Genomic DNA, 72,089 nt, shown 5'->3' with positions numbered 1-72,089 from the left:
CCCGGTTATCCATCCTACGCATTACATGGCCTGCCCAGCTCCATTTCTTCCGCTTAATGTCAACTAGAATATCGGCTATCCCAGTTTGTTCTCTGATCCACACCGCTCTCTTCTTGTCTCTTAACGTTAGTCCTAAGATTTTTCGTTCCATCGCCCTTTGTGCGGTCCTTAACTTGTTCACGAGTTTCTTTGTTAACCTCCAAGTTTCTGCCCCATATGTTAGCACATAATAACATAATATTCGTAACATAATATTCGGTAAAGCTCATTTCTTGCAAAAGATTGACGATCATGCGATGGAACCACTGAGCCAACACCAAAACGCAAGCGCGTACAAAGGAAACAGTTGGTATAGCAAGTAACCGTTGTCGCCTGGACCAGGATTGCGCCTCATGCCATTACCCTGGAGATCACGCGCGTGCTGTGCGAGCTTCGAGGCCATACTCACGTGCCTCTAGAGTTTTGAACATTGCCATCACGTTCCGCGTGAATTCGAAGTCCTCCTTTTGCTTTTGTTTGCAGCCATTCTATTTCGAACAAAGAGGCAAACGCTGGCTCTTATTTGTTTGCCCATTTGGAAGCAGAAGATCCCGAGAGAGTCGTCAAGCAATTTTGCGCCTGAAACATGCTATGTATCTATCTGCACTTTAAAGCTAAGGCAGGGAAATACCTAAAATTGCCGAGAGTCGTTTGATATCCCAAACCAAACCGCGGCCATTAGCCAATGAACGCAGTGGATGGATTAATTTACGAGAGCCTCATTGTAGCCCACATACGCAATATGATGGTGCCTTTCAAAATCAATGTATTCATATTACAATAGGCCACAGTCGACCGAAAAGGGCGCAGTAGAAAACAAGTTCCTGACGGTGAAGGATTTACAGACATACATCTAAAGTAATTAATTGCTTTCCACGCTGCTCGTCAGCTACGTGAAATCGTGCGGCGAACGGTCGAGAACTCGTGAATCGGAGTTTTGGCGTCGACTAATGCTTCTGGACGTTGCTTCAAGCAATGAATTTCTGATAATTCGTGTGATGCTATAAAGACATTCACATGGAGCTACGTGCTCTCAACATTAGTAATGAATTTGATATAGATTTCAGCAGTTGCGTTGGCTCTTGATTGCCGTCTGTTATCTTTTTTTGTGTGTTATGGCTGGCGCCTTGTGAAGAAGACGCGTGCGATTAAGCCGAGCCCCGAAGTACGTTCCAGATATTTTCGCAAGCGAAAGACGTGCGCCACTTGACGACTTCTTTTAACCTTTTTTTTTTCCTTTTGCCAATGCCGAACGCGTCTATTCATTGCATTGGACGTGAATCAAAATGAAAAGAAAGGCGCAAAGCCATGCATGTTAATCAGCGGAGAAGAAGAGACCAGTCAAAGAGGAAAGCACCAGCCAAGTCTAAAAGGGAAACATGAGCCCTCACAGAAGCGCCAATAAGTTTAATAATCGTTACTGTGAATTCGTGATAACATTAACTGGAGAAATTTCCACGCCAAATTCGCGGAGTGGAATTGTTAGATCCTGGGAGCGGCGTCCCGTCGACATGACGTGTCCTTTACGTTTATTGTACTTCCCGCAGGAAAAAGTACTAGTGAAGGCGTTGGCCTCAGCAGGTAGCGTAACTATATGCTTCGAAAAGAAAGCACAAAAACAACCTCCACACTATCGCTTGGGAGACCTGCTACGGTAGTCGTAGCCATTGTTGCTTACGGCGACTTTCTTTGGTTTCGTTGGCTGGAAATGTAGTTTCATTCTTACAAATTCTAGGCCAGAAAGAATTCTAGGTCAAGAAGTTTCATTTTACGGCAGTTTTTATTGTTCACCTTGTTGTTCCAAGGCAGTGGAACAATCCCACAACGACATATAGGTCAAGCGCTTCAGTATGGTGTCCTAAACAGACAGCCACGTCATTGTTTTCACTGCGACTAAAGAACAAATTTGGAGGAAACCTTGCGTGACGTACAGGCGCACGGGCTCACGTGCTATTATGTACTCCCTTGCAATTATCCACCGAAGAAGTCCTGGCCCGTGAGGCTAACGCCCAGAAAGCAATGAAATAGAAATAATAAAAGCGAAGAAAAATAATAATAATGATAACAATCGCGCACACTTAGCTAGTTCCTATAGCAGAAACAAGTTCGCCAAGCTCATTCCGAAGCATAACTCAGGGAACGATTCGCAGTATAGAGTTGAATCTCGGCAAGCGGTAATCGCTTAAACAGAATTGCCGCTTAAACGGACCAGCCTTATAGATGGTTGTTTTTGCAAACAAGAAAAGAGCTAAAAAAAAAGACTTTCGTCAGACGGAACCACATTTTCTCCATCTTACGGTAAACGGAACTCAATATTTGACAGGAAATGAGGCTTAACAGTCAATCTCAGCGGCATCGCGATAGGCATCACTGTTTAGGTCTTTCCTTTCCGGGTTTGCTCACCAGTTATCTACGTTATCGTCTTGCTGGTTTTTGTTGGTGCATTGGTTAGCCACTCAACCATGGTTAGTGTGGCTCTACCAGTATTGCTATATCGTGGTTGTGGTTTACTGTGGTTTCTTTGCGCCGACAATGCCAGTGATCTGTGAGTTTGATAAGCGTTTACTAAGCGATGGTGGCACAGAAACGCCTGCACAATGCCCTCACGCTGGAGACGAAGATGAAAGTTATCCATGACTTCAAGAGTGGTTTCTTCACTTAAACGGTATTTTTTTTTACTAGATGACCTTTCTTGTTTTGCCCTGCTAGCTCTTGCCAGTGACTGCGTGGAAGTAGAAACTTTGTAAGAAGGCGCTTTTAATTCAGATCGGCTGCACCTATTATCTGCTGTTAGCAATAAAGTATCTGCCCCTTTCAAAAAAGCATCTTGTATGTCCGTGAGCTGAATGTCTCGGTAAATGGAACTCCTGATAAACGTAACTTATTTCCCTGGTCGACTGAGTCTAGTGTATTTAAATTCCCGTGCAACAAAGACAAAAAAAGACAACAAAGACAAAAGGACGCAGTAATTAAATCAACACGCCAATAGCGCTCCTTGTAACCATACCAACCTTTTTTTTTTCCGAAATTCACTCGGAAGCGATTGCACAATGTATTCATTCTGGGTATAAAGTACGGTACATGTGTAACTAACTGTAAATAAGTGGTTTACACATATTCTTGTTATCCGCTTTAGAGAACTTTGACACTAAGTTGATATATACACCTCTGTGTCATCCCAGACGGCCGAAAGCAACCTTGAGGTGTGTTTCGATATCACTGCGATTGCGTGAAAATACCGGACGCGGCAGCAACATCGCAATGTACTACACATAGTTCCATCTTCATCTCTGCGTTTCAGCAATGCAGTGCAGTTTATACCATAGCAAAGATGAGGAGATGATGGACACAGTGGAGACATGGAGACGCAGCTTTTGGCATCTAACCGTGGTATTTAAATTGATAAGATAACAGTAGGAAATAAAAAAAAACCTTGAAGAGCGATAGTTGTGTTCAGGCCTCAGGAGAATATGTAGAGTGTTTTTTAGACCATAACTATTTTTTTAATAAAAAAGATATAAGCGCTGCAAACGACGCGTTTTAGCAGAGGAGTTCCTAGGCGAGATGGACATACTTCACCGCTAATAACGTGAACTTCAGAATACTAATTAACGAAAATTCATCAATTGACATTTTATTTGTGCATTAGGGGCAGTTGCTTAAATGGCGAATTTGAAGCCAGTCACTATTTTAATACACCTTGTTTTTTTTTAATTCTTCAACATTGCACCTAATTTGAGATATTTATCATAGAATTTCAACGCTAGATTCAGGCCCCGGTATCATATCAGACGGAAACTCCCCGTTAGGATAAGCGCAGAGATAGTTTTAAACTTGCCATCTCGGTGAGTCGCGGCAGCTACTGATACGGCAAGCTTTGCCTGCTCGTGCAGCTATGTGTTGGGTTAGTATTCGCCGCTACATGCCATCATTCAAAGTTCCCCCGAAACGTCTCCATGGGACGTTGCCGTCTGACGCGCAGTGGTCTGGGCTCGGTCTCGACATTGCTTCAATTAATCTTTGGAATCTGTTAATGTATATCTGGAATTATGTGCAATATTCAAAATTAAAAATATTGGTGTGCATGAAAATGCGACTGCTTCGAAATTTGCCATTGAGAAAACTGCCCTCGAAGCACTAATGAAACAGCTAATTATAGAATTTTTGGTAATTAGTATTGTGAAGCTCATGTTATTAGCAGAATAGTATGTCCAGCTCGCCTAGGAGCCCGTCTGCAAAACGCCACCTTCGCTGCGCTCATCTCATCTTTTATTAAAAATTTGTATGGTCTAAAAAACAACACCCGGCATAACAAGTTTACTTGTTATGTTTTTCAACGTGGATTTCTTCATATATATATATATATATATATATATATATATATATATATAAGGCTGCAATTTTAAGCGACCTGGGGCCGTATTCTGTAACGATTAGGTTGCCGAAGAAATCACTTTGGCGGTGGCGTCATATTTGGGCGGTCCGCTGACGTAATTAGAACGAGAGGAAGGACAGAGACCAATCGGCACGCAGGCTTTTTTTCTGGGCGTCAACGTCCAAAAACAAGCGAAAATACAGCAAATTAGGAATGCTTCTCGGTCTGAACGTCCAGCTCTCCAGTGCGCACGGCACGCACAGGCTCTGCACACGGCACACGGCGCCTTGGAATCACACCGAAGCACCTCGCGCCACTTCGCTTCGTAGCAGACGATGGATTCGGTTTCCGCATGATTGACATGTGCGTGACGTCGTCATAATATGCGTGCACGCCCCGAGGCGAAGGCGTCACCCAGGCGGAATCACTGCCCGCAAAGCGAGTTCTTCGAAAACCGAAGCGTTTCAGAATACGGCCCCTGGATACGAACTTCACTACTTGATTTCAGGTTTTCAACATCGAGTAAAGAAAATATAGCAGCAAAAAAGCAGAAAGAGGGAAACGAGGGGTGGGGAGGTGATGTTCTTTGTCAGCGAGCTACTCAACACTTGGTAAATAACGCTGTCTTGGGAACGGAAGATCGATCCCCGGCAATTACATGGATGGCGCGTCAACGCACTCGTCCGCGGCCACGCTGCTCCTGACGCTAACCTTTGTCATAGGATGCACAGACCGATTTTCTGATGTATTAGGCTGTCTATACACGGATATTCGAAACGAAACAATTGAGCAGCCCGGCACGCAATCATACGAAGGACAACCACAACGAAAAGGAGGGCCAGGAGGAAGTGGCGCGCTACACGATAATACCATGAAATCATTGTTTTGATCAAGGAAACATGCCTACTGCTGCTGCTGGCACGGAGCGACATTGAGTTTCCTTCGCCAGCTGATCATTTAGAGGCGGCTCTCATTAGACAGGAGCACGCACTTGAAGAAGGGCTTTGCGTCAGGCTACAGTTACATTAAGCCTGATGAACGTCAATCGATCGCTAGTCTTGCACAAATGAACGCATTTCCTTGTTCATCGTACGTGTTTCTTCTGTACAATACGTTTCGTACGACGCCTATGTCATGTTCGCCATAATTCGTGTCGTTACGTTCACCCAGGCGAATAATTATATGCCTCATTATTTCGATATATCGGTGTATGCGAAGAAGGACGAAGACGGGCGGCTTCCAGTCAACGAAGAAACGCGACGCTGTCATTCCAGTTCACAATTTCGTTTGCTCCAACAAGCCCGAGGAAAACTTGTCGAAAATGATTCGCTGTCATTAAATTGTGCCATAGTCTCGTCCAGGGAGCCATATGGTTAAACGTGTTGTCTTTCTTCTTGTTGTTTCAGACTCAGCGGTTCAAGGATACTTCAGCCAAATTTCGTGACGTCTGTCGCAGGTCATCATGTTCATGTAATCATCGTGTTTTCTTGGCAGAAGTAGCCAGGAAAGAAAAATATTTATCCCAAACCCAAACCCCACAAAGGATCCGCAATTTGTGAACTGTCGTGCCACCACCGCTGTTCCACCGCCATCTTCACCGTTGTTGTTGCCGTTGTTGACATGTCTGCTGACATGTTCTCGTCATTGTCATCGTCATCATAGGGCCGTCGGTCATCATTGTCGTTGGGCCGTTTTCATCAGGCCACCTACCATTCTTCTGTGTGACTGGCACTTAAAGGCAGCCTTCTCTTTTAAAGGTTTACTTCGAGTGGTCCTCAATGCTTCCTTTTCTAAACTAACTGTTGACTATAATGTTAGCGGAACGAAATTTTAATGCAAATATTTAGCCTATATTGAGACCCTTACCCTGCTGTCTTTCAAAGTGTTTTAATAATCAAGCTGTTTCGACTCTGGCTTGGACAGGTTGTAAACGCCGGCTTATATGCACAAAAGGACACGTCCCAGAAAAACACACGCATATGACAGGGTCCAACAACTCATTTTTCAAGGCGCTCCCCAGTGGAGTCACACTCATAGGCATAAATATGAGTCCGGAAAAGAACACGTTCTCCACGGTACGAAGGGGTCAATAACACGAAGAAGAAAATAACGAAACCAAAAAGTCTCATATCTAGGCTTCCGCTCTCTGTTCAAAGCAGAAGCACGTGAGGTCATGGCAAGACGTTATATAACATGCCCGGAAGGATGAAACGTAATCGCCACCGCGGACGACCAGCCTAGGAAGCTTTCGACGGATGAAGCTGAGAGGGGGATGTGCAGGGTAAGCGCCCGTGTGCTCCTTAGGCGGCCGCAGGTGAAAGTGGGTTAGGGAGTCAGTTGCAAAACGGACAATCCCCGAGCCCGGCGTCCTTGAGCCTCTAGAACGGGCCCCTCCTCCGCTGCCGGCGGCGATGGTTGTTGATGATCGGCCCCTTCCTTGACCTCGTTTTGTGACCGCGCGTGGTGCATGCCACTGTGCCAACGCGCGTGCGTGTGCGTGTGCCCGTTCGCGCGGGCAGCCCAAGGAACAAGCAGAAGAAAGGACAACGGACCACTGTCTGCCGCGCCTCCCCGGCAGACACGCTAGTCAGCTGGACTCCGTAATTTCAACTTGCGAACGAGAGACGTATCTGCAGGCCGTTGTAGTGGACGCCGACAACAGACGTGTCGGAATAACTCTTGACAAGAAGCAATCTGACGGCAGCGGTAGACGTTTAACCCTGGACTGAGACCGGCTGAATACCGGGGAAAACTGATGAAAGAGCTGTGCAAAAGAAAGAATGGCCAAAACTAAATGAAAGTACGAAGGGTGGAAAGATAGAGCGAAAGGCTGGGCGCATTCGAGAGGAAGGGGTTCGATATTGAGAGCAAATCGCCGTGAACAGAAAATTTGCTGCGATATCACTGTTAACTATCGGTTAAGAAGAAAGCTCAAAAGTAAACTTATAGCTTGGTGAAGCGGAGGCCCGTGCACCACGGAAAAGTTTTATAATTGAAGTCTAGTGTGCGCTTTCTGTCGAAGACAGGGAAGTCACAAATCGCGGCTTCGCTCTCTAGCAAAGAGATTGTAGAAAGTACTGCTGCGTAGCTTAAAGAAGCAATTGAAGGTAACTATCAATCAATAAATAAAAATGGTTAACAAAAACAATTACAAAGCCACCCGATTGTTATGCCCCACCCAGGCTACATGGTACTTTCGTGGAAAGCTGGTTTTTGGTAAAAACGAATAGCTACGTTTTCAAAAAAAAAAAAAAAAAAAAAAAAAAGAAAGTGAAATGAAGGCAGGTTCTTTTCACGTTCCGAGGCAGAAAGCTAACTTACGAGCGCTGGCATAGTGGATGTCTGCAGATTAGTTTTGACCACTTAGGGTTCTTTAACGTACACCTATACCTGCTGTCACGAACTCCGTGCAGTGAGCAGAGGAAGCTACAGGTCGCAGCAGGCTGTAAGAGCCAGAACTATGCAACTTATAAGGTTTCGTTCCTCGTCTGCCGCTAATGCTCCCGTGCGCCACCCGCTTGACCGGGAGCGTCACGAATGAGTTGACGCTGCACGACGGCTGTCCACGCTCTTCACGCTAGTTCACTGCCAGTTGAGCGATCGTGTCGGACGAGCCCGGCACTTGCTGCGCCAAGCGTAGATCGCTTTTTCGCTCTGAAAAAGCTGTCAACTGGTCCTACGCGTAGTAACGAAGTACAGCGCCTCCACATGCGGGTGAATTAAATCCGCGTCTTTTTTTTTCTGTGATTCTGATCACTGATCAACTGACGTGATCCGTATAGATTTCTGTGCCTCCATGGACGGGTAAAAATTACAAGTTCGAAGCTTATATCTGTATCCCGTTACAATAGTGCAGCCTTCGTGGCCGGCCTTCAGTTGTGTAATGTTTTCCCTATATAGCAGCACCACGCCGTACTCGCTCAGCCACTATAGTTAGTAATGAAACTGAGGAATTTGGGGCTTATATTCACACGCCGTCGGTCCACAAATACCGTATGCAAGGACGGGCAACAGCACACAATCGATGACACTCGTAACTGATGGTTCACACGCTAATATAACGAACAGTTTTCACCATTGACAAGCATCGGGAATACGGCACTACTTTTCGCCCCCTCGTTTTTATTTCACCTTTTCACACACTTCAATACTGGCAACAATTGCTACTCACTTCTTGCTTTGAACCGGCCATGCCCTACTAAAACAGTACCATAACAGCATTGAAGCATAGCTCGTCACAGCCGTCTGTATACGATAAATGTGTTTTTCTGCAATAACGACGCCTGTCAATTTTCCTCGTTCCCCGGTGTTTTTAGCGAGTGCAACTATATATCTACATGCATCAATACCTAATACAGTATCGCAACCTGATTTTGGCAAGTTATTCTAAGATGTAATAAATGATTAGAAAAATTGGTGTTTCATTGATACATGTACAATGTTTTTATTTAATAAACGTATCTCTCTCTCTCTCTCTCTCTATATATATATATATATATATATATATATATATATTTCATCCCAATTTCCGCTTATAATACCTACAGTGAAAGTTACTGTGTTTTTGTTGTGCGCTGTGCGCTTCCTTATTTTGTAACATTGTTAAGTTGTGTGCTAAAATATAAAAAGAGGTGCACTTGACAAGCTAATTGGTATTTTTCATTTGTAGTAATGTGGACACAATTATTGTTACAAATACGTACACTCGTTAAAGAACCCCAGGTGGTCAAAATTAATCCGGAGCCCTCCACTACGGCGTGCCTCATAATCAGAACTGGTTTTGGCACTTAAAACCCCAGAAAGAAGAAGAAGAAATTTGTACACTCAATATGCTTGTTGAACCTGCACACACTGATATATTGTTAAGGATGTGGACATGCTTTTTTTTTTCATTATATGAATTGCACACCGCATAATAATATGCATGCCTGCATGCCTGCATAACCAAGTCTCGAAATGAGACTTGCAGTCAAAATAAATAAATAAATAAATAAATAAATAAATAAATAAATAAATAAATAAATAAATAAATAAATAAATAAATAAATAAATAAATAAAGATGAAAGCCGAACAAAGGAATATAACTAGGAGTGTGCGAATATTCGAAACTTTCGAATAACAAATCGAGTAGTGTCCTTTTCGATTCGGCCTTCGTAACGAATAGTCACTATTCGTCAATACGATTATTTTTGATTAATTTTATAATATTTCAAAGCGTGTGCTGTGGGCGATAAAACATAAAATTGCAGCGTGCATACACCCAATTTTATACCTGCGGGCATAGTATAGGCATAAAACGCTACTTACGTAGTGGATAGTCGCGAAGGGGGTGAGACTTTACCGAATATACAGCCATCACTGGCACTCTCCGAAGAGTCTTATGTACCCAAACGAACTGCTGATATGTTCCTAATGCAACATTTGTGCTTTTGACAAACAACGTCTACGGATACTTACTATTTTTATGAATACTAGGATGTGAACTTCGTTTTATCTAAATTGTGAAAACGGCCGTTCATGATTTTAAAAAAATATTCAAAAAGTATTTAATGTTTGATTAGATTTGATTTGATTCAATTTGCTCCTGACGCCATTCGATTCGTATATGATTCCGTCTAAAAAATAACTATTCGCACACGCATAAAGATAACCTATTGTGTGTGAGCACTGGTGTTTTACTTGCATTCCATCTTTTGTTATCACTTTCTTGTTTGTTACTATTATCTATCTATCTATCTATCTATCTATCTATCTATCTATCTATCTATCTATCTATCTATCTATCTATCTATCTATCTATCTATCTATCTATCTATCTATCTATCTCCACTGGCTGCGTTTATTCAGGCTATGTTTACATACGTGTCGGCTGACTGTGATTTATTGCAGTGCAGATGGTAGGACATATTAATATGACAAAACTAAGAGCGCGAGAAAACACAGGCACAGAGACGGAGCTGAACACCTCAGCGCTCTTGTGGTCATCGTGATGGTGGCGTGTCGTAGATACAGGCGTGTATAAGCTGGTGATCGAGGACGGCAATTGCCCCGCCTGAGCGTCTCTTTCATTGTCACTGGGGTATTCACGATCTGTCTAACAGTTCAGTGTCTCCTATAAATGTGAGAAGAAGGCGTAGAAGATTCCTCGTGGGCTATATGATGCCCTGCAGGAAACACAAGGTGTTGAAGACATGCTCGGGGGAGGCCTTTCTATTGTAAGTTCTCAAGTAGAGTGCGCCTTTCACCACGGTAACTTGGGCACAGCCACAGTAAGTGTTCGATGTCTCCCTTTTTATCGCACGAAGTACACAGCGGAGAATCGGTAAGTCCCGTTTTGAATAGCCATGCAGGGGCATATGCAGAACCTGTCCCCATTCGATGCCAGACTTCCTCTTGCAAGCCTTCATCTCGACGAAACCACCTGGTTACGCAGAGAGTATGTGGCGGAATCCAAAGCGATACGAAGCGAGCACAAATGTCGGATTTCGTGACTTGATTGCTTTTCGGTACTTTGACTTTAGGGAGATGTGAGAGTTCCGCTCACAGCGTCAGCTTTGTAATTTCCAGCAATGCCTATGTGAGAGGGGATCTACTGAAGCTTTAGAAGGAAGCCTTTTTTGTTGAGGTCTTTCACGAATGACAGTTACGTGTGTGAACTTGCTTAATGGTAAGCCGCGACAGAATTGTTGCAATGCCTCCATCGAGTCCGTGCTGAGGAGTACAACATCTTGCGCAGGCAGAGTGTTTAGCTTTTGTAAGGCAGCAGCTACTGCGACACCCTCGACAACTGTTGATTAGACCACGCGGTTCAGCCGACCAGACCATGTAGGTCACAAAGAGGGTATACAAAAGGTAGCTGCGGAGTGGCCTGCGTCTGCTTTGACAGACCCATCTGTGTACACTTGGAGGTGATTCTGGTAATTAGTCGTCAAGTGCTTCAGAACGAGGGACTTTCCTTCTCCAGATGAAACAACGTTTTTTGAACGCAGTCTCGGTACGCTTAAGCTGCCGGTAATACCTTCAAATGCACAGAGCCGGTATATCTTTTGCCCCTGTATCGAGCAGCGTAACCCTAAGGCGCGAGGGGGATTCAGTGCTGCATAAAAATATGACTCTTCAACTTCGTATTTGTGTATTTTTTTTTTTTTGCACTGTTAGTTTGAAGCGACTTGACTTCTCCATGGGGTTCGATGCAGTCCTCATCAAGAAGAGGCAATAACACTGGTTGACGTCAATGAAACGTTATTGATTTAACAGAAATTGACAAGGCCTAATGGACTGCGTGGCATAACTAAGTCACTACTAGACCAACTAGTCGGCGGCACTTGCAATCGTCAATGTGCGCTGGCCCATTAACCTTCGCCCCAGCGGGACGCACGCCTCACTCCCGCGCGCTTGCCGGAATGGCCCGTATCAGTTTCCCCCTGCATCCTTCTCAGCGCTGGCTTATGAAGCCGTGGCCTCGCTTGCTCCGAGATGCGCTGAACATCAAGTGACCAGTGTGGCCCCACCATCAACGCAGTATCATCAGGTGGATGCGGCTGCTGCTTCATTCCGATTAGCAATCGACGGCATCTCGGCGATCCCGAAATGTTTTAGATACGCATTAGTAACCGACCCAAGAATCCAGTCTTACCAAAATGACCTTCTTTAGCACACGGCGTGCTTTTAAAAGGGAATACAAAAGTGAAGGGTTAGTAAAAAAAAAAAAGCGTACATTTCATGAATTGCCGACGTTCCTTTTGCCCAAAACACAATAGTGATATACACATTGTGTGCAAGGTGTCAAGGCAACCGCGGCGCTACCCCAAGAAGTGTTGAAATATCGAAATACTAAACACCTGACTGCGACGCCTACAAAGTTTGAGCCATCTCGTTTAGAGCCATGCATCGTTAATAAGTTAAAAGTTAAGTTGCCGTTCGACCAGAATCGATCTACGACAAGGGTTCAATCGCGTCCAGCGAAGTTGCTTCTCTGTCATGGAAGCAGGCACAGGGTACTGGCGTCCACGTGGACAAGGCTGTCATTGCGGCGCGTGGGATGCGGTCGAACTTTATTATCCCGCCCTTCGTGCAGTCCGTAAACATTTGGTCGCACGGCCGATGCGTCCACCGGCGAGAACCAGCTGGCGGCATAATCTCAAGGCAATACTGGCAGTGCGTGGATGGCGCAGTAAACGCACACAGTGCTGCCGGTTTCCGAGCCACGCGCCGGCGGGCGAAACCAGCACCGCGGAACGTGTCCCCTCGATTGTGCGGTCATTAGGCGAAGGACGAGCGCGGACCCCGCTGTAGAACTCAGCCCTGACGACAGACAAACTGACCCCCCACGTGGGCAAGTGTATTTTCAGCCGTACGGTGTCCTCCTTTCGTTTATTATAGAAGCTCGCAGAACCATCTCGAAACAGTCCATAAGCAAAGCCCGAGACGTCGAGGCAGACGGCAGTGAATTGGTGATGAACGCGGTGGCGAGGGATTGACGTAAACCGTGTATGCGTACGTGCTGCGTCAGACGCGGGCATTTAGGACCTACGTTCGAATCGTGGCTTGTTGCGTCCGATGATCGGCGCAGCGGAACATCGTGTCCTTGCGCTAATTAAACGAGCGTGTCTCGCCAGCGGCCCCCGTTTTCTTTATTGTGTTATCTCTCAGAGCCGGCGGAGAAGCAGTAGTGGCTTTGGACATGCTTCTCCACATTAAGATGCTCGTCAGTGTATGCGTCGAACGCGCCACCATGACGTACAGGTACGGAGCTCATGAACGGCACGCGACAGCCATCGGCGAGCAGTGGCAGTCATGCGAGGAGCATAATAAATTTATTCGGCCTGGTGCGCGTCGCCGATACACCGGAGTGGTTGTGCTACGACTTTTCCAGATGATTCTTCACTATGGCGCGGCTCTGTTGCCTGGTGTCCGTTGTAGCGCTGAAGGTTTTCTATATGTAATCGCTACGGCAAATCTATTAGCCCCGGCTGGTAGAAACGAGCGAGTTATTCGTGGGTAGCGAATCGAGATTTGTTAATAAATGGAAGCATAATTGCAACTTTAGTGGTGGATTGATTTGTTTTCAATATATTCCGTTCTCCAACGCAAAAAGAGAGAAAAAAAAGGCATGTGTGCGGGAACTTTTTTAGCAACATTTTGATGAGAATACGTAACGAAATAAAAGACACCCCCCTCCCCTCCTCCGCTTCTCGAGCTATGGTCAATAGCAATCGGGTGCAAGAATACGTATGCTTGTAACTTGGCATTATGGCTGGCACCACAGATTGAAAATAGCTTGAAAAAAGAAATGATTCTGAAGAGTTGATTGCAGAAGCACTAAGGAGGACGTAGATTGGTAAAACGAAGTTTAAGCAGAGAGAGCACGGAGCGTTAGCACTTCATAGTGCAGTATAGCTAGAGCTGAAAAGCTCCTGTATTACGCGGATAAACAAAACGTCTAAAATAATGACTCCTTCCGCCGATCCTGTCCCTTTCCTGTGCAATTTCTCGATCGTCGACGAAGTAGCATGGCGTGCGTGGTTCATGTTTCATTACGAATTCCGGTTGCCGGGGCACACGAGTTTACTGCTTACGCGGTCTTTCGACGCAGAGTCGCGCAGTAATCACGTCATGATGCAACTGACTGCCACATTTGTTCACTGGGCTTTAATTTGGGCCTACTGCCGATATGCAACTTTAATGCTGAAATAAAGATGAAGGAATGAGCAGCCAGTCAGAGCGCGTATACTGCCACCTAGCTTTTTCTTTACATAAGGGATATTCAAAAGAGGGCCCATAGTGCCTTCGGAAAAGATTTCGCAGACACGGATTTCTGGCTAGATATGACTTCAATCGCCAGAATAAAGCGCATGGAGAAATAACCTTTTTGTTAGCATTCCTCGTTCACGCAGGTACAATTGCTCCCCTTTATGAACATATTCGCATTGAAGTTCAGCATCACACACCCACATGTACTCGTCGCGGTTTATACAGCTTAACCTTGAGTCTTACGGAGTTGTGACCGCGTAGTCACAGCCACTCCCCAGCTTCACTTCTCCGAAATGACGACGGAAACTTGCGCACCGCTTTGGACTTCCCCCTGTCATGCCCTCACCACAAAGCCAGAATAAACTGATGGGGGCTGCTATTTTTCCATGCGTTTGTTAGAGAGCGTGTAATCTACTGGGGCACTATTTCTGAGTTGCGGGGCACACATCATCACCCTGGTGGCGCAAATCTTGCCTTAATACCGTGCACTGAGTTGCGCACGTTAACATGGTTAGCGCGAAACACTGCCCGACTCATTGGTCACGTGCTGGTGTGCCGCTTTCCTGCTGGCTGATGAACATTTCCATCAGATTCAGCCTGGCTTTACACGTACTTGCATGGTAATTTGTAGCGCAGCAGAAAAGGAAATCAAGTAATCGAGTGGTAATCGGTACTTTCCGGATGGTCTCCCAGATGGTCCCTAATGAACGCTTTCGTTGTATGTCTTCGGTTCAGTTCTCAATCTTTCCTGAAAAAAAAAAGAATATAAAAAGAATGACCTTTGTGTTCAATGACGGTCAGAACGGATTGACTTGGCGAGGGAATGACGTGATACTACGCGTTATCACCAGCTCGCAACCCAGCCAGACTACGTCGCTGCTGGGGAGCCGAAAGCTTCGTTTACTATGTTGAACGTTGTTTAATATGTTAAAGCAAAAAAAAAAGACGACGAAAAGAAAAAGAGAAAAAAAGACATGCAAACCACTCACCGATCGGTCTTGATTACATGCAAAATTGCTCACGACTACGTATCTACCACATTCATGTTATTTTATTTTATTTTATTTCGTGAATATTCTCTATTCCAATGGGGATTTTGGCAGGAAGGGCACACACATAACAAACATTTTACAAGAAATTGCGAGTGGTTACAGATGGAATAAGTTGTATAATGTATAATTTGAACTTGATGCGAAGCGAGAAGCATATAGTAATGACATTAGTAAAATGTATGAAACATACAGGACTTATTGAACATGTTATACAAAAGTACACGCGACAGTCGCAGGGTTACAGGTAATCTCTTCGAAACAAGTAAGTGGCCGACAGGAAATTATCTTAATTATTACAACTAGTTATACTAGGCCGACTATTCCATTCCTTAAGCACCTGTGGAAATTATTATTATTATTATTATTATTATTATTATTATTATTATTATTATTATTATTATTATTATTATTCATGTAAACATATACAAACATCACAAAAAGTAAGAAAGGCGGGCTAGCAATTGTCTCCTAAAAGGAACACCACGCCCCCCACCTCCGCCACTTGCAGAAAGAGGGAAAAAAGAGTAGATGGAAGGAAAGGAACACATAAAGAGAGAGGAATAAACAACACATCCCACAGTCACACGCAGAGTACCCCCCCCCCCCCCCCCCCCCTTATAGACGAGAGTCTAGGGACTGGTTGCCGAGAATTCCAGTGGAGAAGCAGTCAGTTCTTAAATGGCATTCCCGTAGAGTTTGGGGACGTTTGTTGCGTGAGTGTCAAGTTTCCGGGTTAAGTGGGTACCTGGCACTATAAATAATAAGCTCGTTACAAAAAAAATTAAGCGTAATTTTCTAGCGTGAAAATTTTGCGTGGTAAAGTAAGGTGATGACTCCAGGTTTGCCAATTGGTTCTGAAGGGGTAATCAGATAAACGGCATTTGTTAAATATAAACCGAACAGTTTTTCTCTCAACGCCTTCTAGTGTATAAAACAATTATTTGTAGACGGGAACCAAATGACGTTAGCGTATTCAAGTATTGGTCTGACAAAGGTGCTATATAGGCTAGGATTTAGGTGGTGCTGAATGGAGACAGCCTCATTACAGCATATGACATGACATGATTTACCTGTCCTTTCCATCTGAGGTCATCTGATATGATTAATCCAAGATACTTGTACTCTTCAAAAGGAGTTAGTTGGCTGTTCACGATAGTGTAGGAAAACTTAGACATACTTTGTTCCCTCACTATTCTTAGAAAAGCAGACTTTGCTGCATTTAATGTCATCAGCCACGAGTGCACCATTCTGACACTGATTTTATAGCATTGTCGAGGATAATGTAGCCATTTGGACAGCTAAATTCTTTATACATCACGTAATCGTCAGCAAACATGGTTACATTAGTCTTGATATAGGATTATTATTAATTATTAATAAAGATAAGGAATAAAATCGGGGCCAGCACACTACTCTGAGGTTCAACTGATGTAACTTGACTCGTTTCTAATATTTGGTGGTCAACTTTTACGAACTGAATCTGGTAGGCACCAATTCAGTTAGTAATCGGTCCTTAACTTAATACTGCTTCGATTTTTATCATTAGCTTTTGATGCCATACCGGATCAAGCAGTCAAGTAAAATGAGATCAGTCTGCTTTGGACTGTCAATGGCTAGTGATACTGTTGAAAGACCTTCGCGGAAATCTTGCTGAAATGGCTATAGAATGTGTTCTTTTTCAAGGCAACTAGCTTAAAAGCAGGAATTGAGCTGTGTAGTATTGAAGGAAAGTGAAATTTATCTCAGGGCGTTCGCGGCCGCTTATATAGCGGGAAGTTTCTATGAAGTCGGATATTGCCGTCGGATGCTCGCTATCGCAAAAAAGATGCCCTTTTGCGGAGCGAATTCATTTTGGTGCACTGCGTACCGCTCCGAACTATTGTTACCAAGGGTCACGCTGAGTTAGTTAGCCTCACTTGCTTTCGTCAACACCTTTCCAACATGCGGCGCGGATGATATCTATCATCATACCCATCTTAACGTTCTTCCAGTTCAGTTCTTCAGTTCCTTCTACTAACCTAAACTGTTTTTGAGAGCCGCACACAAATAGTCCTTCAGAGGCTCAGCTGTGTCCGCTGAGCGGGTCAACAATGAGCTAACAACCATTTACTACTGCTCATAATATTTAACTGGCTTTCAAAGTGAGCATGATTACAGCACAGTACAGTACGTAAACAGTACGTAAACGACGCGTATCGTTTAAGGTGTGCATTCGAAACATATGTTGGCCTCTAGAAAATGTCGCATCGAAGGACCCTTCTTTATTTTGACCACCTGTGTCTCTCTGCATCTAACATCTAAGCCTGTGTACAAGTTGATTGCTGGATTAGCTGAGAGGGGTGGAGAGAGGGGAGCGTTGTTATAGTGGTAGTACAAAAAACGCCATGGGACAAGAAAGCACCTACGAGGTACACATCCTTTTTTTCTTTTTTTTTTCATGTCATTTTTGCGCTACCACTGTGACGACTGCACACGTGCTAGAGCTTTCTTGCGTTCCACGCCAAGGGAACCAGCTAACCGGGGCCAAGAATCGGACCCGCCACCCTGTGTTCAGCATAAGAGAGTCATAGATACTAAGCCACGATGGTGGCTGGTAAATACTGCGAGTACGCATGCGCCATACATTAAACATATATCAATTACTCGTGGATCAGTGGTTGGTAACAGCGGATGCAACAAAACTGAAACATTAATTTTGTTTTCAGCCGCCTTCACAGCTTAGTCTTTGTCTGAAAGCAATGTTGAAAGATTGTTTCCCTCCGTGGCCTAGGAATGTCTGCATCATGTATGGGGAGCATGGTCTGCGTTTAAAGGCTTTCCAATATTTCTCTGTTGAGGGCATGATTCATGCAGGCCTCTGCCAACATGTCTGGGTTTGCCACATGTGTTTCTGCAAGTTGCATCTGTTTGTCACTTAGCAGGACGTCGCCTTCATTTCGTGTAGCGTGCTGCACCTTTCCAGATGAGGCCGACATAATTATATAGCTGTCACTATATGCGCAATAGCTCATCTTTCGCTGCTCCGGCTGAAATGATTGCCACGCGTCAGCTTTCAATCATACGTACCATTTGTTCTCTACTACGATGTAGTAGGCCTATCATATCTGTCTGTATCTCCCGCTTTCGGGCGGCGCGGGGTACACGGAAGTTGTTACTTAGGCATACTGTATCTTCAAAATTAACCTTGTGACGCATTTCCTCTTCGATATTAAAGGGACACTCAAAATAAACGTTAAATCGATATAAACTGATCAGAAAACCAATGAAAAATCTATTTTCGGTAATTTCGCGCTAATACATTGACTATTGGAAGGAAAAAGGAAGGTCAATAGTCAATATTTTTGAATTTCCCTCATAAGCCCCACCACCTGTGCGTCAGTACGCCATCGCGGATTTCGAAGCATATTTTTGTACTCAGGGTTGTTGTGGACTCAGTAAACGTTCTCGGAACTTGCTGAATTCAGTCTCTGATTCCTGTAGAATATGACGTAGTCCATTTTTACCGATTAGAGTGTAACTAGGCCCGAGCAGACACCGGCAAAAGCCCCGATGTCAAGGATATGTAGCTATATAGTGCGGGACCTTCAAGGCGCCGTCGTCACCGGTCTTTCGTTCCTGCGTCGTTTCTCGCGCATCAAGTTTCCCATCATGGTAAGAGGAGCTTTCTTGGCATTGTACAAGAGTAATCTACTAGAGAAGCTCTATTTTTTCTTCTTTTTAATGTCCCTTTAATGTCCCTTAATAAATTATTGCTCTTCTTGCGGCCAATGGACCCACCTACAGTTCGGCGCGTAATTAATGCAGCCCCTTCGCTTTCCCGGCGGCATTAGGGTACCCTGTTTCTGTAAATGGTGAAAAGAGCGTTCAACCAAGCGAAGCATTGAGTGTCGTCGCTTCAGCTCATTTTTCCTGCTATCGTAGTCACGTCTGTTGCGAAATTCTTACTGTGCTCACTGGAGGAATCCCGAATGATCACTATATTTGCTTGGTGTGGACACAGTTCGAGGGAGCTTTTATGCATCGATGGTCATGATACCTCGCTTGCGCACGTGGTTGTACGAAATGGTTGTCCGGCGATGTTAATATATCATTGGGCAACTGAATGCAAGAGCATGATAGTCGCGTTCAAATACTCGTTCGAAGTCAGGAAAGTTTGGCTGTGCGAGTAAAGAACCCATGCAGTGGTACAGATGCGAGGCGTCGAGGGCAGAGAAATAGAAATAAAGAGAAATAGAAAACATCAGCCATGAGGACAAGGCACGCTTTTCTCTAATGTGCCCATGCAAAGCGTCACGCTGTGGAGACCCCGTCAACGATTGTTTTGCGCACGGCCCTCAGGAACAGCCACACGCACGCGTCATGAAACCCGAGACGACTCGTGGGGTCCAAGGTTGAGTGGCGATGAAGCGAACTCGGTGACACGTTTCTTCGGGAAAGCTCACAGTTGGTCAAGGTCGTTCTAACGGCCGTTCGACCGTGCCTCAAGGTACCCGGCCTGCGCGCGTGATGAGTTAGCGGCCGTCACTTTTCACTGATTTTTCGGGTGTTTTACAGCCAAGGGTCCGCTCGTCCGCAAAGCCACCGTGTCACGTCACGTGTCTCTGGCTTTGTAGATTGTGCTGCAGAAAAGCTATGTTCGCATTCATTAAAGCAAGCCACCCAATAAAGCTTGGAACGTAACTCTGTGTGCCACTGCGATTGCCTGGATACTTCAGTTTGTTGACCGGAAGCTTTTCCATATGATGCTTTAATTTATAAAGTCTATTTGGATGCATTTCGTCAGACACCTTATGCCTTATGAAGTGTCCAGTTTGCAACGTTTATTGTGGTACGGTAACAGCAATCAATACATATTTGCTGTTCTGATCCACCAACCTAATGGCTATGGCGTTGCGCCGCTGAGCTGGAGGTCACGCGTTCGATCCCGGCCGTGGCGGCCGCATTTCGATGGGGGCAAAATGCAAGCAAAATGCAAGCGTCAAAGATCCTCAGGTGGTTAAAATTATTCCGGAGTCCCCACCACTACGGCGTGCTTCATGATCAGATAGTGGTTTTGGCGCGTAAAACCTCAGAATTTAACATGCTGCTTCTGTGTTCTTACCAATCCCTTGACTCCCCCTTCTCTTCAGGGATGTTCATACAATGAACTCGTTTGCATTTCCTACCTTGTCACCAAATGAAAAGAGAAAGACTATTTTTTAATGATTTTTGGAGTCTTTCTTGCTTCTGTCACATATTTCGTCATATAGCACAACTTTCAGTGCATATCGTGCCTCACTTAGATTGGGGTACGCATCTGCGGCCAGGCCGGTGTCTCCTCCATGGTGTTTGTGTCGTCCAAAGTACAGCTGAGAATTCCAGGACTTCAGAAAAAGTCAGAGCTATCACCGTCTGCACTAAAACAATTGAGCTTACTCCTGTTGTACGAGAGATACAGTATAGTCACGTACACGTCTATACTGATGGATCGACTACATCGACCAGTTCTGGCGGTGGTATGTTGATACCGACGAGAGGAGTAACGGTGCGATTCAAGCTGTCACTTGTCACGACATCCACCGCTGCATAACTCACGGCTCTGCGCAGTGCACTTCAATTTATTGACGCAGAGAGTCCTGTGACATGGGCCGTGTTTTCCGACTCGAGACCGGCTTTACACAGTATGCAGTCAGTTCTCCGCCGTGGAGCTCACGAACAGCTAACGCACGAAATTGTCAAACTTCACCACGACGTCAAACAGAAAGGCCACCAATTATTTTCCAGTGGCTGCCGGACCATTGCGGGATCAGTGGAAAACGATCAAGCAGACAAAGCTGCCCGAGAGCCACATCAAGAACAACACAGCGTTCCCATTCCTCTTTCCAGGACAGACGCTGCAAGGTAGCTTCGTCACCTGGCACGCAAGCTATATTTAACTGAGTGGAACACCCCAAATATAAGGCGCACCAGGTTACGCGAACTGAACCCATGGCTCCAACTCCGACCTCAACCCGGGATTCACCGACCTGAGGCATCGCTTCTATACCGACTGTGCTTGGGAGGGTATTTCATGAAGGGGTACTCTGCTTTGATTGGAATGACCTAAAGGGCTGCGTGCGACTTTTGCGATGGCAAAGAGAACATTGAACATTTATTGTGTCACTGCGATCGATTTCAGTCGGAAAGACAAACATTATCCAACACATTGCGACGAGTGGACGATGGGCCGTTGTCCGTGCAGGTGCTACTTGAAGACCGTCCCCATCGCTCGTCGGCCCACAAAGCTGTGAAAGCACTTTTGTCTTTCTTGAAGGCGACTGGCCTATGTGAACGCCTTTGACTTGCTCAGGCCCTCCGCGTGCGTGCGCGAGCTCACCGTGTACTCCCCCCCCCCTCCCCCTCATCTCTCCAACTTATCTTTCTATTCCCTCTTTCCCGTCCCCCAGGGTAGGGTTGCCAACCAGACACATTTCTGGTTAACATCCCTACCTTCTCTCTTTCTCTCCTCCTCCGCCTTTCGGCTGAGTTTTCATTTTCACAAACATTGGACAAAGGTACATCTTCCTGAAGGCTTATGATAATCATACTACCTCCCATGCAATAAACGGAGAATAGGAAGGTTTTCTTTGATTGTGAACATTTGGCTTTATCCGTGAAATAGAGTAGAAAACGAAATCTGGGGAAAGTCGCGATGCTTCGTCAATAATTTAGGTATATTCAAGAAACTTTACACCACTGGTCTTTTGTTTAAAACAATAACTTTCCCAACAACTTCAGTTGGCAAGGTATTTCGCCACTTAAATTAGAACACGTTTTTCTGCAACTGCTTTCGGTGCAAGCTTCACGGCTTCGAATGTCAATACGTACCACCGCAATCCCGTTCGTTATCGCATAGCTTACACTTGCAGTCAGTCCTACATCATCTCCTGAGTTGTGGTGACCAACATTAGGTCTAGGCAGCGACGTTATTGACGATTTAAAACAAAAACAACAAAAGACGCAAATCGATTGACTCATAGCAATGCAGTAAAGCAGCTCACGGCAGTCAATTTAAAGTTTACCAGCACTAGAAATTGCGCCGGTTGACATAGCACTGCTACATTTTCATGTTTATCCCGATACTTAAATGACACTGATTTTGTCCTGCAACTGCAGTAATTACGATCATTATTCTGGATTTCAGGAGTTGCATTGCGCTGACGTGTGCTGTGAAAAAAAAAGCGAAATGAAAATTGCCAATCTTTTAGTAATTCTTAGTTTATTCATTTACTTCAGTGTTATCGATATTTTTTCCCCAATTGGGTTATCTCAGCTGAGCCACGTGGCTTTTTTCTAAAGGTATAGGAGCGCATTCAAAATGTGGGCTGCCGGTGTGAACTTGCATTCTGAGAGCTAATATACGCAGCAGTAAAAATTGCGCATGAGTGTGCAACATTGCTTTAAAGTACTTTTCTTCGCTTGCCTGTTTTTCAGTTGAACGAGACTGCACCATGGCTCCTTTGACAGAAACGATCACGGAGAGGCATCCCAGCGCTCGAACCGAAACCACATCGGTGGTAGCCAAAACGAACCAAGAGGCGGCTCCAAAAAAGTACGAAATTGAGATGGTCTGGTGGAACGTGTTCAAGATCACGCTCATCCACGTCATCGGTATTTATGGCATCTACGAGATGTACTACAGCAAGTGGCAGACGCACGTCTTTGGTAAGCATCCATCCTTCCCGAAAGCGCTTTGGAAGAAAACAAATTTCCAGGAAAATTTGACATTGTTTCTACTGCAGTAAGAAAAAAAGAGAGGGTAATCGCCTCTTTCCCAACCTCTTCTTCTTCCTCTATTTTTTTTTTTTTTGCTCGCTCACTTTGTTTACAAAGTAAGTAAATTTATGTTATATGTTAGCTTTACAGGCATAATGCTGGATAAGGAACTTATAGATACAATTGGTTGTAGAAAAAAAGGTCCAACACATCGAATTCCTTGCCCTCCCTTCACCCACCCTCCTCCCACCGCTAGCTCGAAAGCAGATCCTAAGCGCGGTGAGCATATCAGATCCAAATTTCTACGCAGGCACGGAGCCTATAAACGACTGAACAGTTGCTACGTTCTGCTGTTGTAAGCTCGCAAAAAATTTGCTCTTGCACTGGTAGGTTATTAGAGAAAGTGATTCTGTACCATTCCCTCAAGCATTGGACTATCACCAGAAAAAAAGAACTCTTTCTAGAGCTCGTGAAAACCTATACATTTTAATATAGCCTTAGATATAACGGATCTTTTGGCAAGAAAAAATGCAAAGCGATAGATCGATTACCCTGATGAGTCGATATAGGAACAGAGCTCGTATAATTGCGGTAATAACCAGCGTATTCAATAAAACTTGATAATGCCATTTTTATTTTTTGAATGCACCTTGTAGTGCTTGTAGTACAAACTGCAGCCAGTAGTGGAATGCAGCGGGACTGATACGTGCTTGCGTAATACTGAATGCGAAATCCATATACCCTTCAGTAAACCCTACAGCTACCTGCGGCATGAACAAATGAACAGACTGTGAGGTAAGTGCGCTTTTAAAAATGATCATTGGCTCCCCGCCAGATGGATCACTCAGTACAATAAAGGTTATATTTAGATGCCCAGTTCTCTTGCGTGCCCCTTAAGCCATGAGCATGGCTCACATCGTTCGGCAATTCCCACCTATACACAATATTTTTATACCTGCTCATTTCTCGGATATCGCTCATCTGTACACATATAATTCTGGAGACCAGGAATAGCATATAATTTTAGATTAGGGGGCGCAAGGTGCTCGTGTTCTGTTGTTCTGTTCGAGCAAAACCCAAGCACGCAGACTGTGGGTTGTCGGGTACGCAAGCAGCTTGCTTTCTCCAATCTTAGACTTTCTGAAAGCAAGAGAAAGGCGCGCATGAAAAGCGATAATTTTTCGTAAACACATAACGGCTCGGATGATGATTGAAAGAAGTCATAATGAAAACCATGTGCCCCCTTTTCTCATAGTCGCTTGATTTGGCACTTCATGGGGTAAATTAAGAATAAATTCCTTAGATGGCTCTGTTATAGCATAACCTTGTTGCACTTACTTGAATACGCACATAATGCTTACGCAACTATTCACCGCTCATGTGCCCACACACGGGCTCGGAAGAAGACCGGGATTAGCCCTAGACGACTAACTATCCCGAGGAGTCCTGAACAACTGCTACATAAATCCACAAACCTTCCCCTCACGCTTCTATACAAAGAAGCTAAAGTAGAGTGACAACGAGTATGTCTCACTGTGCCACTTACTACTTTGAATTAGTGTAGCTTATCAAATGAGACCATCAGCTCAAGGTATCATAGGTATAGTGTAGACGTTTATCCGCAACGCACACATTTCACCGCTCCTGCATTGGCGCATTGTAAGACCTCTGTCGGTATTCCGATCACGTGCAAGGCGCAGACAGAGCTCGACGCGTAGTGCTCATAGAGCGCATTAGTGTATACAGAAAGGACGCATCATTCATATTAATGGTAAACAGTCACTGGTGTCGTGTACACGGCGACAGACAAGTAAACTGCAGTTGTATTTTTTTCACATTTCTTCGCTGCCTTTTCTTTCTTTTCTTTACTCGTAGGCAACATCATCCTCATCTTCTCTGGCATCAGTGTCACGGCTGGAGCGCACAGGCTCTGGTGCCACCGAGCGTACAAGGCGAAGATGCCACTCAGAATTTTCCTCATGATCTTCAACTGCGTGGCGGCTCAGGTAGGGCGCCAGCTTGTTGACTCGATGCCTTCGTTTTATAGCGTGCAAGCCAAGGTGAGTGCCCGCACAACATAAAATCTGGAGCATACTCTGTTCGCGAGATAACTTTCGGTTCACAATGCTACCGCTGAGACGCTTTCTCTTTCATGCAGCTGCGGCGATGCTAGCGTCACCTCTATACCACCGCTCCTCGTTTATTTCGCGCATTATACATAAGCACGCGTAAAACGGTGCTTAAATGACTGATAACGTATCCTTTAAAAAGAGTTCTGCTGCATCGCAAAGTGGAACATGTCGGTGGTTTGAGAGGTTCCATATTCCTTGCGCGTTTCGTCAACTTACAATGTCGGCATTGTGACGAGGCCTCCGTGTGGGGCATCTTACTGCAGGAAGGAGAGGGGAGAAGGGCCCGCCAAGGAGGAGGCCGCGTAACACAGAGCACGCAGGGATAATTACGAATGTCGCGCTTATTTAACGCGAAAAATGAAGCTCAGTTTTCACCCCATTGAAGGGAGAGCAAGGATCTGCGCGCCACATTGCAACGGTGGCCACTCTGCGGGGAAGGAAAAGAGAGCGAATTGGCGGCAAAAATTTACAACTTCAGGTACGCGGTACAATACACGTATTAATAATCACAATATAAAAAAATGGCATGAATAACAAAGATACGATAAACGGTCTTCGTGGATTGCGACGGCTCTCAAATCATTTAACTCGACAGCGTACACAACGACTCCAAATTTGTGAAAAATTGTTGCAATCATGCGAGCTCTCCCAACTGAATTCAGCAATTAACGACTATGCGACGACAGTGATGATGACAGTAGTATTACGACGATGACAAAGACAGTGGCAAGACGACAGCAATACGAAGACAACGACCTCGGCGGCATGATGACACTTCGTTGAGAAATATGACAGCGAAGCGCGCCTCCTTTGCGAGATAAACCCCGGGAATGACTGTTGCGCAGATCGAAAGCTCCGCTGCGAACGAGTGCAGCATCGTTGAGCAGCTATACACTGCGTGGGCGATTTTTCTGCAGTTGCCTCTGGAATACATACGCAGATGCCGCTTGTCTCAGAGTCTGCATTGCGCACGCAACAAACCCCACATGAAGTGCCGAGTGCGCATATTGTGTGGTTGCTCAGTGGTTAGGCATGTCCGCGCCGCCAACTGCTCAGCTGCCTCAGCGTAAAAAGTTATTTTCCTACTGGCGGTAGTTGGCAGGGAGCTTCGTTTTTTCTCACGATTTGGTGAGGACGAGGCTCGGAGTGAGTAGGTGCTACGAGAATGACGACACAAAAATGTCGACTTATGCTCTGGCGTAACGCAACAGATGGACAGGACAGCGCCAGTTGTTCGACGCTTTGCGGATAAGTTCTGTGTGGTTTTGACATTTACCATTGGTTGAGGTAAGGTTCACACGTGCTTAAGAAAAAAATCGCTAAAGCAACAAGCAGGCTATTCTCGGACAATGCTCACATCATGTGATATCTAGACATAGTTGAAAGAGACAATAACAAAGCCTTTCGTCGCAGAGTACCGGAAGCAAAGTTTGCGCACCTACACTTCCACGCAGTGAAGAACACGGAGTCACAAAAAGTTCTCATTTGGTGAAATTTGTCACGTTGTTTTTCGAGGTGATCTTTGCGAAACATCATCGACAGTGATGAATGAAGTGGTTGTATACTTGCACATTCAACGCGATGAAATGCTTCAAGAGTTAGCAGCAGCAGTGTAAGATTGAGATGGCCTACAATACAGCAGCGGAATTTTAAGCACCGAGAAAGTTTGTGCGCTTCGAAAAGAGAAACATAAAAGAAAAAATAGGAAACGTGCCCCAACTGCTTTTCTTCAACGTTTTCCGATGTATCATTGCTTGAAAAAAAGTCGCAGTTTCGCCCGAAAGGCGAAGCATCGGTTGCGCTAGCGAATTAGTAGAGAGCTATACGAAGCAAGAATAGTAGTTTAAAGGGCGGTGTAAAGTTGTAAACATTCGCTTACAAACTAAATAGACAAGCACGGTATCACGCGCGCACAGGTAAACATCAACACATCTCGCTCAATGACCGCGGAAACTATAGCTGTGAAAACGCCGGACTGAGAAAGCACGCCAGCAGCAGCAAGCAAACTGGCCTTCGCGCAGTCTCTCGTCTAGCTTCAACGCGAACTAAACGTCGAAAGCACAGCGCATACCAAGCTACTGGCCCATGGAGCATGAAATTTGTCCCCATCGCAGATCGTTTTGAAGATGAGGCCCGTGCGGGCGCGCACTTCGCCCACATCGAAGATCGCTTTCAAGATACGGCACCCCCGCGGCCGCGCTGTGAGCAACAGCCGACGGATCAGAACGCCCCCCTCCCCCTCTCCTCCTCTTCGTCACCTCACCCCCGTGCCTCGAACGCGAAAGAAGAACGCGCGCTTACGGCCTGCCTTCCTCCCTCGCGTGCGCTACATTGAGCCGCCATTGCCGGCTCACCCTCGTACGCTATCACTCTATCACACAGAGCGTACGTCGCCGGGCGACGATTTTATCGCTGTTGGTCTATACGGAACCTCACGGCGACGACGACGGCAATTACACCGATGGCAGAAATGCGCTTGGAGTGCCCAAATAATTGCTATCGCAATAAAAAAAGTAGACAAATAAAAAAAAAGCTTTCATGAGCTTATCATGCGGAGAGTAGGCACGAAGTCCTCCAACGAGTGATACTTCGCCCCCGCGTATGTACTTCTTCCTTCGATGTATGCTCCTTGCTAAGCTATAGGAAAAAAGAGCACCTGATGTCGAGTACAGTCGGCAGCATCCCGTCTCGTATACATCTATGCGACAAAATAATTGGCGCACCGCAGCATGCAACCATTCGGTCAGCCTTCAGTCATAGTTTCCCTGACTGATTACTATACAGTACTCGCTTAATTCTTCAACCCTCTAAAGCAATTTGGTAACAAGAAACATTTATTAAACAACATGTATGTCAAGAACTGAAGTTCTTTGCATACTAGACATGAAAGGTAATAGGCTGTCCGAGCGTGTTTAAATGTCAGTAGATTTCTTGTCCTAGACAATTAATAATTTTTCTCATCTACAGTCCGCAATACACAGGAGGCGGCCCGTGAAGACAGACGCTACACGGCTGTGAAACTGCAACCCAGGAAAACTGAATTTTGGAGGGAGCGAAAAACGACGTACTACGCTTTGGTCGTCGTTGTGCTTTAGGACACCGCAGGGCGACTAAGTTGAACAAGAGAGTCATTAAATCACAGCTGTATTGCTATCAAAAGAAAATCACCAGTTCTTTTGTTCCCCTAAACAATTGCCCGATAAAATCGTGTCCAGTCGTGACAACAGCCGCCCATTACGACTACAGTCGGCGTCCCTTGTTTTATCATAACTCCAGCTGGTGGAACTGCTCGCCGAGTCACGCGAATAAGCTTGTGCTTCCTCGAGAACGAAAAATAAGCTAGGGGGAAAAAAAGAAACATTTATGCACCTGTGATTCATATATGATGTGGCTGAACGGGTTATGTGAAAAAGAACCTTATTTTTGCTGTAAAATCGCAAATCACTGACGCTTCTTTGTTCGGTAAGCTTCCGGTGTCCTGCACGAAAACTTTCGTAGAGACATGCACTACTTCTGCTATTGCACCATCCGCTGAAAACCATTTTGAGTGTGTTGTTCAAGGTCATCAGCCGCAGCATAAGATACACTTTAAAGGCCGGGTATATATTATTTGCTTCCGGTCTAATGCTTCCTGGATCAGTTTAATATCGAGCTCCGAGGTAACACCGACTTATTCCTTGGAGCTACTCCATTCCTCCCCAATAAGCCTGCAATAGATGCTTCGAAATACATTAGGTGCACACTAAACATTTTAGAACCCTAGTGGGTGTATGAAGGGCGCTTGATTTGTGGCGGTGGCTGAGCAGGCCACACTCTAAAACAGAAACTTGGCCCGTGCCCAACGTGCCACCCGCTGGCGATGCAACTGGTATCTTATAAACAATTGCACACGTGCATTTTACAAAGCATCGCCCCCGAATATGTGTTTCTTCTCACATTCACATTTGTTCAGACCTTCTTTGTTTAGTCTGCGTCAAAAAGCGGAAAGTATATCCTGTGTTGCCATTTTCCTCACACACACACATAAATATACAGGATGTCCCAGCTATCACACAGCCCGATTTAAAAAAAAAAGAGGAACGGCTTTACGCGAAGCAAACCTAGCGTGTATTGTTTCCAGTACAGTGGAGTTGCCGCCAGTAATTTTTTCGTTACTGAGATCTAATTTGGTAAATATAATTAATTATCTAACTCGATAAGTACTGTCCTAATTATCAAAGTGTCAATGAGAAAGTTGTAGAGCAACATGAAAAACTACCGATACAGCTCTCTGTTTCTCAATACGTGCTACATAAATATGTTTTTCCGAGCGTGAAAGAAGCCCGCGAATACACGTAAAGTGCCTCGAGCGCCCAGTCGCGCGGCAATTGTGCGTGTATTCGCGGGCTTCTTTCACACTCAGAAAAACACATTTATGTAGCACGTATTGAGAAACAGAGAACTGTATCGGTAGTTTTTCACGTTGCTCTACAACTTTCTCATTGACACTTTGATAATTAGGACAGTACTTATCGAGTTAGATAATTAATTATAATTACGTAATTAAATCTTAGTAACGAAAAAATTGCTGGCGGCAAGTCAACTGTATTGGAAACAATACGCACTAGGTTTGCTTCGCGTAATGACGTTCCTATTTGTTTTTAAATCGTGCTGCATGATAGCTGGGACACCCTGTATACAGGGTGTTCAAAATTAAACTTTACGGAATTTTTAAAGATCGCCTGTGACAGGTAGCATAATTCTTATCGTTGAGCTCGGTTATTCGAAGAGGCGGACATTAGTAGCACGGGAAATCGAAACACATATTCAACTAATTAACAAAAATTGACAAATGAACCTCTTAGTTAATTACTTTACGACACGTATTACAATTTACGAATTCTGGCCGGTGAGTTTGTAAGACGCATTATCTTAAAATGAATTTCCAGGATGACATATTGTAAGGGAAGACGTTGAGCTCAAGAGGAAGAACAAGTACCGCTTTCAGAGAAGATGGCGGTATTCTTCGGAAGAACGTTCCGGCATTAAAGCTCGGTGACGGCCCTATGCAGGCCCATTGCAGCATTTAAATGGAAAAGAAATGAAACACATGTTCAATGTATAAGTATATAGGACCCGCCGTGGTTGCTGAGTGGCTTTGGCGTCGCGCTGCTTAGCACGAGGTCGTGGAATCAAATCCTGGCAGCGGCGGCCGCATTTCGATGGAGGCGAAATGCAAGAACGCCCGTGTACCATCATTGGGCGCACGTCAAAGAACCCCAGGTGGTCAAAATTAACCATGAGCCCCCCACTATGGGCATACCTCATAATCATATCGCTGTTTTTGCACGCAAAACCCCAGAATTTAATCAAATAACAAATATATAAGCAGGTTAGTGTCAAAAGGAAAAAGAACTCGCAAATTGCGCGATTAATCAAAATAAAACAATAAACAAAACGAAAAACTAAATTCCAGCAGTAACCATCTCAATATGACTGTCTACGTTAATACGATGAGCATTGGATCAATGTATCGACCCGTCGTATTGCCACCGCCTAAACTCGCGTCGTGTATGAGGCGTGTGCTGCCGCCGGGCTCCTCTCCCACGCTTCCCTTGGAGACACGCTGCGTCATCTAGGGGCGCCCCCACGAAGTCCGCGCGTGGCGCGTGTCTGAATGTACGCGTATATGACGCGGGTTTTGATTCCGCCCAGCACAGAAGATGTTGATGCCGCGCCACACCCGGGCCCTACGCGATATTGCGTCAGCTTGGCGATGTCGACTACGAGATCGCCCCGCTGGACTCGCCTGTCCCCACTGACGGTGCGTCTCGGCTGAAGCCTTACTTTGCCGCGAGTTCATGTCAATTATAGTTAACGCCGCGGGACGGCGCCTTTACAGACGGGGGTTATGTTATGGCGCAACCGCGAGTGGCGCCAGTCAGAAGAAGAAGTGTGGCGGTGGAATCGGTCTCGACAGCCATCTTGTTTATGTATCGTTGCCGATTACACATAAAGGTGTATAAATACATCTTTCTGTGTGACTACCGCATCACAACAATATTTTAAAGTATTTTTCTTGTCATTGAAGAGCGGCGCACACTCAGTGGCACTTACCCAGTGACTCAAGTTGGCGTGGAAGTGGTTCATTGAGGAGCGGTACGTGTGCATTAGTGATCCGCTCCGTCATACGAATTCACTTTTGCGGGTACCTACAAGTACAGCTGCAACGGAAAAAGATTAGCGCACGTGACCGATGACCGGAGCAGGGAAATTGCGGTACGCGGCGCTATCGTTCCCGCGCAGAGTGGTATCTAAAGTGCCACATGGTTCATGGTTCAAAGGGGGGCTGCCTGGCACTCTCGCTTTCGGCGTGCTAGGGAACAACAGCGTTGCGTGCCGCAATTTGTCTGATCGGGTGATCGGTCACGTGTGCTAATCAATTTCCGCTGCAGCTGTACATTGAGAAGCGCTTCAAGCAAGACGAGTTCGTTTGAGTGTGTAACGTGTGTGGCATACTTTGGTTTCTGCTGGATGCGTCTGGCGGTGGTAGAGCGCCTCAAGTTGATGTGGAGTTAAGTGTTTCCCGGTGAAAACGGGTCCAACTTCATTGTGTGGCCTATATACTTGTAAAATGGAAAAGAAAATTTGCCATTCCACTCTGTGAAGGTGGATGACCATGCAGCGATGCAGTTTAGCGCATGACACAGCGGTGGCACGGAATTTCGAACCAAGGTACGAACACACTTATTATCCTTATTGGTGGTCATCGTGAGGATAGGTACGTACACACATTCGCGTATCACCTCCGTTATTAAATCTGTCCGTCACGTAAGACAATGACTGGTTCATACCCCTGTAAACGCGGCCTCCCCATTACGACGACAAAAGAGAAGTGAAATTGTACGCTGGAATGATGAGCGGCAACGGAGCCAGCTGTGGAAGGAGACGAAGACGACGAACGCGTGAGCAGTGACACGAGCGCGTGCGCGCTGTTGCGCGGGCGCCAACGAGCCGGCTGTGGAAGAAGACGACGGTCACATTCCCGCCGCCGATCCCGGCGTCGTTCATCGTAAATTCGCTGTTCTTCGGGCATACGAACCACTCGCTGCCGTCCCATGGCAACGGTGGAGCTAAAGTGAGACCGCAACTTCACGACTTCACCTCTCGCTCCCCCTATAGCACACGCATGCGCGCAACGTCATAGATTCGACCTAGTGTCGTTTCAAGGACACAGGTGGCAGCTAAAGCGCGCTTCGATTAAAGTCCCTGTATAAGAAAAGTACCGCCATCTACTCTTTCCTCCGCCGCCTCCTCTCCTAAAGCGCTTGCTTTTTTCTTTACTTTTTGCTTGCGAAAGCCAAGTCGATGGTGGCGCACCTAGAAAGTCTACGTTAAAACCGTTAGAGCTTTCAGGCCGGGCGCGCGCCGCCGCCGCCGCCGGCGACTGCGGCTGCGCAGAGGACTTTTAACATGGGTCTGAGGCGGAAAAAAAAAATATATATATAAAGAAGTGAAAAGCGTGCGCTATCATCGTCCAATTGGAGATAGAGGAGAGAGAGAAGCGGCGTTGATCAAAAGATGGCGGTTCTTTTCTTATATATGAACTTTAGCTTCGATGCGAGGGAAACAGAAGCGAGGGAAAAGATGCGAGGGAAACGCTCCCTCTTGTGGAGGAGAGTGTTATGCTCGCGGACGACGGACTTGCCCTAGCCATAGGCACCGTGCATTGCAGTTTGCGCGCGATCTATGCGCCACTACAAGTGAGGCTTTGGGACGGCCAGTGTCAAAACCAGCAAAACTGGAGAGACGCTGGGCCGCGATTTTGTAGCGAGGCATTATGACTTATTCTGCTCTAGTCTTATCATCCACCGCTCACGGCCGGCTGATCCCGTTGATAACACGAGCGGACCGTCTCTCCGACCACTGACAAAGCGCGATAAGCGCGAAAAGGCATTATGACCGGAAAGGCATCGCTACAAAATACCGGCCCTGTACACATTCGCCGTGATACTTTCGATCGCTTATCACGAAAGAAGACTGCCCGAGTTGTGAAAATATCAAAGTGCGCATGCTCTGCATATGATAGCACGCGTTCGCAATCGATATGAGCAGCGGGAACATTTGTGAGCTTGATATCGTCAAAGCGCAGGGCATACCTCTCAAACGAGCGACGATAAGGAAGCCGTTGTCGTTCGGAATCGCGTATCATTTTCATCGCCTTTTTAGCGGCCGGCGTCGGCAATACTGGGGCGAAACATGAAATGTCGTAGCGCCATCTGAACAGTGAACGGCGCAGCTTCGCTGTAAAATTATGGTGTTTTACGTTCCAAAACCAATATCTGAGTATGAGGCACGCCGTAGTGGGGGGACTCCGGATTAATTTGGACCGCCTGGGGTTCTTTAACGTGCACCTAAATCTAAGTACAGGGCTGTTTTCGCATTTCGCCCCCATTGAAATGCGGCCGCCGTGGTCGGGATTTGATCCCGCGACCTCGTGCTTAGCAGCCCAGCACCATTACTTGTCTCTCAGATACCTTCGCACACGATGCAGGCCACCAAGCCCTACGTGATGCTCATTCCCCCACACTCCTCACGATACTAAAGTTTCCAATGCGTGGCGAAATTGCAACAGTTAGCGTGTCCGTCTCCATGCTGCACCTGTTTACTGTGGCTTGAACTGCAATCTAACTGCTGCCAAAAGGCAAAACTTTTGCTTGCATTTTTTTTATGAACGGAATCTGTATTAGATTCCAAGTACCGTTTGTTGGATCCGAAATGAGCCTGGTTTTACGGAATTTCAAACAGCATTGGAAGGATTACGTATCCGCCCACTCTGTGAAACCGCTCACCATGGAGCAAAGAAGTATTTCACATTCATTAAGTATGGTTGCGCCGCTCGCTCATCGAATGCAGAGGAAGCTGGACCACAAAGTTTGCACTTATGAATGGAGGAAAGGGGGGGGGGGGGGGGATGTAGCTGCAGTGACGCAACAAATGTCTTGCTACACCGTGGCTATTCTTGGCGAGGTGCAACAGCTATTACTGCCGTGCAGCAAGCATTGACTATACATTTTTTCATCAAATTCGCTGCGTTATATAGAAACACATGCTTTCTGTCTCCTTCAGCACCGTGTTATCTAGGATGTGGCCCCACAATGCGTGCATGAGCCCACAGCAAGCTTTTTTTTTCCGAAATGATTTAGATTTTTGCTTGGTAGTGACATACACTATTTGACAGCCACGGACACATTGCGCAGCACGTTCTAAGGGATCGTGCGTTGGGAAACACGTCAACGACAAAGAGGGAGCCTTGGATTGGCAGTTATGTGTATCCGAATGAGAAGGGGGGAGGGAGGGGAGGGGATACAGGAGGACAATCCAAAACACGCACTCACTTTCCTAAAGCAGGCAAGCGTCACGGCAACTAATACTTCGAGCGAGGGAGCCTTCGGGTCTACTGAAGCCGATGACACTGCTGCCAACCGAATCTCAATGAGTATCCTACACAGCAGCGCGAGTGAGATAAAGATAAATTAAACAGCGAGAAATGTCCAGTCAAGAGCGCACGTGTTAATTTTGCATGTGCTGCCCCGCCTGAGCTGTGTGACGCAGGTGGCGCGACACTTCTGGGGACACGCTGTTACAAAAAAGAGGGGGACGCGTTCGCAGGTCAGACAGATCTGACAGATAGGGCACGCCCTGACATATTTCGAAACAATTGCATTTTCTAGCGTCCTCGTTCGTTCGACGCTTCCCACGCTCAACACTCGACGAAAAGAACTCTGTGATTTCGCATACGGCCGTGTAAAAGAAATGGGCTGACGAAAGGAAGGAGGCGGAGACAGTGCTTCTACCGTGCACCAACTGGTCTAACAGCAAGCTCTCTTGGAGGTTGAACGTGTCGTCTCTCGACACACACATTTTACTGCTCCTTTTGTATGTACGGGTGGCTAAGCATTTCTATTTGCCCACAAAGATCTTGCTCACTCGTTTTCTTTCGGTTGCAAATTAACCAAAAAAAGCGAAATTTATTGTCAGGGAAGCCGCACAGGTGTGTATCAGTCGACGTCCTCAAGCCTTCGGCTACTCTGCGCAGGCAGATGGGAAGAAGCAGGAAAACGATCACTCTCAAAATATATACATACTGCTATGAACGGCGCTATACGCATGTTGCTCAACGTGGTAATTTAGGTGCGATGATTCGTCGACCAGGTTCTTGTATGTAAATGCGCAGTCCTATCCGTAACTGACTGGTGGGAAAAGGAAAAGTAAAGGCAGATCTTAGATACATACTGTGTTTGCCGTCGCCTCAGTGGGTTACTGCAAGGATGGAAATCGCTATGATTTCAATGCTTGCAGTTATTAAAATTACTATTAAAATTATTACTATTAAACATATTAAGAGGAACGTCGTAGCGCAACCTTAGTTAAACGCTACAACGTTACTCTTTATTTCTACGGGTAGTTCAGAGCATATGCACTGACTGCGATTAGAATATTTATGCGGTTACTCTCGGGAACGGCTGGCTGAACGCTTATTTCAGACATGTACTATCGACCAAGAAAGTTTACGGACCACGGGATCTCATAAAACGCTAAATATCCGAGCAGCCTTTAAAAGTAGCTAGTAAAACCGCACATCACAATGTTGTTCGCATATACCAGCAGAGGCTGGAAATGGGAATACCAGGCTGCGTTTTGAGGCTGCGGAGATATTCAGCTTTTTGGCAGATCCCTTGGTCCGTAAACTTTTTTTGGTCGATAGTACATACGCCTCATTCCTAATTTGAAGATTTGCCTTAGCAAAGCAAGCGTCTCCATTTGCGTCAAATATATCCCCATATGTGCATCAGTCATGTATCTCACAGCAATGTGAGAATAATGCGCGACACTTCCTTGTGTACTATCCGCAGTCCCTTTAAGTAAATCAGTTCATGAGGAAATCCTTTACTTCCCATGTTGTCAAGAAGTCTCCTTCTCTCACGACAAACGCGCTAGCAGAACCAGATGAAATGTTCTGTGTTAGGCATTTCATTGTAATTACTTGCATTTAAGTTACCAAATTGCATTCCGGTGCCAACACGACCACAGTAATGCGAGTAACTAGCAAGCGACACTTTCTTCTCGTCGCCTACTTTAATTACATGTCAATCTCCCACAATGGTAAATTATACACGCCCTATTGCTATTGCGGAAATTGGTGCTGCCATTGCCATATGGTCTACAGCCAGTTAAACTAAGAAGTAAGCGACTATATAGAATAATAAGCTCCAAGCGCAAACACAAACATGTACATCTGCATGCCTGTGCACGCAAAGAAAAACGCACACAAGAAATTTATTCACATTAGTGTACATGCATGCGACGTGCATTCCAGGTATTTTTATGCACAGCGAGTGACCTAACTCGGGTGTGCGTGCATGTTGTTCACATCGAACTCATCAAGTTTGCCCCCCCCCCCCCCCCCCCCAAACGGCTTGTACGATCGCGGTTTCCGGCATGTGCTGAAGCTTCTGCACGTACGTCATCCACGGTTATCATTCTTTCATTTCACATCAGAAAGCGATGTCGCAAGTAACTGTTTTGCTTCTATTCTTTTCTTCTCATATTTGCTTCTCCAGTTTTCATGCAGCCGCAGACCCAACCCGGTGCATTCTTCCTTCAAACGGGCCAAACTCTTCTGTGGTTCTTGCTCGTTCTAGTCCGCTTAGCCCGCTTCCAGTGACGTTCAAGGACGGCTGACAGGTTTGACTTTCAAATTGGCTGCCGCCAGTCACTCGCGCGTCACGGACAGCGGTCCTCGTCACTATGGCGTGCACACAAAGCCAACATTAGACAACACAGACTAATATTGCGACAGATCACGCCATGAACCACGCTTCGGGGCCTCGGCCACACGGCACGGCTGTCATCAAGTGCTTCGTCACAATGAGTGGAAGGAGGAATTCTATACAATCAGCAACCGCATTTCCTTCTGTAGTCTTCACTGCGGTATCTAGTTGCTCGGGCTAGCAGACCATTGGCCACGTTCCGTGACTCATTTCATAAGAACGGGCAAATGCTTGAGTGTAATGTCCTGATTTTGGGCTGTGGGAAACACATTCTCCCATAGAGTTTCCTACAATAATTACTAAAGGGTACTCCGGCGCTGCAATCGTTCAGCCACCATGGGAATGATGGGAAGTGCATGAATTTGTCTGATCTTCGTGCTTGTGCATTCAGACGTTCTTGTGGCTTCGTTTATTACGCTTTGTTTGCCTTCACTGGCCTAAATTTCAGAGCAACTTTCGTAAGTGCAGAAGACTCTGCGAACAAGTACAATAGCTGCTAAATGCAACGGTTCAGCCTGTCGAGGTGGCCAACTCGAAACGCGCCAAGCGTCTCAGCTCACTGGCTTGCCCGCGAGAATTTCATAAGGGCGTTCTATGCCGGTTGTCGATGCATGCATCGGTGGCGAAATGGCTTCAATATCGGGCTTCTGTGCCAGAGGTCTTGAGTTCGAATCGTGCCATCGGACGATTTTATAATGTTTACTTCATAATTTATTTCACAGTACTTTGTTGAAAATGACGAGTTTACAAAGTCACGAAGCCGTTCGAAGCCAGAAGGACGAAGTTTAGGCAAATCCAATTACTACCCATCATTCCCATGCTGGCCCCGCCTGCAGCTCCCGTAGACACTACTAGCGCCACAGTTCCCTCTAGTAATTATTGTATGAAACTCTATGCATTCTCGTACGTGCGAGTGTGCGTAATCGGGTTCGCGCTATACATTTGGCGCTGGTTTTCAATTGGCGTCGCGGCGAAGCCTCCAATGCTACGGGTCAAGAATAATTAAACCTAATTAAGGCAGATTCTGTAAAATCTGGCGCCCTTGTAATCACTAATAATTTGCGCATCGCTCCATTTTTAACTCTTTGAATGGACGTCTAGAAGCCGGTAAGAGAATACTGCCACACGTATAGGTGACAAATATTCTCTTAGCAGTTTATATGTAGCCGGCTACTCGGCGCAGTCACGCACAATCGTACCACGATAACAGTGCACAGACACACCTATTTTCTTGAAAGATTTGGAGCGAAAGCTGCGCATAACGCAATCCTTGCTTCTCGGTTTCTGTCAATTATAATCTCTTCATCTTGTCTTTTTTATTTTTGTTTTACCAAGGGAAGTTCTTCCGCTAGTTTAAGCCTTAGTATAAATGGCTAGGTAGGGCTGTAAGCGTGTCACACTTCTTGATTCTCTAATTTCTTGTAAACATAAAGGCTCATTTTGCCTTAAAAATTCTTTGCAGTAATTGTCACAAATGACTCACCACATCTCTCTACGTAGAGTACGTGGGACTGCCTACTCATAGTAGAGCGGTAAGCTTGAAATCCATGCCAGTCATTCTGAAAGCTATCTAGGCGAATAAAAGCGAACTGCTGAAATAAGGGCGTGGGGCGCCACATGCAGGGAACCTGTCGAGTTTCACCGTCCCGGTGTTTCATCATTGTGGCTTTTTGTTGCTTCGCAGAAAGGCATAGACAGTAAGGGTAGGTGAAGGGGATTACTCCGTTTTACTCCTTACCGAGATGCATGAACTTATAAAGGCAGAGTCGCAGTTGTGTACTTGGCTCCAAATAACGAGTTGTAACTTTCTCGCCACTCTTTGCATCAGTGCCTCACGAAATGAATGAACTTAATGATGAGCTATGGTGTGTGCACGCCTTATCGATGACTATCTGCATAGACGCATTTCTCTCCTTTTCTCCCACACCCCATATACCCCAATTTGCGGGATAGCTAGCCAGGGGGAATGCTAATCATTCCTACATTTTATTTCCACTATTACGCGCTGCGAACATCAGCGACAACTGTCTTCAACTGTTAAAAAAGAAAGAAAAAAGAGCGTTGCAGACAAGATAGTTCTTGTTGACCGAAATTTAGAGCCTCCAAATACACCAGAAAATATGCGATAATAATTGAATAGCTCTTTTTAAACAATTAACATTCGATAATTTGCATTATAAACATTTGCTTTAGGGAACATGCTGTAGGGAACATGTTGGAATATTGGGTCCAATCTACCTCGAAGGTATGTGCCCTTAGTAGGGATCGTTAGTTTCGAAATTTGCGCCGACACATTTTCGGCGGCACGCACTGGCATTCCTCTGAATATTTCCCGGACAGCCTTCCTTGCGCACTGAGCTACAAAACTAGCGCGGAAAAACGATGCATTTTGTCTCTGGTCTTGGGGACGAATATCTCGAAGCCGCTGCTACTTTCAGGATTCTCACAAAGTGGATATGCTTGGAGCAGAAGATGTCTTTCAGTCCCACAAATGCAACATTTACACTGAAATTATTAATTAAAGGTCCATTGGTGAATTTTAGTAAATAACGGCCCTAGCTGTTGGTGATTATCGCCAATTTCTTTATCTTTTATCACTTGACGTTATACATGGCTACGATACGCGAATCCATTTGTGTTTCTCTGGAGATCATTGCTTAGGAGTCGTTGCAGGCGTCATGACCAAATGGCGTCAGGGCCAGCTGTGTACTTCGTACATACTTCTAATAAGCTTGAAATATATATATATATATATATATATATATATATATATATATATAGAACCACAGCAGCGCGCCATAACGAGTCGAAACAAATAAAATAAAAGCGAGGACTTGCAGGTATACGACGCAGCCAGGACCGCGCGCAACAGCTGTCAACCGCGAGGCCGACACACCCTTCTCGTAAATCTCTCCGCTGCCTGTTGATCCATATTTGGTCATGTCATGCATGGACGTTTGCTCTGAAAACGGATATGAAAAGAAACCTCATCATACCTTGCCGAGAGCCAACACAATCAGTCCGGTCACTCTTCAGCTTTTCGCCGTACAGACTATGTTTCTTTTATTTCATGTTTTTTTGGCGCTTAAAAGATGCGTCGCTGACGCAAACACCACCAGAATTTTAATCCTCAGAATGAAGAACGAGCATTGCCAAACCATACCCGTCTACAGCGACACAAGAAAACTTCCCGCTTCACTCGATCTTGCTTTGTCAGAGACAAGCGACGCGTTTTGTAGCAGTTTCTTGCTGATGGAGTTGGCACGTACCTGTGGACGAACAGAAAGTTAGCGAACAGGTGCTTACATAAAAAAGTGGACCGCATGCGCGCTGTGCTTCCAGGTAGCTATATTGGTGAAGAATTCCCCTCCACAGGAAAAAGGAAAAAAAAGAACGCATGGCACATGCGCGACTTAATTTCGCACACAAAAACCTCACACCAACTCGTCGTGAAAGTAGTGTAAAGATAGTAGGATAATTGGATAGTTTACTTCCGTGCCTGTCAAGCAGCCGATCGCGGCCAGCTGGACAATACAGGTTGTAATTTAAAATTAAATTAATTAAATTAAATTATGGGGTTTTACGTGCCAAAACCAGTTCTGATAGTAAAGGTTGTAATAACGTATTTTCCACACAAACGAAGAGTGGGGTGCCTTTCCATCGTTACGTACTCATTTTAAACAGTCACTAAACATTAATACCAAAAAAAAACACACGCCAAGAAACTGGCATTCATAAAAATGTCAAAGAAATATGCCATCGTGGGCGAATGATGAGTTATAAGTGTTTTGCAATAACGTCATTGGACAAACGGACCTAACTGCCGGATGGAATGTGTGCATACACTTGCGGGTTTTGTCACACGAAACACAAAAACACAGCGACGACAAAACTACATCAGAGTCAAGCGTTCTACGCACAACTCGGCGCAAAAAATGTATGTCACGCGTAAGCCATCTATCAGACAAGTTTTCTCCGTCAAAATAAAAAAAAACCGTAGTTGCAAAACCGCCGGTGCCTAGTATAACTGTCATAAACAATACGTACGAGTCTTCTTTGAACTTCTGCAACTAGATAAGTAAAAGTAAGAGACAGCGAGTTCCACATCAACGATGCGAGCTCAAAACGCGACCGCACGGAAGTGCAATAGAGAAACATAAGACATTAGATCGGATGAAATTTTTTATACGTGAAATCAGAGCAAAAGCAGCAAAAAGCAAAAGCTCTGAGTGCTAGATTAACAATGTGTCGAACATGCAAGTGACAATTCAAGTTACAGTCGACCTCATGCAGCACCAAGGTCCCGTACATAATAAAGTTACCGTACTTTCGCGCCAGAAATATAACCGTCAAAGATTAAGCAGTCAAGCCTTTCAGCGAGCGACATCAACGAAGTAATTTTTTTTTCTAGGTTCAGTTCAAGTTCAAGTGTGCATGACTGACAGTCATGCACACTTTCTATTTTTCTGAAATAATTTTTGGTCGTCAGCAAACAACAATGTCTCTTGTTCTCTAAGTTTAACGGCAAGTCGTTAATAACTAAAGAATTCGTCGGCCCTTCCAGTCCGTTAAGATGGATCCCCATCACAACAAATGGAGGGTATACGTACCCGTTCACAGTGCTGAACACAGGCAGTTTCCCCTTGATTAAAGATTACTTACAGGTACCGCAACCTCTAAATTCACCAAGGTCTTCTCCACTAGTAGCGTAATGTTCATTCAACACTTCCAACAAACAGACAAACGTTGCAACAGACACGGACGTTCAGCCTAGACATGGAGAAGCTTCGCTTGTAAAAAAGCAGTCTGTCAAAGTTGGAACCTTGAGGCACACCTGAACAAATACTTAAGTGGTTCAGAGAAGCACTCAAAGTACTTCACTTGGATTTGACTGATCTTTCAAGTAGCTTTCCAACCATGCACAATAAAAGGAACATGACCCGTAAGGCTTCGGTTTCAGCAATAGTATTTGGTGTCTGACTTTATCGAAAGCTTTGGCCATGTCAATACAAACAACGTCTGTCTGACCGCGGTTATATACAGTTAGTTCACTGACGAGAAAAAGTGTCAAGTTTGTTTCCAGCGATCTCCCCTTCACAAAACCTTTTTATAATGCTGAGATCCTTCGCCTAAAATAAAAATGCAAGGAGCCATAGATCACAATTTCAAAAGCTTTAGAAAAACACAATGGAAGTGACAAAGGGCGATGGTTGTTCACATCACAAGGATTTCCCTACTCAAATTATGGGACAACGGCCGCAACTTTCCATTGAGAAGGAAATACTGCATTCCACAAAGAAAAGTTGAACAAATTTGTTAAAGCAGGAACTGTGGTGTCAGCGTAACCTTTGGTGAGAAAATTAGGAATACCATCAATATCTGTGGATAGTTTCGGCCTAAGTTTGCTAAAACAGAATTAAGCACCTCTTCTTCAGTAATATTTTCGTAAGCTAGACAGGAAACGCGTTCTTCAAGTTTGAGAACCGGATGAACATTGCTCGCTTGCAAAAAAACTGGAGCTGAAATGATAAGGAAACACCCAACATTTTTTTATTAAATGCATGTAAGGAGACGTTGGCCTCTCGTAGAGGCTCTAGCTATTCCTCTGCTCCGACGTTCCATAAAAAGAGGAACACGCTGCAAGAGAAAAGCCATAGCAATACAAAAGCACTCATGAACGAGCCTCCCGCGAGTTGTCCATATACCCAAGAACTTTGAACAATGCGCCTGCAGCGATCTTTATTTATTTATTTATTTATTTATTTATTTATTTATTTATTTATTTATTTATTTATTTATTTATTTATTTATTTATTTATTTATTTATTTATTTATTTATTCGTTCGTTCGTTCGTTCGTTCGTTTGTTCGTTCGTTCGTTCGTTCGTTCGTTCGTTCGTTCGTTCGTTCGTTCGTTCGTTCGTTCGTTCATTCATTCATACTGTTAACCCTCTCTTGAGGGTCGTTACAGGGAGGGTCAGTAATTGAATTGCCCATAGAATAAACATTGAAGATCACTTGTAAGAGAACATTTGTAACACACAGAACATTTGTAGAAGAAACACAGTTACATACATGGAATAAATAATAAGCTGTACAGTTTGAGCGAAATACTTATCAAGACCAACCTCAAGATCACTCACAGTATTTTTGTACCACATCATTCAGTAATTAGTTCAACAATTTAATAGCGTCAGGAAAGAAAGAAAAGCGGAATAAGTCTGTTCGAGCTAGTTGGTTGTACGAATGCACTGCGTGTTGTTCGTGGGAACCTTTTGTGAAAGTGCATTAGATAATCGTCCTTGTGTATTTTCACCTCTGCGCGTAGTATCTGAAGAAGCAGTTTCAATCGCTGCTTCTGCCTTCTTGATTCCAGTGGTTCCAAGTTAAATATACTTTTAACATTTCAGTTACGAAGTCACGTCATCGATATTTATTCGTCGAACTTCACCGCAATGCAACCGCGTAACTCAATTAGCAACATATTAAAAAAAAAACGGTATGTCAAAAGGCCGCCTGGATTTAAACAACTTTAAGTTAGCACCGTTGAGAGGTTCCGCCCATCTAATAACATGCGTATACACGGCACTTATTCGTAACGTTCACCTGCGTTATAGCAGTGTTTTACATTGTGACCAAAACACGCCTATAACGCATCAACGACTTTACAACTAAGTGCCGTATAAGTACGCATTTTGATAAAGTGAAGTACACTCTCGATTTTGTTAACTGAAAGGTGGTGAAATTCGGGCGGCCTTATAAAATATACTTTTTTAACATACTGTTCAATGAGTTACGCTGGTGCACTGGGGTGAAGTTCGACAGGTAGCCGAAGGGGCAATGCCCTAAATTCCTGGGCATGTCACAAGTCGCGACACAAAAATTACAAGTTCGCAATCCAAGTTCACAAGCTAGAAAACAAGCCTTCACTGCAGTCTGTGTGAAAAAAAAACAACGAAAACAATAACAAATACGCCAACACAACAGGCCACACACGATAATAAAATAACATAAAATGCACATGAGAATACACGGTCACATCTCTGGGATCTATGTTGCCACAAGTGTCGCAAACGTCGATGCACATGTCTGAATAAGTATAAATATAAGAATCATAAAAAGTTCATCATCAATACAAATTATTTTAAGATATCTAATAATTTTACGAGATTCTCGTTTCTTGAAGAAAGTCTACAGATGCACGAACTGGCCGTATTTCAGATGTTTCGGTTGGTCATACACCCAAGAGTTTTTCCAGCGACAGCGGCTCTTTTGTATCAAGAATCTGCAGTTTTCTTGATAGCCTTGGTGGTAGGCTGAGTATTTGCTACACTGTAAGAAAAGGTGTTCTATATAATCATCGGATTCTCAACAAGAACAAATTGGGCCTTCCCTGTCCTGTATAAGAAGCTCTTGGTGTAGGCTGTGCCAATTCGTAATCTAGAGATTACTGTTTCTTAGCGTGGCTGACCTTGTTCGGTATGGTGAACTTTATGAGTGGATCTATCCTGAATAATGGTTAACGTTGAGACCCAGTATTAAACCAAGTATCTCTGGTTATTCGGGCGCAAGTATTGTTAATAGCGCAACGTGCAACCCTTTTTGACCAAGAAAGGAGCGACATTTTATTGTTTTTATGGGCTGTGCGAGCTAAAGCATCCTTCAGCAATTCCACAATGACTTGCTACCCACTGAAGGGCTACATCATGGTGTTCCTCTTTTGCAATGGTTTAAGCCTTTTGTATTGCATATACTAAAGCATCCTTCGCTTAGCAAAAGCTGACGTTTGTGGTGCTTGAGAATCGCTTAAAACTACTCATAGGCGTTGTTGTCTTTGTGAACACATAAATTTAATTGCAGAGATAATTGCGTCAAGTTCTGTCGTAGTTGACAGAGTACTATGGGACAATTTGTATTATTCCCCTTAAACTGGAATCAAAAACGCGGCAGTGCAGCTTCCCACACTTCTTGTCGTTTACAAATAAGTTTGTCACCAGCCTTGACAGCAGTTCAGCTCACGCTATCATTGATGTGCGATCATGCGTAGTGCCAGAACCAACTGAGCTGCTTTTTTTAAAGTCGGCCTCTAAACGAGCGTAAATAATATAAAAAGCAGTCTCTTAACCATTGACATGCATATCGAGTACCTGTAGTATCAATGTTAGCAGTTAAGCTTCTTATATAATCTGTGATACCATTTCTTTTTCCCTATGCATTGCTTTAACTCCGACTAAAACCAAGAGGCATATTTCGACTTCCTTGCGCTGGGGGTCTCTCGGCATAAATGTTTCAATGACTCCCTGCACAATCAAGGTCAGCATTTTGGCACAAGAATCAACGTCCATCGTGCTAAAAAATGAAAGCCATTTATAATCGCAGAAATAAGTGAAGATCCCCGTACAGTCGCCATGCGCATATATACTATTTTTGCGTACTGCATTATTGTGATGCAGTTTAAATTATCAGAAAAATAAAACCGTCAACGGGGAAAAGAGAAAGAGCGGGGGATGAAGCCGGTCTATTGGAACAAGCCCCTCACTTTGACGTTCAATATTGGGGGGTTTTATTATCAAATCTAAAACATTGCTTGCGCAATTTTGAATTGTGTTTAGGCTGGTGAAATCCGCTAAAATCGATGAACTCAATTAGACACAAAGGCTTTTTCGCGTGCCCCTGAGCTGTCGCTTTGAATGAGGTCGGCAGCCCAAGTGGATGTTAAGCAAGTTGAAGTCACCATATATATGGACCTCGTACTTTGAAAAACCAAGCTTGCACTCCAAATCCACGAAATGTTCTATGAAAACCGAGCATTCCGAGTTCGGCAGAGTGTAGTAGTAGCCAGTAAGAAAGTTTACGCCATCAGAAGCTGGTATTGCGGCCCAGACAAATATTTCATATGTCTCAAGATCGTTTCCACTGAACGTGCAAGAAGTGCATTCGCTAGCCAAAAAGACAGCGCACACTTTTTTAATGTTCCCCGCAAAACCAGTTTGCTGTAAAGGAATAATATTCATTAGAAAAAGAGGACCGGTTTTTGGAAGTTGCGTTATGCCAGGTTTCAGTCGGGCAAATAAAACTTACAGAGCCACTTAAGTCCGCTTACGTGCATTGAATGCGAAAGCATTCTGGGCGTGTCAACTATATCGACGTGTTTACTATTTCGAGGTCAATGTCACATGACATTGTCCCATGACGCCATCACTTGGTCATGCGGCCTTGCAACTTAAGGTTCTTGCTTCGTCATGTGACTAGGTCACACGACGTGAGTGAGTGATTGAAATAACTTTTATTACAGGTCCGGCGAGGACGCGAAATCGTCGCGCACCCGGCTAGTCCCACGTCGGGACCGGCAGGTCTAGCCCACCGGTCGCGGGCACGCCGGACAGCCAGGATTTGCTTGTCTAGAGCGGGCTACGCAAAAGCGAGTCCCACTCATCCTTGCTGAACTTGGGGTATCTCGACCCGCACTCCCAGAGCATGTGTGCTAGAGTGGAGGTCTGCCCGCAGGATGGGCAGGCGTCGTCGCGATATACGTCAGGGTGAACTTCGTGCAGAACGGCCAGACACGGATATGTGCCGGTCTGTAAAAGTCTAAGCGAAACAGCTTGCGCCCTATTCAATTTGGGGTGAGGGGGTGGAAAGACCCTTCTGGACATGTAGAAAAATTTTGTTACCTCGTTGTGAGTAGCGGGAGCATCCCTGTGGCCGTAGGGGGGAGGGGTGTCAGCTCTCCTTAAAGAGGAAGCGCGGTCGGTGAGGTCACGCGCAGCCTCGTGAGCAGACTCATTGAGGTTCGGGGGAGCACCTTCGACCGACCCTACGTGAGCGGGAAACCAGTGAATCGAATGACGCGTGAGAGCATCCGGATTGGAGACGCTAAGAAGACGATCAGCTTGCTCGGCGATGCGACCCTTCTGAAAAGCCCTAACTGCCGTTTTGGAATGGCTGTAGATCTCAGACCCACGACCGTCTAGCAGGGCGAGGGCGATGGCGGCTTGCTCGGGGACTTCGGGGCCTGAAGTGCGAATTGAAGCGCTATTGGAAAGCTTGCCGCTAGAGTCGACCACGACGACGGCAAAGGTCTTTCCATCGCTGTACTCCGTGGCGTCGACAAAGCGTGCTCTGATGCCGTGTTGATATATCTGTTTCAGAATTGCTACCTGCTCTCGCCTTGCGTCTGCCCTCGTTGTGGACGGGATGGACGTTTCGAGGCACGGGGGCCACTTCGAACTTGTCTCGAATGCACCTAGGGATCGGGGTACTGACCCTCGAAGATACCACAGGAGGGTAACCCAGCTCTTCGAGGATGCGTTTACCTGCCGCTGTGGTGGTCAGGCGAGCGAGTTGCGCGCGTTCTTGGGCTTCGGCAATCTCCTCGGCGGTGTTGTGTACGCCCAGCTTGAGGAGATCTTCGGTATGGGTCCTAATGGGTAGCCCGAGAGCCCTTTTGACTACTTTGTGGATGAGAGCATTGAGCTTGTCTCGCTCCGCTCTGAGTCAGTTGTGCATAGAAATCGTGTACGTGAAGTGGCATAATACGAAGGCGTTGATAAGGGTGAGGAGATTGGCTTCCTTCATGCCTCTGTGTCTGTTTGCGATTCTGCGAATGAGGCGGAAGGCGTTGTCCGTCTTTGCGATGATCTTGCGGAGAGCCGTTCCGTTCCCGCCGTTGAATTCGACAGACATGCCCAGGACCCGAATGACGTCGACCCTGGGTATCACCCCTCCATCACAAGTGTGAAGACAGATGCTGCTTTCGGAGACTGGCTTCCAATCGTTGGGTCTTCTTCCCTTCTCTTTTCTGTAAAGCAGAAGCTCCGACTTGGCGGGGGAGCACCGAAGTCCGGTGAGGCGGAGATACTCCTCGACCACGTCGATCGCCTCCTGCATGGCTTCTTCGACTCTGCCCTCGCATCCCCCGGCGCACCAGATGGTAATGTCGTCGGCGTAGATGGTGTGATTGACGTCCTCAACGCATGCCAACCACTCGGAAAGACCAATCATACAGATGTTAAATAGTGTGGGGGAGATTACGGCGCCCTGAGGAGTGCCCCGTCCTCCGAGGGGCACATCTTCGGAGCGGAAGTCTCCAATGCGAAGCTTGGCCTTCCTGTCCGTTAAAAAAGAGCTGACGTAGCTGTGGAATCTGGAACTGAGACCCAGGTCATAAATGGTCTTAAAGATAAATGCGCGGAGCACATTGTCGAAAGCCTTCTCGAGGTCCAGACCGAGCAGAGCCTTGACGTCTCTGGAACGGCCGTCCACGATCTGATGCTTGATTAGTTTCATTGCATCCTGCGTCGAGAGTCCGGCGCGGAACCCGATCATGTTGTACGTGTAAACGTCGTTGTCTTCGAGGTACCCGTTGAGTCTGTTGAGGACGACGCGCTCCATGACCTTGCCGACGCAGGAGGTTAGAGAAATCGGCCTCAGGTTCTCGATGTTCGGGGCCATGCCGGGCTTGGGAATAAGCACCGTGCAGGCCGACTTCCATTCTGCAGGAACCATGCCTCTCTTCCAGGACTCGTTGATCTTTTCGGTGAGAAAGACAATCGACGGGTCGTCGAGGTTTCTCAACATTCTGTTGGTGACTCAGTCCGGACCCGGCGCAGACTTGCGGTTGAGCGCGAAGATGGCCTGTCTGACCTCGGCAATGGAGAAGTCTTTGTCCAGCTCGGGGCGAGGAGGGCCTCGGTAGTCAGGGAGTTGGGTCGCCGGATCCCCGTCGCGACGGATGGGCAGGTACTTCTGAATGAGCTTGGAGACGAGTACATCGACCGTGTGAGATCTGGTGGCTTCGTGAAGGGCCCGGGCCAACGTATGCTTCTGATTTGACTTGAAGCCGCTTTCGTCGAGAAGGTGCTTCAGCATACCCCAGGACTTGCCATTGCGCATCTGTCCGTCAATGGATTCGCAGAGCTCGTCCCACTGCTGCTGGCATAGCGCTTTGCAGTGGTCATCGATGACCTTGTTGAGCTCCGAGATTTTCTTTCGGAGTCTGCGATTGAGCCTTTGACCCTTCCATCGACGGAGCAGGGCGTTTTTGGCCTCGATGAGATGGGCGAGTCTGCTGCCCATGACGGGATCACTTAGTTATGTGCTTGAATCGGGCAAAGTCAATTTTGAGGCTGGGCCAAGTCAGTTTTGGTAGTACGGCAGGTCGGTATTGAACGTGGGTCAACTCAATTTTCGAATTGTGCAATGTTAATTTTAGGAGTGCACCAGCCAAAATTTGCGGGCGGGCCAAGTCAATTTTTGGAGGGATCCAGATTGATTTTGAACGTGAGTCAACTCAGTTTTCTAATTGGGCAAAGTTAATTTTGGGGTGTGCATAGGCGAGGTCGGTTTTCATTGGCATTGAAACGTGGTGTCATCGTTTGGTCACGTGGGTTTCGGTACCATCGGATGTCAATGCTGGAAGCCGGATTTTCCGGTTCAGGTGCATTAATGCTTTCGCATTAATAATATGCTCGCTGTCGCATATGTTTACAAAGAACGCTTCACTTTTTTGTTCTGAGCTTCCTCGTGTTTTGATAGTAAAGACTACCTTTCTTTAGTGCCATTAGTACTTGTTTGGGGCGTGCCGGTATCATCAAATTGCCCGGAAGGTGACACAGTGCCATAAAACGGGCGGAACACCCCGTCCACAGGCGACACTTCGGGCTTGTTTACTATTTCAATCATTTCGTCATCCAGAGCAACGTGAAAAGATCAATTACACTGGGCAGCACGGGGAATAACGACAGAAAACGTGGAGGAAGAAGTCGGACTAAAAGCGGGCGTTCAGAGGAATGGCCGACTGTGCCTTTAATGAAATAGTTATAGTCTCTGATAAAAGTGACGCTGGTACTTTCACACTTGTGAAAATTTTTATATAAAACGGATGGGAACCTAAATTCAATACATATTGCGTCAACATCGAAATTTGAAGGGGGGACCATCATGCAGAGAAAGGAATTCACGCTTGAGTTGTAGAGCTTGCGATCGCACCATATGCTTCCAGGATGTTACTGTTCTAGGAGATTAAAAACAAGAAAAAAACGCAAATCTCGCGTGAGGTTCTTGAAGCATAAAAAAATTTTGCCTACCAATGATCCGTGAGTGCGCCGTTGTTGCTCTCATTGAGTGCTTTGTGGTTGTCAAGGGGTATCACGCATGCCCTGCTTTCTTGAACACGCTACTTGAGTGATTGGTTGATGCAGTTTGACGTCTGAGAATTACTGCGTTTTAAGTTCCGATCCTATTAAATTGCGACGTTCACAGTCGGGAATCGTACCGACCACCTCAAGACCAGAAACGCACTACCAGGTCCTCCGAGCAACTGCGTTGGGTACATTCTGCATCGATAAAGTTGCTCTCCAGCTCTCGACCCGTTCAATTCCTTTCGAGCGTTTACAACAGCCTGTTTGCTTCGTTTCTGTCCGTTCCCATGGCACCTCTGTAAACACAGAGGGTGCTGCGTTTGCTGCCGTTCATTAGTAAATAGAGGAGGAAGTTGAGTTGGGTTTATTGTTTCTAGCGCCTATATTTTGAAGGTTCGGTCATTACCTTTGGTTTCCCGTTTCTACAAGCCCGTCCTTGTAACTGAAGTTCTCAAAGGGCGGGTTCCTGTTGGACAGCTATTACTCTCGACAGCGCAGTATCAAGAGATATCTCGATGGAACTACTGCAACGTAATGAACACTCTTTTGCTTGTCATGTATATCTGACTGAGAAGTATCCTTTTCGTGAAACTGCCCAACTGTAATAATCTGCAGGTGCCGCAGTACTTCTGTTATTAAGTTTAGTGTGAAATGAATGACTGACTTGATGTTAATGCTGGCTGTATCGTGCCGTACAGCGCATCTCGCTAAAAAAATGCCTACTGCACTAACTACAAGTAAATTTTTGCCTTCACGTTATTTATTCTATATCATCACGTTCATCAAGTTGTCATTTCGCGGCTGTCTCGCAGAACGACCTGTACGAGTGGGTGCGCGACCACCGCGTCCACCACAAGTACTCGGAGACCGATGCCGACCCACACAACGTGAACCGCGGATTTTTCTTCGCACACGTCGGCTGGCTCATGTGCAGGAAACACCCAGAAGTGACCGAGAAGGGCAAGCACATCGACTGCAGCGACATCATGCAGGACCCCGTAGCAAGATTCCAGAAACAGTGAGAGCCGGTTGCGCAGCCGCATTTAGTTGTTGTTGTTGTTGTTGTTCATATTAATCTTCCAGCGTACACATAGTATGGCTTATAATGAACCGCATGACGTGCGGATGCTATTTTTGTGCGCTTGCTACTTCAACGAAGTCGAATATTTGATACCCCTAATGGTTTGTCGAACCAAAACAAAACTAAACAAACGAGCAATGATTAATTTGCCGGCCATATCTCCAGTTGAGCGCGACGTAATGCGAAGCATTGTTGTTAGAACGTATAGTAATAGGGCACTCATGAACCGCGGTAATTTTACGAAGCAAAAGTTACGCCGCAGGTTGTGAAGATGAAATGTTCTCTATGATATTGCATGGTTACAGGTGATGATTATGTGCAATTTCACAATTTTACGTTGTGAGAGTATGTACTAAAATTACACTTATGTACATCACTTGAAGTAATTACTCAATGTCCATCGGTTCACTGATTGAGGTTTCGACCGTGCCTTAACCAAAACATCACTGCTAGTTTCACTGGTGTAATCACAGATTAGGCGGAGAAATCCCAATTTGCGTCACTGCTGACATCAATGCACACTTATGAAAGAACTCATGTGTGCTATGCCTAGAATCCGAGAGTGGACGTGTCAAGCGATATGTGATTGCACATTGTTTCATCAGCACTCTACTGGGTGTCAAGGTCACATTGAGCTCTATCTGGGCGTGTGATAACAGCTGTGCGTTCCAAATGCATTCGTAGGTCACTATTTGAGACGTTGTGCTAGAATGCACCACCTTCGGGATCGTCCCACAAAACCGGTCAGATACCTCGCAGGAAAAACCAGCCTACATTTACCAAGAATGCTTCGCATTAAAAAACCAAACAAAATAAAGACCACTTACCGTTCAAAACGCGTCTTGATCAATCGTTGTTAAACTTATTAATAAGTTTTCGTGTGGACGTTCCCAAGCTGAAAGACAATGGCATTTTGGACGAGCAGTTTATTATTTCCTGTATCCATGTGCACTTGCCGCGATGGTGTAACGTGATCGGTGTTGTTTTCCATACACAAGCTGAGTTTGTGCAAGGAAATGAAGCCTGATGTGCAATCAGGATTCGACATCGTTATTTCTGGTGCCGCTGAATTTCAAGGAAAAGGTAAACCAGGAGAAAAAAAGTACACCAGGAAAGTTATTGTGACGACAGTAACCGATAGGAGTTCTATGTGGGTAAAATATTTTACAATAATAGCGCCGAAAGAGCGGGAGTTATTAGGTATCCTAATGACTTATGATCGGGCTTCCCTGCAGCGCTAGCAAGATTAAATTGATTATTTGTATAGCTTCAATTGTATAGCTTACAAACGCTTTGTATAAAGTGAGTGCAAAAACATAAACCACATTATATAGCGTGTCGACGATATTCTTTAAAAAAATTAAGTGCGCGAGCTTGATCTTGTAATAAGGCTTGCTTTATGTGTCGCTTTCACAACATTCGATAATAATCATTTTGTTAGCTCCTAAGAAACCGGTAGTGAAAGCAGACAGCGTGAAAACTACCCCAGCCTTTTCTGCGTTTTCTACTCCTGCTGAGGGCGCTGCAATCCGCAAAATCTGGTCGAACGCTTTCGATAAGTATCGCGCTAATAACCTCCTAGCACAATCGCACGCGTCAGCATTACGAGGACACAGACACATCAGTTCGAAGTATGGGGCAATACAGATCACTAACATTGTTGCCAGGAAGCATCCGTTTCTCCTCTCCTTGCTCGTACGTTGATTATCGCGCACGATAGTTATGTCATTCTTAGATCCGGATGTCTATTTCAAGACAAAAAAAAAGAATAATAAGCATTCCCTTCCCTTCTTAACACAGCAGTAACGTTATTATCATGGCAATAAATTACTGCGATTACTTTTGCTTTGGAGTAATTTGTAATGTGATGTTTCAATTTTGTGGATCAGTAATTGATCACTGTGATTAAAAGCTTTGCGAGAGTACGTATTGCTTATTGATGTCTGTGATGAGCAACTCTTACACTGGCTGTTTGCTGCTGAGAAAATTTCAGGATGCCCAACACGAAGACAGTTGAAAGAAGGCAAAGGTCACAGGCTCATCCGTGAGATCGCTTCTATAATTATGCTACAGAGCAATGCCAGCGTTTCAGAAGCTTCGGAACATGCCCCCGAAAGCAAACTTGCCCTTGTTTTCTACGGAAGGACCTCTGATGAGGAGAATATGTTAAAAAAGTGACGCAGCCATTTGTGTGAATAAAAGCAACACAAAAATGTAATTGCATTTCTCTATAAGAGCCTAAATTAACCCACTTGCGCAGAGTAGTTAGTGGGGTTTTGCAGTTACACTTGAGGAGTGATTACTGAGTGCACCATCGGCATAGCTTGATACGTGAACAGGAGGACACTCAATAGAATGCCTGACACGCGCAGTAACGTGAAAGTAAGGCGTGAAATTGTTTTATAGCAGCATTCTAAGCCTTGTGTAGTCCCAAATAAACGTACGTTTTAGAGCATGAATTAGGTATCAGTTGCGAATTGAGGTGAACCAGGATAAGCAGGAACGCATTATGGTTGCTTTGAACTCAATCATGTTTGAATTTCGGCTGACAGTATACTAGCTGGTCACGGTAAAGTTCGGTAACTCTGCCGGGACCTCTATGGACTCAGCCGGGACGAACAGCCGCTCCCCAAGCGTAATTCTGCAACTCTCTGTAGCTGTCATTTGAATTGAATTTCCGCTAAGTCATGAAAGCCGACGTGCTGCCCTTTGCCCACGTCGTTTCTCGCCCGCTTCAAGGAGACCCGGATGAAATGCTCACGTATAGCTGGAAGTTTTCATAAAGCGGCACACTCCACGGCACGGAGTTTTCAACTATTGCGATATGGCTTCCACGGATGAGGTGATAAATGCCGGCGATGAAAAGAGCAGGAAAAGAGCCGAGCGTGTAAATCACGTAAGCAAGCAGGTGATATGGCGGCTTCCTCTGGGCCAAGGTTGCTGGGGCCGCCATGGCGATAAAGTGTGCCACCGAGAAAGGCGGTCGTGCAGCGGGGCACCGTTGTTTTCTGTACATAAGGAAGCCGCCCTTTAGTGTTCGCTTGCGATTCTTCTGCTTCCCTATATAGTTTCTTTCCTTTCTATTTTTAACTTTTTTTGCGCCTTTGCGATGTCAGCTCTCGCTTCAGAGCGACGCTTCAGAGAAGAATTTGCTCATGCCTGCCGTTTCGCGTTGCGCTAGCGGTGTAAATATGAGCGCTTCATAGAACGACGGGTCATTTCATGTAAGAGAAAAAAAAAGCATCGACTGCCTAAAAGAATTGGTTGCTGGGGCATGATTATGTCTACATCCTAAAGCTGTATGTCGTAGGCTAAACGTATTTTTGGAGCAGTGAGTTGATAAACTGAGTTCTGCTGTTGTGATTTAATAGACACGTATAAACGCCCCACAGAGAGAAGGAGAAGCAAATTAGTTATTATCTTCTGTACGGGACATCACGCCCAACCGTTTGAAGAGAAGAAAAGAACCAAGGGAAAGATAAGTATTGGATATAAAAATAGCCGGCTATGAATAGTAAAGAGTACATTTTTTTTAGGTATTGGCACGTGGGTTAGCGTTCAAGAAGTGAATACCACTTATTCGCGTGAGAGTCACGTTGTTTCAAAATATATAAAGCAGGAGGTCAAAACTATCGTTTGGATTGCGGGCAAGTTCACTCAGCGGGGTACAGGGTGCCCCTGTGATCATGAAAACGGCGTTTGAGCTCCTGTATCCAGGGGTGCCTTTATCTCGTTTGTTCTCACTGCGCAGGTACTACATGCGGCTGGTGTTTCTATTCTCCTTCATACTGCCTACCGTTCTCCCGGCTTGGCTCTGGGGCGAGTCGTACTGGAACGCCTTCTGCACGGCCACCATGCTGCGCCTCATCCTGTCACTCAACTTCACCTGGTCGGTGAACAGCTTCGCCCACCTCTGGGGCAACAAGCCTTTTGACAAGAGCATCTCTCCCACCGAGGCTCCCTGGGTGTCCTTCGTCGCCGTCGGTGAGGGCTTCCACAACTTCCACCACACGTTCCCCTGGGACTACTCGACCAGTGAGCTGGGATGGAAGCTCAACATGAGCACCATGTTCATCGACATCATGGCGAAGCTGGGGCAGGCGTACGACCTCAAGGTGGTCTCCAGAGAGGCCGTCTTAGCCCGAAAGTTGAGGACTGGAGACGGCACGCGGCTACCCAGGAGGTTCCGCAATATGGCCACAGCGGAAAGAGAAAGCGCTGCCGCAGCGGCGACAGCGGCGGTAACGGGAACAAGCCAGGGCTGAGGGCTGCTAAATATGCTTGAACGAAGAGAAATTTACAAGCGGTACGGATAGAAGTGGCACCAATGATCGGCAGGGGGACTGCTGCAAGTGAAAGAAACCTGCATCAGTGAGCCGCCGTAGTAACGATCATGCATGGACTACCACATGCTTCGGACAAGTGTGCCGTGTTCAAATGGAGATTATTACGACTTGCCCTGATGCCTCCTTTACGGGGCTGCCTTATAGCATATACCATCTCACCGCTTTGAAGTCTTCCTGACAGCTACGTACATCGCATGTTGGCGGTCTTTGTGCGCAGAAAAGACGTCGCGTCACAACATGCCTCGGCTTGAATACAAGGAAAATAATTATTTGAGCTGACTCACAAACACAATGACTAATCTGCGTTATAGTGAGAAAAATGCTTCGTGTTTGCAGAGGCGTATCTTTGCGTGCATAGCTTACGCATACTATAAAAGGCTGCGACAAGTGCTCGTACAAGAACTCGACAAGTCAGTGTCTTCGCAAAGAATCAACTTGCAACAAGCTCTCGAAGAAGAGAGTAGTCATCACGCGCTCCGCTTTTTGTGGTTCAATTGAGGTAGCTTTCAAGTGTGGAAGCAACAAGTCTTGCACGTGTACTGTAATGGACTCAAGAGTGTGCATGCGCACGCTTTCACTTCATTACCACTGAGTTGTCTTCGTGCTTTTCTCTCGCTCATTAAACCTTTGTATATAGTCATGTTTCTTTATAAGAAATAAAAGAAACAAAAATATTGTTCTCGGGAAACTGCCCCGTTATTTATAATTTACTCGCTTACAGATCATGGCCGACCCAAGTAACGCAGAAATACAAACGAATGTAATTAGAGAATCAGCAAGAAAACAAACCACCGAGACGTCCATTTAAATGGTGCAGCACCCGGAACTTATACTGGAATCGCTCCTAAAGCGAAAGTCTTGAAAATATCCGGGCCACTGCGCAGTTAACCGGAGGGCATTTGGGCCAAAATAGGTCTTTTTTGTGATTTCGGGCCATTAAATCTTCACTGCAGTGAAAAGGAAAAATAGCTCCCCTCAGCAGTCAGCACTGCGCGGAGAGATCGAAACAAGGAAAAGGCACCGACATTAACAAGACTAAACCTGGATGGCTACACTACACTGTACTGCGCGACGGAAGAAAATGACGAAGGAAACACACTGATGTAACCTACGCAGGCATAACAGGTGCACTCCGAGTATTCATAATTTAAAACAGCGTAGCAGTGCTTTTATGAATTTCCGTCTGCATATCTGGCCAGTCATTTCAAAGCACTCTTTCAGAGCTACTAAGGTCGCGAAAGCTAGAATTGAAGCGGCATTACGATAATAAGCGGATTTTATAGCGTTAATCTGGTTTCATTGTCGCTATTTAAGCTCCCGTATGGTAGAAGTTAAGCTAAGCTGCTGTCTTACACGATCACTCATGCGCTGCCGGAGCGCTCTGAAGCTATCAGTCGAATATGTCATGCATCTCTCACCGGCAAGCCAGGTATGTCCCAAGGGCTTGATCTCTCAGAGTCAACTTCCATCATTCTGGCTTAGTAGTGTCCAAAAAGCAGGCTTTTCATCCTCAAATGAATTACAGGGGCCGTAAAATACGGCTGACTGTTACTTCGCTGTAGCAGGCATCGCATGTCCGCTGTTTTAATCAAGAAGGAACGAGCATCGACGAACGTCATACAAAGCGTGAGCAACGCTGCATGCTTGCTTATACCAGCGGAAAATGGAGTTTTTCAACCCTGGATGTAAAAATCAAGCCCGGCTGTATTATGTGGAGTCAGCTTTAAACAGTCGCGCAGTGCCCCTGGAATTAATTATATATTAGTAGCGGACTCAGAGCCAGCCTCGCACTCGCCTTTTCTGCTGGTAAAGCACTTGTATTCGAATTGCGATTTTCTTATTTCTAGAAGCTAGGATGTTACAAGTTGATGAAGCGAAAACATGGCTCCCGCACAAGATCACCTAACAGCAATGCGAAGACAACAGCGGATTACTGAAGCTGCATTGGCATTCGATTGGTGCTCGGAGACAAAAGTCCAGCGCGCTATATGCACCACGAATGAGGTCTCTTCCCACCCAGCGTGCCACTGCAGGTGTGACGACGATTCGAGTTTTTATCGTCGTTATTCTGGTACTCTTTCTCTATTTAGAAATAAACGAAGGTGGAATAAACTGACCGCTATGTTGAAATCGCTCCTACCTGATTTTTAAGCACGGTCTTCTTGCACCGCTACTTTGTATCTTTGACGCATAACTATACCAGGCAACAAATTTCTGGTTAAAAAAAGGGGCAGTAAATTTTTATTTTCAGCCGTAACTTTGAAAGACGATTGTATATCTTGTGTTCTGAGGGGTCTATTTTTCCTAATATAAAGTGTGTGACGGCGCATTATGATAGAGAATTCAGTGAAAGAAACACAATAAATCACTAATAGAAGTGACAAGCTTTTGCCAGAGATTGTCATCGAACAGACATGTCAACGAAATAAAAGTGGCGCTGCAAAATTCTCAATGCTATAGTGAATGCTGCATACTCAACAAGTGTTAACTTCATGGTAGAAAAACTTTCGTATAAGGCACATCAGTCTTTTTTAGTAAGGCAATATTATGAAGTATATGTTATTGTGACATTGCATTTTGTCATCAGATAACTAAAGCGGTTGGTGGCTCAGTCAGCTAAGGCGTTGCGCTGCTGAGCACGAGATCGCGGGATCGAATCCCGGCCGCGGCGGCCGCATTTCGATGGAGGCGAAATGCAAAAACGCCCGTGTGCTTGAGTAGTAGTGCACGCTAAAGAACCCCAGGTGGCCAAAATTAATACGGAGCCCTCCACTACGGCGTGCCTCATAATCAGAACTGGTTTTGGCACGTAAAACACCAGAAAGAAAGAAGAACGAAAGCGGTTAAGCAAAAGTGTCGGTTCGTCACTCATAGGCAGCGAAAGTGGACTAAGCGTCATGAATCTGCAAAAGTCGTCTACAAAATTGTGCACGCGTATGTATAAGTTATTTTGTAAATAAATTATTAATATCGAAATTCCAACAGAGTGTAGTCAAATAATACAAGCTATGAAAATGTCGCTGGTTAGAGGTGACTGATCTGTCCTGCGTGATGGCACGAGGTGGCGTTATATCGACGCATTGAGGTCTTTAAGGCGTATACATAAGGGGTGTTTTGTTTAGCTGCCCAAAATTTAAAAAAGATGCCTGTGGTGGATAGCACAATTCTAACCCTTGATTTAAATCACTCGATGAGGTCGCCATTACGTCTACGGGAATTCAAAATGTTTAATTGAATAATTCACTTAATTACGCTAATTAACTTTTTTAACTATTTTACAGTACATATTTTCATCCACTTGGAAGAATTACCAGGACTGCACCAGTTTGGAGACATTAATTTTCAAAGTGCCCCACAAAATGCACCGGCGTTCCAGTTACCTTTCTGAAGAAAACGCTGTATGGTATGAAAGCACAAAAGGAACTGGAAAACCAGTGCATTTAATCGGACACATTGAAATTATTATATCTCCAAACTGGTGCAGTCCTGAAAATTCGTTCCAAGTGGATATGCCCTGCGAACACACTTGCGACAATTCGTATGTTAAATTATGTGCTGTAAAATAATGAAGAAAAAAGTTAATTAGCGTAATCGTGTTAATTACAGCATTATAATTTGCATTTCTCGTAGAAGTAATGGCCGCCTCATTGAGTAATTTAGATCAACTTTTAGTATTCTGCTATCTGTCCCAGGTAATTTTTAAAAATTTGGTGCTGCTAAAAACTATATGTATATGCAGTTCTGACGTTGTGGTTTTAGAATTGGCTGGGAAAAAATTGCCACAATGCTGGTAACCCCTTTGAGCCAATATAAAATAACAATCTTACTCAGTTGATGCTATTTCTCTGTTATATGCATCGCCATGTGGGCCAAACAGGGTGCCGGTCGATTCCATGACTTACGGAGATGGAATAGCTTCGATATAAGGCTAGAACCGAATATAGTAGCAGTGCTTCGACTTTTTTATTACTCGCACTGAGTTGTTTGATACCAGTATCTTTCACCATAACGCGCACTGTCATTAGAGAGTTTTAGAATTGCGTTTACTAACAAACGTAAGCACATTACGTACGTAAAGAAATAGCATTGTCCTCACTGCGCAAGTTCAGTATGTTGTTGGATATCTGTGGTTTACGTGCGTTGTGATAACGCATGTTATTTGGCGAGTTTAAGGTTCGTAATATTTATGTACAGTGGTGAGCACTGTTAAGGTGAACACCTCAGTAGTAGTCAAGTTGATATAACATCAACATACCTTCTACTACAGGGGGGAAATGTGCCGAATACGACGGCCTAATGATAATGCCGATAAAAGAAATAATAGGTTTTCTTTATTTTGTGCTACACATCAACTACTATAGGACTCGTGAATACTAATGAGGTGTTTACCCTAACAGTGTTCACCACTGTAGGCTAAGAAATAGAGTTCAGTGTCGAATATGGCGGCACCCGTGGCTCCCGCTTTGGCATGGAGTCTCGTGATGGCGCGCTCTCACTCTCGTTGGCCGCCAATAACAATTGAAATAAGCTTTCGCTTCCTCTAAACTCACCTGAAATGTTACTTATGAGCGCATCGCGCGTCAAATTTCACAGATCCATCAGTGATTCCCGCCTCCGCAGGCCCCACGAGACTCGTCCGCATAGAAGCGACAGGATGGTTGCTAATGCATTGTCTTCGCTTGGATACGTTTGGCACGAGGCACCAGACGGTGCCCTGTCTTCTAACGTCTTCCTTGCTGTTTGCATTCCAGTACGGTAAACTAAAAGTCTTGAAGGGACGCGCACCGTAACGTCCTGTAAATGTGCTCGCGTTTAACGTATGCGACAAGTGCTATTCCAAAATGTGTTGTTTTACAAATGTGCCACGCAATAAAGAGAACGCTACGCTTAGCCGGTCAAAACTGTCCGGCTAATTAATTCAACTGCAATGGCCCCAGGATTTGTTCACAGCGAATCTGTTAGCCTCTATAGTTGGTCGGGATCTTTCGTGTCCGCGTGCGCGGCTCTCCCTCGCACAAAAATGTGGGCCGATCCCGGAGGCAGTGTGAGCAGGAAGCACAGTGTGTGCTGCTTCTCCAAAAGGCATCGCAGACGTCATCGCGTGACGTCACGCTTGACCTCATGACGTCATGAGAATAGGTCATCAGGCGATATCGTCACGTGACGATGCCGTTACTCTCGTATATCCGAATTACAATCCGAAGCTATCAGTCTTCAGCTTGTGGGCAAGTCGTATTTTACGAATTCTCTGAAGCAATTTACTGTGAGAAATTCAATTAGTTCAATTAATGCACTTGCGCTTGGCTGACGGCCTGTAGAGGAGTGACCATGTATGCTGCACTTCCGCTCACGTGCGGGCGTGAGTGTAGTACGTCGCTTGTGGTGGTGGTGCTTGTCTAGCGTCGGCAAAAGATACTCCGTACATCCACTTTCACAGGGTGTAATGGAGGCGGATTTTTTTTTGCATTATTATTTACATTCTTATCGCGGTCACTCGTACTAACACGTCATACACAATATGTTTAAGCTCTATGCAGCCTATACCTAAATTAGGAGTGAGCTTCCTAATTTACCGTCGGCGGCACCCTGCATCGCGAAGCTAGAATGCTTCTCACATGCCGTGCCGGTATACCGTGCAGCTCGCGTCTCGTCCAGTACCCTTCAGAACCTCCCGCATCGACGAAATCTTACGACACCCGTGATAGTGCTACTGCGCTCGGCGTTCCAGATTGCGTCTTGTGCGTCACGTAAAGAAAGACGTCTCTTGTCTCAAACCTCGCGAGGGAGCAATCAGTCCAACCTTGCGCGTACTTGCAGAATGTCGACGCCGAGAACTGTTATATTTCCGTGAATCTCGAGCGGCAGGCACGTGCATATGCGGTGGATTTCCTCTGAAACGGGAAATGCCTCGCGCAAAACGCCCAGTGTCGGCGGCGCTTTCAGTGTTGCCAACGTCACTGTGGCGCAATACTCTTGTTTTTTCCGGCCGCGTCAACTCCTTTTTATCTCGCCGTCCCTGCACAGTCACAAGCGCGATCCACGCACGCTTGCGCAATGGCCCTTATCTGTCAGCCGATCTGCAGTGCACGGTAGTCGCGCAAGGAACGTCGCCTGACATTGCCGCTTGCCCTCGGCGCGGTAGCAGACGCCGAGCGTGAAAGTTTAGAGGCCAGTGGGGCTTGATGCCTGGTGGCCCGCAAGGGGGGCTACCTTCATTCGGCTACTGATCAGATCGAGATGCGAGCTCCTGTTGGCATCCGTACTCACATCCTCCTCCTCTATTTTGTTTGTGGCCGAGGAGAAGAAAACACAAATCGGAAGCTCTGTTTCCTGCCTTTTTTTTTTTTTTTTTTCAAGGATGCTCTCGAAAGAATGAGAAAAAATCCACAGACCTTAGATTGCAGTGCTATGAAAATGCTAATGGCCATAGCTACCGTGGTTCTTTTAACGTCGAAGGTGATCAGTATATGCGTGCGCAAGAAGACGTTGAATCGCGGCAGACAGAGCCTGTTTTGTAATATCTCAATCTGATCAGACGAAGTTGTAGCTTCTAATGAATGGAACGGAGCCTTTAGTCTACGCTACTATACTCGAAACATGCAACGCGGAAAAGGTTTTATTGAACAAGCCCGCTGTTTTGCAGCAAAGCTGTATATGGCTATAGGGTTACATGCATTTGTCGTTTTGTGCGTCAACAATAAAAATACACCTAGGTGAGCATGGGTCGATCCCGGGGATAGTACATTACCGGGCCGACCCGCGGGGGAGGTGAAACAGGCTTCAAGCACTCCGCCCCTAATAATAATAATGAATAATAATAATTGAAATAAATAAATCAAGATGCATTCTATCAAGTTGATGGGTATACTGGAATCGTTTGCGAGCAGCACATCGACTCACGAGCAGGAAGCGATGCCATACACGCAAAGGACAAAATGTATGTACAGCCATACACCCTTGACTCGCAAAAGGGCAGTGCTACCGACTGTGGGGATGTCTGTGCCGTACAATTGAAAGACTGAATTGTGATATCCAGTATGTATATATGTCTAGGCACACCCAAGTGTGATATCGAGAAGTCCATGGCCACGCATTTTGCATAGGTTAGCAAATTTTTTTATATTATTCTTTATTGCGCGGTACGCCTCTGTAGTATGATTTGAGAAAAAAATGCTGGCTCTAATAAGCAACTGCAGATGCTGGCCCAGCTGCGAGCATGGCATGGCACCCTAGGTGTATGATGAAAGCTGATATGACGCAAGTATGCCACTAGCACGTATAAACGCACGGACACATTGATTATATTTGTAGAGTTCGGTAAATTCAGTAGTTCCCAAAAGGATCACATGTGCGCTCATTGCACGCAATGCGCAGTTGGCGTATCTCCACGGGCCAAGATCACACCGCAGCCAGACAAACGAGTCCTGATGCAAATGGAGCATAACCTTCAGAGAGTGGAGTATATCTGAGATCACTAGGGGCTGAAGATACGCACAATATGCTGTACGTCAGACCATTACGTGTACAGAACAATGAGTCTGTCAGCAGGAATTTGAGCAGGATTTACCCTGCATATCCAGGATCAGCCTGTATATCCAGGCTGATCATTTTTTTTTGTTTTACGAAAATTTTAAAAATCGCCTGTGGCAGATAGCCTAATTATTGTCCTTCAGCTGGCTTATTCGAAGAGGCGGACATTTCTCAGGTGAAATCAAAGCACATATTATACTACATAACAAAAATTGACCAATTAAGTTATTAATTATTTACTTCACGGCATATATCGCAATTTACGAATTGTAGCCGGTGAGTGTGCAAGACGTATCCACTTTAAGTGAACTTCCACGATGACACTGGAGTTTCGAGATAACATTTCCCAAAGTGGGACAAAATACTGGGGCGTTCCAGTTACTTTTGTGCTTCAATGCATAAAAAGGCGTTTGTGAAAAAGTAAGTGGGCCAACAGTGCATCTCTACGACGAAATTTATGGCGCCTTTTTCTAAACTGGTGTCACTCTGGAAATTTATTCCAAATACATACGTCGGAAAACTTTACCGGCTACAATTCGTAAACTGCTATATGCGCCGTAAAATATTCATTAAGAAGTTAATCCGTAAAATTTTTTTAATTAGTTGAATATTTGTTTCGATTTCTCGTGGAAGTAATATGCTTCTCTGAACAATCCAGCTGAAGGACTATAATTATGTTATTTGCAACTGGCATTTTTTTTTATTCCATAGAACTTGAAAATTATCATCGCGTACGTATAGGCCATATTGAATGCGATGCTGAGAAGGCATGCTTGACCTTGCCTAGTGGGGCCGTGTGACATGCGAAACATGGGGCAGGGCAGTACATAAGAGAGTTACCACGTCTTCCTTTCGAAAGCAGCCAATAGAAGTGAGTTCGTCTAACCACTGACTGTTTCTCCGACAGTGCGTTGGGTGCCAACGTTGCTGTTATGCCTTGTTCCATTGCATATATTTCAAGCAGAATCATCATCTGGGAGCATAGGCATACGACTCGGGTGATAGCTTTACGTGTGTGTCCGTGTCAGTACCATTTGTGTAGATATCCAAGCTGCGTGTGCTGCCACTTTTCACCTTGCATAATCATGGGAGTCCATCTACTAAGCTGACGTAGAATTTTCATCGAAGCAAACGTATCCCCTTCGCGCGTTTTATAGTGTAACAAGGACACTTCATTATAGATGCAGTGTGTAAGAAAGGTGCAACAAATGGAGTCCCAGGCTTGACGACGGAAACCAGGAAAAGCCGAGACGATCTTACAAGACTCTTCATATTTCAAATCACTTCATTCGGCCATGGAGAACTACTAAACCACGCGTACGGCCCAAAAAGAAGCAGCCGACCTAAGCCCACCGTTCGCGACACGCTTAACGGATATCGTCAGGAGGCGTCGGCACTCACGACATTGAGAAGTAAAAATAGCAATCACTTATTTGGCATGGTGACTCCATATCTAGCTCCAGGGCGTCTCCGCGCATGCTTTCATGATATCTTGAGAGGAAAGACGCCGGCCAAATTTGACGCTCAAGAGATATGAACATCATGCCTTCCCAAATATGGGACTCTGTGTAGCTGCACTCTCGCTGGGATCGCTAGGTGCGAAAGATGTCCCGTGGTATCGAGCGTGAGAGAAACCATGCAGTTGCGCGTCTGCTGGACACGTTCTTGAGTTCGATCGTTTCGTTGCCAGAAAAATGCGTAGAACTGGACAGCCGTATACAACATTGAGGATTGCCCGGCGTAAAACAAACGTGCGCTTGCCACTACGTCGAAGATGGGCTTAACATTGCGGGTATTTCGTGCGTTGCATTATTTTTCTTTGTTCCTTTCACGTCTGTCGGTGCTTATAACTACAAATGCACTTTATTGTAATCGTAAACAAGCTACGCGTCCTTATTTTTTTATTATTATTCTATTAGAACTGCTGCCAACTCCTTACGATTCGAACTCTATGACATGACGCGTCTGGCACTGAAATAGCGTACTCCACCGCGGCAGAAAATAGGTCAAGGATTTCGAGAGACCAGTTGCAAGAAAATGGTAGGCCTCCTAGAGTGTTCTGGAAGGTTACGTTGCTCGCTTTTTAACTGCGTGACCTTGGACAGCGACGTGGAACAGATTTGAAGCCTTCTAGAACCGTCCAGTGTCTGGGTTTATTTATATAAGCGTGCTATAGTACAGTGAATTTGTAATCTGCTATTGAGATATTAGAATCAAAACATCTGAACGCGGAGTTCCTTATCTCTGCAATGATGACAAAGCAAGGCAATGGCCTCGCAGTCTTGTAATACATCTGAGTAGTATAAATGCATCCTGTAAGAGAGCCGTGCGCTATCAACGCTCCTAATGTCCGCTCCTATAACTCGGTCTTTAGGAATGGGCCTCCGAATTTATGTTAAAGATTCTGGCAATCATCCTTGAGTTAACGGCGTACCTATCTGAAATTTGAATGATATCAGACTTTTTATCTGTTTATGAACGGCTTTACGACACTGTAGTTCTTTCACGATATATCCCATTAACTTCTGGCTTGTTCAGCTTTTGTTTTGTTTGTTTTCTTCAAAATGTAGGTGATTTCCGAAAAGTTCAAATTTATTCTTGCAGCCACGTACGGGAAGGAGCACTCTGTGTTGTATTGAGTCCGCGAATAAACGTGCTTGAGACACTGTACGCCCTTTCGTCAAGGCAGACTCTATTTAGTAAATCGTCGTATATATTAAAGATAAGGAGAATGCACGCGGACGCTTGTTGTCGAGACATTAAATAAGGTAACGCTTCGCACTTATGACGCACGCTTCAGGCTACAATTTTCTGCGGAAAATGAAAAGGCCTTTACTTAGCTTCTCAGTGAGTTAGCTAGGTGGCCCACTATTTAGTTAGTATGACTGTGTAGTTCTGTGCTTAGCTGCATCAGTACGCCACTGCAAAACTAATGTTGCTTGTAACTACATTTTGATCTGAGTAAGACGGGTCGCAAGAAGACACACAGGACACACACACGTCTTACTCGCGCTAAACACTCAGATCAAGATGCCATACCAACAAGCCCACATTGCTACTCATGTAACTACAGGGTGCCGAATTGATAAGTTTTTCGTTAAGCTTCAAAGAAAAGGACTGAGTTCAGAATGGTTCATGGGCAGAGAAGATAGTGACGGCAAAGAAACAAGTACTTTATTTTTAACGAGAATTGGTCTGCTATTGAATACCCTGCGAGAAGTATTTGAAGCTTTCCAATGCAATGGCAGCATACTTTGTCTAAGGGCGTGTTTCGAGAGAGTTTGGCACAGTACCCAAGAAATTGCGCGCCATATGCCCGTGGCATATGCCGGGAAGCGCAGTCGAGGACGGCAGAAAACTAGGTGGGGTGATGAAGTTAGGAAATTTGCAGGCGCAAGTTGGAATCAGCTAGCGCAAGAAAGGCGTAATCGGAGATACACAGGGAGAAGCCTTCGTTCTGCAGTAGACATAAATATAGACTGATGATGATGATGATGCCTGTGGCACTGCCGCGGCGAGATTCGTGACTCTGATGTGATGGCTCCATGCCCGCTGCTGTGGAATGCTGCGGCTAGACAAACAAACCCCCAAATGCCGCCGAGAGTTTCCGTTTAAGTTGTCCGCCAAGTTCACCACCATAGCTGGAATACATTCGCGGGACCCGTCCTGTCCGCCGAGAATAAGCTGCGTGATATGCGAGGAAACATAGCGACTACGCCTCGTATCCTCTTGCACTGCCTCTTCTTCCTGCTCAGAATGCGCATTGGGTTGAGAAATGCTTGGACTTGGACACTACGGCTATGGCGTCCTGCTGCCGAGCACGAGGTCGCGGGTTCGATTCCTAGCCTCGTCAGCCACATTCCGATGAGAGCGGAATGCAAAAAAAAAAAAAAAAAAAACGCTCGTGTGTCGCGCATTGGGTGTACGTTCCAGAACCCAGCTGGTCGAAATCATTCCGGCGTCCACCCTCTTAACCAACTGTGCAGTCCCGTGATGGCAAATCACATAAATTTGTTAGAGCGACGGACTGGCGCCCAGGACCGTTCATTCAATACGTTAGTTTCAAAATGTACGATAATTCAACGACATACAGAAAGCAAACGAGCGGGTGACGTTCAGAGACAGTAAGCAATTGTTGCGCCGATTGTGCGTAATGCGTTTCCTTTTTTTTTTCTTTTTTCCTCCGTCATTTCCTCCCTCTTTGCAGTCTACTTCCGCCGAAAACTGAAAATATTGCCGCGGCCTTCACGGGCGAGGCTAGGGAGAGTGATACGGCAGCGTTAAAAGATAGTCTCGTTTTCCGCGTTCAGCGTAACGGACCTTGAGTGAAAAGTGAAAGGATTGAAAAGAGAAAAAATCTCCGCCTGTTCGCCCCATTCCGAGATAAGTGAACGTGTTCTCCTCCTGCCGCAAACATGAAATCTTGTCGCAGCGTACACTGTCGCGAACGTAATTCCTTACCTTCATGCCTGCAACGTCACTATTGCATTTTAGCCTCTGACCTTTTCACGCGGCAAGCTCGAAAGTGCGCGCAAAGTTGCGTGTGTGAACGAGCGTGCAACGCAGCCACCAAACTCGGAGGAAACAAGAAATACCACGCATTTTTTCTTTCCTTTTCTTTAGGCTCAAACGGATTAATTTTTTAATCACCTGTGACAATCTGGATACGCCGTTCCGCCTTATCACATGCGAATTTCTGAAGGAGGCAGGAAATACTTGTGTGAGGAATAAGAACTTTCAGGTAGCTAATTTAAATATTTACTAAATAATTTTTTATTTACTTCCTTTAGGGCACATGTAATTGCGAAATTGAAGCCGAGGGGAAGTCATTTATGCTTAGCAAAAATCTTGGGGCTAGCTCCCCTATCGAGGAATCGGGGTTAAAAAATTAAATTATGGGGTTTTACGTGCCAAAACCAGCTCTGATTATGAGACACGCCGTAGTGGAGGACTACGGAAATTCCGACCACCTGGGGTTCTTTAACGTGCACCTAAATCTAGGTACACGGGTGTTCTCGCATTTCGCCCCCATCGAACTGCGGCCGCCGTGGCCGGGATTCGATCCCGCGACCTCGTGCTCAGCAGCCCAACACCATAGCCACTGAGCAACCACGGTGGGTTGGAATCGGCGTTCCCAAAATATGATAAACAAATACATTGGCCTCCCAGTTTAATCTAGTCTAGAACTTCTAGAGGAAACGCGAAGGTGAAACTGTTAACTGGAACGCAAATAGATTTCGCATCACATATTCAGGACAGATATCTCGAAAGTAATGCTAGTCCTGACATTCAATGTTAAGCAGGCATGACTTCAATGCTGCTCGGTTTCAATTACAATTCCATTGCTAATCATTCAATCTTTTTATTTAGCCGCTTGGCCGGTGTGGTTTGTCGGGAAAGTAATGTCCGCCTCTTTAGGTAACCCAGTTGCACCGGCCGAAGACACCTGGTGTATGCCGCGGCTTTGCTCAGCCATGGAGTACAGTCAACCGACCGATATCTAGAGAAACAACTGAACGGATATGCGACAGTCCCCTTCCTAACGAGCCTTCTTCAATCAAGTGCTCGTCGAAATGAGAAGCACGAACACATGATTATTGTCCGCATTACTAAGCCCGAATTCATCGGCAGCTCAACGACCCTTGCGTCCACGTTGATGTTTCATTTTATTTTATGTATATATACTGCTATCTCAGAAATGAGACATAGCACGAGTGAATGCATACAGGAAGGAAATACAAAATAATTTGGTCACACAAAATTCTTCGTTGTAAAGACAACACAAAGGTTTCTTCAAAGTGATATGCCGTATGCCGTGGAAATTGTTCATCGCACAAGTTTTTCAGATGAAAATTCCACAAACTCCGGGAGGCCTACTGAATTCGTTAGTCATTCCCTACAGATGCAGTTCGTTTGAGGACCGCAAGATTTCGTTTGTTCTCGTCTTACCGTTTGTCGCGAATTCGCGACATGCCTATTGTGAGCTACTCAATTCGAATGGAGTGCTTAAGCGAGGGAAAGCTGTATCATACTTGCATCATTTGTGTGGCAATACTAATAATAATATAAACATTATAAAAGAGGGGGAAAAAGCGACTGGCCCCATCCATTCAGATGCAGCTTCGCTCTTGCGATTCAACCTCTTTTGCAAGCTTCTGCGTTGTATGGTGTGCCGTTCTTTGAAAGTTACAAGGCGTACAATGACCAGTACAATGCTTTAAGCTCTGAGCGCCTGCTGTGCTGTTTTGCGGAACATTCTGAGAATATTTTTGCCGCACAAAAGTAAATGGCCCATACATTTTTTTTCGTTGACGTTGTCATCGCAATAACTCACTCACACGCAATTTTGTCTCTATTTGTTTTTCTTTTTTTTTTGTGAGAAAGAGAATGCTGGCTACAAAATGTTTAGAACACATGTGTGCATTGCGCCGCGCTATTCGAAATGATGGATGGCTTCCGCCTGTGGGCGACTGCTGCGCAGCACGCACCGAACATCCTCCTACGTACCCTCTTGCTAGGGGTGTTCGAATGGCGAAATTTTCGAATCAAATCGAATAAGAACATTCGAGAAAAACGAGGTTCGAATATGGAATCGAATATCAAATATTCAAAATTTCTAAAAGAAAAAAAAAACTTGAAATGAAAAGTTCTATGGCGTCTGTTGGCAATAAAAGGCTTATTTCCGTTATGTAACACGAGTAATGCCGTTCACTACTGAATGTCAGGTCGACTGAGAAGATTGTAAATGAGAAACAAAGGAAAGTGCGATCATATCTGGTGCACGATGGCAATGAAGGTAATGAAACAACAGAAAGAACATGCCCCCAGATGCATGTAGTAAAGTGTAGGGCTCGTTGAATAAGCTAAGGGCTATACACCAGCTATATTAGAGCGCCGCACATCGTTTTGGAGAGATTCAAACATGATGACATTGGACAAATAGCACATTGCTTTGTCTAGATATAGACAGCGAATTCATATGCTGCCAAAGACGAAGCATGCTTACTCAGTGGCTGGTAACCGTTGCGCATAAGTGACCTCCTTCTTGTGTGCAGGAAAAACATGGTTTGCTTGCACCGGAATCATTCAGAAGAGTCTCCGCTTGTATCCCTCTTCCTCCCTGAATAGACTGCAAGAACTGTTGTTGTCCCTCATGTTCGAACAGAAACGAATGTTCGACAACTTCGAATAGCGAACTCTAGAATCGAATACGTATCGAAGAGCAGCCACTATTGGACTCCTATTCGAAGTTTCGAATATTCGCAGACCCCTACTTTTTGAACTTGGGCGTTGGTCTATACACGAGACCTCCAAGTACGAACCTACTGCTTCTGTGCGTGCTGGACGTCAATGCAATTCAATTGCTTGGATGTGTGGTGTATGTCTCTGTACTCTTTTCGCCCCTTCTACCGTTGCTCTCGTTTTCACCTGGAACTAATTAAATCTTCCCACTACTCTAATTAACTCAACTTTCATCAAGTTTTAATTGAAATGTCGGCAGAACAAGAGCTCCGTGTTGGCCACTCCGCTCTTTCCCGTTTGTCCTTGTCCCTCCAACCTCGCTTTCACCGACCGTTTGGCACGGAAATATATAGCTTGCTAAGTAACATTATTTTATTACATTACTCAACAAAACTGCAAATATTTCTTTCAGAAGGAGACACACGGCACGTCAATTCTCTCAAGCCACCTTAAGGAACCATTATACTTAAAGTAAAATTTTAGAGCATATCTGTCACTACATCCTACACGAGTGAAAGTATGCCTGAAAGTCTCTTCTTACAGCGTCATAAAAAGAAAATCCATATTTGTTTCAATGTTTTCATCTGCATCGTTTGCTCTCATCGTTTGCGTCTGACTACAGTGGTATTCTATCCTCAAAGAAGGGAGGTGGAGAAAGAGAGAGAAATTTGGTGGTTTTAAAAGAAGCGGGCGCAAGCGGCTTAGCATATCAAAGAAATAGTGCCAGTGGTGCTTCGCGTGCCATAAGCCCAAACTCGGCATGTGTTCTTGTGTACCCAGGATAGATAGCACTCGCTCATTTCGGATCAGCTGCATTTCTTTAAAAAATTAAATAATTACAGTAAGGACTGTCGTGGACATTTCAGACACTTCAGGTTGTCATCAGGCACTTACTTGCATTATCTTTATCGTTTTTCTTCCTGTTCCGCGGACGAGCTCTTCGATTTTACGACAGACAGCAAGGGTCAGCAAGAAATCTGCTGTTCGCTCGAATTCGCGCCATTAGCCCCGAGATACGCGCAGGTCAGAAGATCAGGATCTAACTTAATTTTAGCAGACTTATAACAAGCAGTGTCAAACCAGCATTTATGTACACTAAGATATATATACTCTGGACGAGTAGACCAATTTTTTCAAAACCGGCTTTTCTTATTTTTCAGAAATGGGTCGCTTAACTAAGAAGATGACTTACGTCTCTAAATTCTGTCCCCAAACTTCGGCGTCTATAAAATGACCTTATGTCTTGAACTTCATGTTGTTTTCGCTTCTTTAGGTTTCTTTTCTTTATTTTTTTTTTGTCATGGTAAAAGTGCGTACAGAAGTTACTTGACCGACTTTTCGCTTATTTTTATAAGCAAAAAGAACGATGCGTAAGAATGTGTGATGCCACAGAAATATGGCGTGTACAATTACAAGATACGGCGTCACCTCTCGCCTTTTGAGCGCTGGAGGCGATTTCTAGCACCTCAGGCATCCGATCACAGCAAGACCGACGTATTAGCAATTCCATATACATGTGCTGGTACTCGGTCTAGCTTAACGTAATGTCGCTTTTCAGTTTCCCTTTCAGTTCCACGTTGGTAAAATATGAACTCATTGCCTAACGCTTGACGTAACCGACTGGAGACCAAGCGTCTTCGAGCCAGCTCCCACGAGACACGGCGTGTGTTTTTTTTTTTTTTTTCGTTCTTTCTTTTCGTCTGTCTTTTTTGATGCGATAATTCCGGGGAGTGCCTCGGTATTCAGGCATTGAGCAGGCAAAGTAGGACATAACTCTCGCTTCCGCGCATGTTTAAATGTCTCGGGTAATCAGCGGTGCGTGTTCGGCGGTGTTTTCAAACAAGTACACC

At 45.3% G+C, this 72,089-nt stretch overlaps 1 protein-coding gene across 1 annotated transcript; it reads left to right on the top strand.

Moving 5' to 3' along the window:
* Window positions 1-22,679: 22,679 nt before the first annotated feature.
* On the top strand, window positions 22,680-56,083 carry LOC119436896 (acyl-CoA desaturase-like). Its single transcript, XM_037703931.2, has 4 exons — window positions 22,680-22,903; window positions 24,830-24,960; window positions 50,853-51,058; window positions 54,873-56,083. Exons 1-4 carry the CDS (start codon window positions 22,690-22,692, stop codon window positions 55,384-55,386), a joined length of 1,065 nt encoding a protein of 354 aa, XP_037559859.2. The 5' UTR covers window positions 22,680-22,689; the 3' UTR covers window positions 55,387-56,083.
* Window positions 56,084-72,089: the final 16,006 nt, after the last annotated feature.

The sequence above is a fragment of the Dermacentor silvarum genome, chromosome 1, assembly GCF_013339745.2.
Source record: "Dermacentor silvarum isolate Dsil-2018 chromosome 1, BIME_Dsil_1.4, whole genome shotgun sequence".
Classification (NCBI taxonomy): domain Eukaryota; kingdom Metazoa; phylum Arthropoda; class Arachnida; order Ixodida; family Ixodidae; genus Dermacentor; species Dermacentor silvarum.
This window is presented reverse-complemented; position numbering and strand designations above follow the sequence as displayed.

Excerpts from the sequence above, each read along its gene's own strand:
- LOC119436896 (XM_037703931.2), top strand. The coding sequence starts at position 22,690 with ATGGCTCCTTTGACAGAAACGATCACGGAGAGGCATCCCAGCGCTCGA. Across the intron at positions 24,961-50,852 it reads TCAACTGCGTGGCGGCTCAG|AACGACCTGTACGAGTGGGT; the intron begins GTAGGGCGCCAG and ends GCTGTCTCGCAG. Across the intron at positions 51,059-54,872 it reads GTAGCAAGATTCCAGAAACA|GTACTACATGCGGCTGGTGT; the intron begins GTGAGAGCCGGT and ends CTCACTGCGCAG.